The sequence below is a fragment of the Ochlerotatus camptorhynchus genome, unplaced genomic scaffold, assembly GCF_037179485.1.
Source record: "Ochlerotatus camptorhynchus isolate MF236.1 unplaced genomic scaffold, CSIRO-AGI_Acam_v1.1 ptg000521l, whole genome shotgun sequence".
Taxonomy (NCBI): Eukaryota; Metazoa; Arthropoda; class Insecta; order Diptera; family Culicidae; genus Ochlerotatus; species Ochlerotatus camptorhynchus.
The window spans coordinates 160365-229396 of record NW_027041005.1 but is presented as its reverse complement, the minus strand read 5'-3'; the positions used below and the strand labels follow the sequence as shown (position 1 = coordinate 229396).

General features: G+C 37.4%; 1 protein-coding gene across 1 annotated transcript; it reads left to right on the top strand.

The window, feature by feature from the left end:
• The first annotated feature begins 16790 nt into the window (after window positions 1-16790).
• Window positions 16791-68127, top strand: ABCD (ATP binding cassette subfamily D). Its single transcript, XM_065236045.1, has 7 exons — window positions 16791-17416; window positions 55263-55973; window positions 62623-63034; window positions 63109-63974; window positions 64038-64127; window positions 67378-67503; window positions 67692-68127. The coding sequence occupies exons 2-7, from the start codon at window positions 55378-55380 to the stop codon at window positions 67858-67860; spliced, it is 2259 nt and encodes a 752-aa protein (XP_065092117.1). The 5' UTR covers window positions 16791-17416; window positions 55263-55377; the 3' UTR covers window positions 67861-68127.
• Window positions 68128-69032: the final 905 nt, after the last annotated feature.

Here is a 69032-nt window from a genome sequence, read left to right as displayed (position 1 = left end):
ACAAAGGCTCAACTGTGCATAAAGTGAATTTTGGATGGCGAGCAGAAATTTGAGGACTTTGCGTAAAAGTGGGGCAGCCAATAAACATTAATCAATTAGTTTATTTAATTTGTATATGATTTCATTTGACTTTTACTCTTGTAAGTTACGCAATATGTGGGACACTATGGAACACGTAGACGTGGTAATGATAAACAATGTGCAACGCCCATTATGCCAAAGGTCCATTGTGCTAAATGTCCTTATGTGAATTGCCCCGCCCCCGATTTGTTAAGAAACAACGATTAATAGTACGTTCAGACTACAGAGTTATAACATGTTATAGTGCTATCTTGATGGTGGATTCTGTGTTGCAATTAATTGACAATTGTTATAACATGTTATAACTCTCTAGTCTGAACAAGGCATAAGACCTGATTGTGTTTGTTTATTACTCGCACAACAAATAAATAAATCAAAAATCAGTGTCGACTGACTTTGAACGATGAGCCATCCATTGACGTCCTTTTCTCGTGCATGTCTGTTTCTTGCCGTGCTCTTGTGGATAGTTTTTGCTTGCATAGTTTAATGCAAATCAACTCTATGGAGAATATACTAGAATACATATAAACTCTGGCCTGCTCGATCTTGTGCTGGAATTCTCTAGTTCTGAAGCCTCTGAGCTCTTGATAAGTCTAGACATCAATCAACCAATGTTGGAAGTTTCTGTCAATCTATCGGTAACTGTTCTTTTAAAAAAAGCCGGTGAAATAGGTAGTTGATCTAGAGTTTCTTAGAACTGGTTTCGATGCGTAGAGTAACTTTCTTGCCCAGGGAGATTGGGAGTACCTTGGCATATGCCCCTGTATTAATTAAGCCGTCAACTACTTTGACGGTTGTAGGCCAGGCAATATAGACTCTGTCCCTCCGGAGTAGACCTGTTCCAAAACCTGCAAGGTCCTGCTCGACCTGTTCTACTACGGCACTTGAAGGCCCTTCGTGAAAACAGTCAAACAGCAATGAATACCGGACGTTGAACCACTTTCTCTTCCAGATCTGCACAAGGAATGTGCAGGTCAAACTCCGGAGTAAATCAAAGCTATTCTGGTCGTTTGTGAACACAAAAAGCTACCCAGTAAAAAGTTCTAAATTTTAACCATCGTGTAAAATCCCCCCTCGTTTAAAATTGAGCTTTAATTGGAAGAACAGCTTATGATTTTTTTTTTGGAAAACGTACCAATGTAAAATTTACCTTGAAGAAAAGTAGGTTCTCAACGCGTACGATATCTTCGATCACTAGTAGATCAAAGGTGATAAGCAGTGGGTTCACATCACTCAGTACCTGCTTTTAAGTATTCGAAATCATCATTAATGCATTACACCGTTTGATAAAATATGTGAATATCTGCGATATATGGCGCATCCATAATTTGACGGAAATTTCCGCCATATTTTATGAAAGTTTTAGTGGTATATATCAACTCTAGCTCATCAAATCTGTCTCATTCATGTATTGAGGATTTTAGGGCTGCTTTCGGTTTGACGTTGCAAGTTCACTGATCGTTTCTCCACTTACGTTGCTGCTCCGGCAGTATTTTTGTGACTGTCTTGCTGATGGCATTCTAGTAAAGACATCTAGACTTTCTCTACGTTGACGGCAGGCATCAATTCCACATTCCAGACAGAGGGGTGATATTGCGTGTCTGAACCGATGAAGGTACTGCCTGAAGCAACTATGCCCAGATAGGAACTGCGTCAGATGGAAGTTTACCTAAGCTTTATGTTCTCCCGGCTCGAGAGAATCGGTATAAGCTTGTGTTCCCATGCGGAGAATGGCACGGTGTATTTTTATTTCTTCCAATTTATACCCATTTATTACCGCCAGGGTATGGTATCAACTAGTCACACCTCCCCACTAAAACCCGTTCCTTACTCTCTTCTGTTGCCTGGATCCTCCCGGGACCACGGTGAAACGACTACTTCAGAGGGAGAGGGATGCTGTGCTCATGGCGTTGCGTCCATATTTCTACATTCCGGACGTCAGGTAAAAGTTTACCTATCCATGCTTCCTGTTCATCCAGGTCGAAAGTATCGGTATTAGCTTGTGTTTGTACCGTTTTCTGCTGTGTCCTATTCCTGCTGCCACTTGGCCATCGACTCCACTCCCACATTTTTTTCGTATTCCTCTGGTTTCCTTCCGTTAGTAGCACTCGCTGCCCTCCATCATGCCGATAGTGTTCTTTCCAGCGATAACTTATTCTGCGAGATGGTTCTGCACGCACTCACGACTCGCATGGCCATGAGCCTGAATTTAAGCCTGAAAATGAGCCTGAATGAGCCTGATTTCTGCCCGCGTGATTTCTGTGGAGCGCATCGACGATTGCCTCCAAGCTGGCGCTATTGAAAGCGTTCTTAACGTCTATCATTATAACAGCGCAATATAAATTTCCTCTCCGTTTATGTTTGGAAGACTTTTCGACTCTCTCAACCACTATCCGAATTGCATTCACCGTTGACCTCCCTTTCCTGAATCCGAACTGCACACAACAAAAATAAATTTAAATATTATATCCAAGATCAATCTTCAATCATGTCAAAAATATCATGTAATTTTTATGGCCACAAAAATAAACAAATGCAGTAAAAGCAGCATAATGTCAGTTCATGCACTGTATTGATGACAATTTTGTCCTTTTTGACAAGTAATATTACACCATATTTTTGACACTATTGAAGTGCATCCACTTTGATGTGATATCAAAATATTTTTTGTGCTGTGCATTTTCTGCAATCTATGCTAATTAGATTGATGCAAAATTTAAAATTTTGGCTCCACATGGTTCCAAATCGGGTCCTGATTAACCTCCTAAAATTTATACTCATTTGGTAAGAAACTGACTTGGCACAAGCCATTTGAAGTCCTAGCTTTTTCCATATATCAAGCTACAACTTTCTAGAAGATCGTTTTTAAGCAATCGTTAATTTGTATTTAAATAGTTATTATTTGTTAAGATTTATATTTTCAAGATTGATCAAGCAGCTGTTTTGTAGGCAACACTGTATTCTGCAGTGTGACATAGAAATAATTATTTGGTGAGAGCAATATGGTGAATTGTTAGATAGATATGAACAAAACATGCTTTTCCCAAAGAAATTTCCATATAATCTTCAAACTGCCAAGTCAGATTTTTTACTAAATGAGTTCAAATTTTGGAACCGTTTGAACACTGTAGAGCGATCAGTCTAATGCACACTCTCCGTACATTTCATCAGCATGTTGATTATGGTGGTCCCACCTCTTACCCCTATAAAGCTTTGAGCTGGACGATTTATCTATAAGATAATTAAATATAATACTTAAACTAGAAAAAACCTAGGAAGTGTTGGAACACCCTCCAAAGACGCGCCCCTTTGTCAGTTAAAATCGGATTCCTCAACAACAAAATTAAGGAATGACACCGATAATGACCATGCATCAGAAACCTAGTCTTAACCACTTCAAACTAGGGAACAACGAATAAAAGATTAGGAATCACATAGACGAAGACTAAAGGGTGTCCACGATGAAATTGCCACACTATGAAATTGCTCTAACTTTTTAACCGTTGGGTAGAATTTAATGAAAATTTGGGTGGATTTAGTTCATAGTGCATTATTTACATCCTGCAAGTTTTAAAGTCCTGTGATCAAAACTAGCGGAAATGGAGTCGAAAGAACAGCTCGTGCGTGATAAAATCTTGCGCATTCATCACGAGAACAAGGATCTCTCGCATCGTTCCATCGCTAAAACGTTGGGAATCGCGAATTCCACGGTGTCGCGAGTGATTAAGCGATTCGAGGAACGGTTGACCACCGATCGGAAGCCCAGAAGTGAAGGAAAAAGTATTCCGTACAACACCAAAAATCACAACCGCGTAGTTGGGGCCTTCAACCGAAATCCGAACGCCTCCGTTAGGGATGTGGCTAAGAAGCTGCACCTAAGCCGAAGTTTTGTCCAGAAGGCTGGGCTTCGAACGTTCAAGGTACAAAAGGCCCCTAATCGCGACGAAAAGCAGAACAAGTCCGCCAAAACCCGTACCAGGAAGTTGTACCTCAACATGCTGACGAAAGTTGAATGCTGCATCATGGACGACGAAACACGGAAAGCACGGAAAACAAGATCGACGTAAAAAAAAAACCAAAGGAAAAAAAAGCTCTGTTACAACTCATATAAGTCGAATAAAAGCTTCCCGACATATACCTTATACAACACCAAGTAGTTCAATGTATTGTGGTTAAATAAATTCTCCAGTTTTATGTGAACGAATCCTGAACAGACGTTATTATTTAAAATAAAAGAAGTAATATTAAGCATGCAGTTGAAAAAAATGTCCTTTATAACTTGCCTAAAAGGACAAAATTATCATTAATACAGTGCATAAACTGACATTGCGCTGCTTTTAATGCATTTGTTTACACTTGTGGCCATAAAAATTACATGACATTTTCGACATGATTGAAGTGCATCCTCTCGCATAATATTAAAATTTATTTTGTGCTATGTGCTATGTGCTATATAGAAGCTGTGATCGCCTGCTCAGTAAACTAAAAACATGTTGGTACTTGACAACCGAGCCTGCTACATCACAAAAAAAAAAACCCACTCGATGATCAATCCCGAACATTAAGTTTCGTAGCTTCAGTTAGGATAAGGTTTTCCAAACAAAACGAAATCTAATTGGTCAAGTACCAAGCCTGTACGTTCAATCACGGCATCTATTGTCTTCTTCAAAACGAATCATGTATAAAAAAAAACTTAGCTAATAACACTTACCGAACCGCACCGGCCTAAGCATAGATCACAAACGATCGAGGATATCACGCCAGGTAGCAAAAGGCAAACAATAGCAGTTATAATATATTTGCATACATCAAGGTCATACAGGGTAACAAAAGGAAATGTGAAAGCAGCACACAAAGTACCATTGAATCAGTAATTTAAAAAAAACGTTTCCTAATTCAATCATATTCCATTATTGTGCACTGAACATGAAATTAACAAAATCCGATCACAAAATCAATCGAAAAACTAATCCTCTCTCAACCGATGCACAAAGTGGATTTCCATGAGGATCAATTTAGCATCTTGATCTTGTATTTTCACAAAAGTGGCTGGGCCCGGTCCTGTAATTAGCAAATGAGCTGATTTTTTGCACAAAGGCTCAACTGTGCATAAAGTGAATTTTGGATGGCGAGCAGAAATTTGAGGACTTTGCGTAAAAGTGGGGCAGCCAATAAACATTAATCAATTAGTTTATTTAATTTGTATATGATTTCATTTGACTTTTACTCTTGTAAGTTACGCAATATGTGGGACACTATGGAACACGTAGACGTGGTAATGATAAACAATGTGCAACGCCCATTATGCCAAAGGTCCATTGTGCTAAATGTCCTTATGTGAATTGCCCCGCCCCCGATTTGTTAAGAAACAACGATTAATAGTACGTTCAGACTACAGAGTTATAACATGTTATAGTGCTATCTTGATGGTGGATTCTGTGTTGCAATTAATTGACAATTGTTATAACATGTTATAACTCTCTAGTCTGAACAAGGCATAAGACCTGATTGTGTTTGTTTATTACTCGCACAACAAATAAATAAATCAAAAATCAGTGTCGACTGACTTTGAACGATGAGCCATCCATTGACGTCCTTTTCTCGTGCATGTCTGTTTCTTGCCGTGCTCTTGTGGATAGTTTTTGCTTGCATAGTTTAATGCAAATCAACTCTATGGAGAATATACTAGAATACATATAAACTCTGGCCTGCTCGATCTTGTGCTGGAATTCTCTAGTTCTGAAGCCTCTGAGCTCTTGATAAGTCTAGACATCAATCAACCAATGTTGGAAGTTTCTGTCAATCTATCGGTAACTGTTCTTTTAAAAAAAGCCGGTGAAATAGGTAGTTGATCTAGAGTTTCTTAGAACTGGTTTCGATGCGTAGAGTAACTTTCTTGCCCAGGGAGATTGGGAGTACCTTGGCATATGCCCCTGTATTAATTAAGCCGTCAACTACTTTGACGGTTGTAGGCCAGGCAATATAGACTCTGTCCCTCCGGAGTAGACCTGTTCCAAAACCTGCAAGGTCCTGCTCGACCTGTTCTACTACGGCACTTGAAGGCCCTTCGTGAAAACAGTCAAACAGCAATGAATACCGGACGTTGAACCACTTTCTCTTCCAGATCTGCACAAGGAATGTGCAGGTCAAACTCCGGAGTAAATCAAAGCTATTCTGGTCGTTTGTGAACACAAAAAGCTACCCAGTAAAAAGTTCTAAATTTTAACCATCGTGTAAAATCCCCCCTCGTTTAAAATTGAGCTTTAATTGGAAGAACAGCTTATGATTTTTTTTTTGGAAAACGTACCAATGTAAAATTTACCTTGAAGAAAAGTAGGTTCTCAACGCGTACGATATCTTCGATCACTAGTAGATCAAAGGTGATAAGCAGTGGGTTCACATCACTCAGTACCTGCTTTTAAGTATTCGAAATCATCATTAATGCATTACACCGTTTGATAAAATATGTGAATATCTGCGATATATGGCGCATCCATAATTTGACGGAAATTTCCGCCATATTTTATGAAAGTTTTAGTGGTATATATCAACTCTAGCTCATCAAATCTGTCTCATTCATGTATTGAGGATTTTAGGGCTGCTTTCGGTTTGACGTTGCAAGTTCACTGATCGTTTCTCCACTTACGTTGCTGCTCCGGCAGTATTTTTGTGACTGTCTTGCTGATGGCATTCTAGTAAAGACATCTAGACTTTCTCTACGTTGACGGCAGGCATCAATTCCACATTCCAGACAGAGGGGTGATATTGCGTGTCTGAACCGATGAAGGTACTGCCTGAAGCAACTATGCCCAGATAGGAACTGCGTCAGATGGAAGTTTACCTAAGCTTTATGTTCTCCCGGCTCGAGAGAATCGGTATAAGCTTGTGTTCCCATGCGGAGAATGGCACGGTGTATTTTTATTTCTTCCAATTTATACCCATTTATTACCGCCAGGGTATGGTATCAACTAGTCACACCTCCCCACTAAAACCCGTTCCTTACTCTCTTCTGTTGCCTGGATCCTCCCGGGACCACGGTGAAACGACTACTTCAGAGGGAGAGGGATGCTGTGCTCATGGCGTTGCGTCCATATTTCTACATTCCGGACGTCAGGTAAAAGTTTACCTATCCATGCTTCCTGTTCATCCAGGTCGAAAGTATCGGTATTAGCTTGTGTTTGTACCGTTTTCTGCTGTGTCCTATTCCTGCTGCCACTTGGCCATCGACTCCACTCCCACATTTTTTTCGTATTCCTCTGGTTTCCTTCCGTTAGTAGCACTCGCTGCCCTCCATCATGCCGATAGTGTTCTTTCCAGCGATAACTTATTCTGCGAGATGGTTCTGCACGCACTCACGACTCGCATGGCCATGAGCCTGAATTTAAGCCTGAAAATGAGCCTGAATGAGCCTGATTTCTGCCCGCGTGATTTCTGTGGAGCGCATCGACGATTGCCTCCAAGCTGGCGCTATTGAAAGCGTTCTTAACGTCTATCATTATAACAGCGCAATATAAATTTCCTCTCCGTTTATGTTTGGAAGACTTTTCGACTCTCTCAACCACTATCCGAATTGCATTCACCGTTGACCTCCCTTTCCTGAATCCGAACTGCACACAACAAAAATAAATTTAAATATTATATCCAAGATCAATCTTCAATCATGTCAAAAATATCATGTAATTTTTATGGCCACAAAAATAAACAAATGCAGTAAAAGCAGCATAATGTCAGTTCATGCACTGTATTGATGACAATTTTGTCCTTTTTGACAAGTAATATTACACCATATTTTTGACACTATTGAAGTGCATCCACTTTGATGTGATATCAAAATATTTTTTGTGCTGTGCATTTTCTGCAATCTATGCTAATTAGATTGATGCAAAATTTAAAATTTTGGCTCCACATGGTTCCAAATCGGGTCCTGATTAACCTCCTAAAATTTATACTCATTTGGTAAGAAACTGACTTGGCACAAGCCATTTGAAGTCCTAGCTTTTTCCATATATCAAGCTACAACTTTCTAGAAGATCGTTTTTAAGCAATCGTTAATTTGTATTTAAATAGTTATTATTTGTTAAGATTTATATTTTCAAGATTGATCAAGCAGCTGTTTTGTAGGCAACACTGTATTCTGCAGTGTGACATAGAAATAATTATTTGGTGAGAGCAATATGGTGAATTGTTAGATAGATATGAACAAAACATGCTTTTCCCAAAGAAATTTCCATATAATCTTCAAACTGCCAAGTCAGATTTTTTACTAAATGAGTTCAAATTTTGGAACCGTTTGAACACTGTAGAGCGATCAGTCTAATGCACACTCTCCGTACATTTCATCAGCATGTTGATTATGGTGGTCCCACCTCTTACCCCTATAAAGCTTTGAGCTGGACGATTTATCTATAAGATAATTAAATATAATACTTAAACTAGAAAAAACCTAGGAAGTGTTGGAACACCCTCCAAAGACGCGCCCCTTTGTCAGTTAAAATCGGATTCCTCAACAACAAAATTAAGGAATGACACCGATAATGACCATGCATCAGAAACCTAGTCTTAACCACTTCAAACTAGGGAACAACGAATAAAAGATTAGGAATCACATAGACGAAGACTAAAGGGTGTCCACGATGAAATTGCCACACTATGAAATTGCTCTAACTTTTTAACCGTTGGGTAGAATTTAATGAAAATTTGGGTGGATTTAGTTCATAGTGCATTATTTACATCCTGCAAGTTTTAAAGTCCTGTGATCAAAACTAGCGGAAATGGAGTCGAAAGAACAGCTCCTGCGTGATAAAATCTTGCGCATTCATCACGAGAACAAGGATCTCTCGCATCGTTCCATCGCTAAAACGTTGGGAATCGCGAATTCCACGGTGTCGCGAGTGATTAAGCGATTCGAGGAACGGTTGACCACCGATCGGAAGCCCAGAAGTGAAGGAAAAAGTATTCCGTACAACACCAAAAATCACAACCGCGTAGTTGGGGCCTTCAACCGAAATCCGAACGCCTCCGTTAGGGATGTGGCTAAGAAGCTGCACCTAAGCCGAAGTTTTGTCCAGAAGGCTGGGCTTCGAACGTTCAAGGTACAAAAGGCCCCTAATCGCGACGAAAAGCAGAACAAGTCCGCCAAAACCCGTACCAGGAAGTTGTACCTCAACATGCTGACGAAAGTTGAATGCTGCATCATGGACGACGAAACACGGAAAGCACGGAAAACAAGATCGACGTAAAAAAAAAACCAAAGGAAAAAAAAGCTCTGTTACAACTCATATAAGTCGAATAAAAGCTTCCCGACATATACCTTATACAACACCAAGTAGTTCAATGTATTGTGGTTAAATAAATTCTCCAGTTTTATGTGAACGAATCCTGAACAGACGTTATTATTTAAAATAAAAGAAGTAATATTAAGCATGCAGTTGAATAAAATCGACAAGAAGTCGTTTCTTCAATAGGCGATTGTTTGTTGGGTATCTCAGAGAGAACAAATAGAAATAAGCCAAAGTTATCTTCCCTAAACTAAACTCACATCAAATCACATCAAAAATCAAGCTATTGATCATTTGCGGCCATTTAGAGCTTTGAAAGTCATTTTAGTCACACCCGGGCATGTTCTGAGTGATCCCTGGCCAAAATCTGTCATGATTAAACACGTGTCACATAAAACACAGAAAGATATTAGGGTAAGTGTACCAGTTATGGCTATACGTTCCTATTATGGTGTTCTCAACTTAAGGGTTATGGAAATTCTATAGAACACACCATAATAGGAACTTTATTACACTTAATTCTGTTTTTACAGTGTTCATTTTATCGAATGTGTCCTCATTACAGAATACAGAAATTTCATTACCATAATATTTTTTATTGATTTTTGCTGTTTTTATTAACTACATTCTATTCCAATTTGAGATCACACGATCAAAAATACGAATAAAAAAAACAAACAAAAACTTGTTAAAACAGAATTGAGTGCATTCATATTTCTTTGGATATGTTCACTCGTATGTTATCGAATGCTCGGGTGTATTTTAAAGATGGGTTCATATTTTTTTTTTTTCCTTTGGTTTGTTTTTTCCGTCGATCTTGTTTTCCGTGCTGAGCACCAATGCTACCGACGTGCCAGGAAGGCAGCTCCCACACCTGGACCCTACCTATCGACCCATCAACTCATGAACCGGGGACCTACGGCTTTACTTCCCATCCGAAGGAAGGCGTGATCAGAGATGTTATGCCTCAGAACATCCCGGCGGCGCCGACTGGGATTGAACCCAGGCCTGCTGGGGTGAGAGGTAATCACGCTTACTACTACACCCCCGGCGCCGTTATGGGTTCATATATATATATGATTTTTTTTTTCATTTGGCGATAGCGTTCAAATAATCAGTTTGTTTTTTTCTCAAACGGGTCTTATAAGATTTATTTTTGGCGAGTGTATTGAATAAAATTAAAATATCCACCCTAGCCGTAATGCAACTACGAGTGAGCTTAGAAACCGAGTCTGCGCACAAGATGAAATCACATTTGCTGTAAATAAAAATCAAACACGCACCAGTCGCCTGTCGGTACTAGATATTCTCTAACCTCCATACACAGAACGGAGCCCGCTGTTGAATATTACGCCAGTAGCGCGAGAACTGCGGAAGAGAACGATTCATGCTTATCATCAACTCCACCGTCACCACCGCCGCCGCCGCCGCCGCCACCACCACCATTCCATTCATAGCGTAGTTGCTACAGGAGTATTTAGTTATATTTCTCGCTTATTTATAACACCATGACGCATTACGGGAATCGACGGCGAACATCTTGACTGCGGCAAATTTTGTTCCTGCACTGTCCAGTGAAAAGTGTACCCTTTATGTACGTATTAAGACGAAAAATCGAAAGTGAATGACACAAATCCATGATGGAGAAAATAAAAAAAATAATCAAAGACCGCGAAACAGCGCGAAACCGAGTTGGTGTAAGAGTCGTATGGAAGTTGCATTAAAGGTTTACGTCGAATTTGATGAGAGATGTTGCCTGCAGTGACATAACCCTACACAACAGACAGTGCACTGAGTGTCTCCAGCAGTGTTTGTACTTGCAGCTGTGTGTACAGACTTCTGCATCGTCAGTGCAGTTATTTTTTTTAGCCCTTATTTCGATTATCTGTTCTTTGCATTGCAGATGTATGTATTCCAATACAAACATGCTCCATGCTCATCAGGGCTGCCGCGTCGTGCCCATTCTACTGCAATAGTGCCAAGTGTGAACAAGTGTTATAACTCATCGTTGATTTTATGAGTAGAAATTATTTGCGTTCTATCCAGCAAGTGATCCAACGCAACGAATGACTGTATGCCATAACAGCTCTCTTCCAAGTCACATGGTTGAATGTATTTGCGCCCTCGCATACCTACTTGTTTTTATCATAACCGCGCGCACCAACCTCCCCGTCAGTACTTGAGAGCAATACGAGCGTTCTTCATTCAGCCAGCAGGGTTGAACTGAGAGTGAGAAGCAGATAATCGTTATTTGAAATTTTATTATTTAAGATTTCATTTTATTAGGATTGTGAGCATAGCTTGCAGCATAGCATAGCAAAGGTAAATTGATTTTTAATTTGGATGTTTCAAGTTTAGTATGAATAAAATATTGAAAATGGTATCCAATTGAGGAGCAAAGCTGCTGGCTAGGTCTAGTTTTTGCACGAAAATATTATATTATTGGTCGACTGCTTGCTTTGTCAATTCGCCCTTTTGTTTTTCAACGTTTTACTATAGATTTCTGGTTTTATTGGGATTATTGTGGCCCATGGAAGACGGGATCTAAACTCCGAGTACACGAACAAGCACGCTGACCAATACTTCAGCCAGTGAAAAAAAAGTGAACAAAATGAGATCGCGCGAAAAATATTCTAGATCTCTGACTTGGAAAACTTCTCAGCCTTTATCGAATAATAAAAACCTTCGTGATATTTACAACAAAATTGAAATTTAGGACAATGTTCAAGATTTCAATGTTGGCTCTTTTTTCCTATAATGTTGGACCGTAAAAAAGACATCTTTAAAAAAAAACTTTTTAAAAATTTCAAAAATCCCGAAATTAGATAAAAAATTACTGATTGAAAGATACTGAGCCTTGCATAATTTCAAGTCATTTGGACGATTTGGGTTCTAACTATTTAAACGTTTTTTAAAAGGAACTTCAAAGCAATAGATAATTTTATCGATATTGTGAGCAGAATTCCCGGTTATTTGTGAAAAACATTCTAAAAAATATATGTTGAGAATTCTGGAAAGAATTCAAAAGCTATTGACTGCAGGACGATAATCAACCCAAGTAACCATAAATTCCGCATTCAACGATAAAATTCACTTTCAAGTTCCATAAAGTTCAAACAGAACTTTCAAGTTCCATAAAGTTCAAACAGAACTTTCAAGTTCCATAAAGTTCAAATAAAGTTCTGACAGAGTTCTGACAGAACTTTCAAGTTTCATAAAGTTCAAATAAAGCTCCGACAGTTCTTCTTCCAAAGCAACCAAAAGTTGTGCATTTATCGATAAAACCCCCTTTCAAGTTCCATAAAGTGCATATAAAGTTAAAACACAACATTCTGGCTACTTTAGAAACTATAGAAAGCACACGCGGAACTTCAGGCTCCAAAAAGTTCCGATGCGTACTCCTAGCAACTTGAAGTTAAAAAAAAGTTCCAAAACGGCACGGTTCCGGAACTTCTTGGACACTTGAGAGTTTTTAAAAAGGTTCGACATAGCCCACATGAAGCAATCCGCACAAGTCTTTATTATTAACAAAATTTAATGTACGTAAATATGAAATGATTAGTGGCTCAAATCAATCATAATTCTTATATTATGCAGTGCATCAACATTCTATCCAAACATTAAAAAACAAAGAGCAATTTCCTGGATTCGAACCCTTGTATTCGGCATACGATCTACGAACGCTAACCACTGCGCCACAAGCAGTGTTCGGAAAATCATTCTCAAATCTCATTCATTGAGCCTCCCTGCGAGAATAAACTCGCGTGCGAATGCGGCAAACAAAATTCACGCTTGAGATTCTCATGCATATTCACGCACTCACACTCACAACGCCGAAAAATCATTCGAGCCTTAAACTCATAAAAACCACTCAAACGTCAATTGATATCATGCCTATGCATGTTGTGTTAGTTTTCCAACCCCTGATGCACAAACAATAGTAATACCAATGAATAACGCCAAAACATAAAGCAATGAATTTTTGAACCTGAAAACTCATCGGTGATTTTTGCGACGTCGAATTTTGCAAGGCAAAACTCATAGGCGCATAAACTCATGCATGAGATTTGAGTTTTTAGTTTTTCCGAACACTGGCCACAAGTGTGTTAGAATACTAAGTGGGCAAACACCAATTTAAAATTCATCAAGTTGTTGTGTTTCGTATTCAAGTCAGTCAGCTGGTACTGAAAGCTCCAACAGTAGGCGGGACAACAGGCTCACTTCAATATATCTCAGATGACGTAGTGGTTCGTGCTGGAGCTCTCACGCAGTAGGGCTGGGTTTAATTCTTCAAACAGAGCTAGCTCACCAATACTACTACTAATGTTGATAGATCATACACGTTCATACATGCCTTAAGAAATAACTTTCATGAAGACCTGACTTTAGAATAAAGTTTCATAAAAGTGCGAACTAAATATAGAATTGGTGTAGAGGACAAAACCTCTTTTTAACTTATTTTCTAACAGTTCCGTTCAAGTTCCGCCAGAAGCTGCTTAGAATGGTCTTCAACTATGGTACCGGAACTTTCAAGTTCTTAAAACGACTTAAAAATAATGCTGCTTAGAATTCTATAGACCACCTTCAACCAAGCTGCTTAAGCCACAAATAGCCTTTTATCAGAACTTTTTGTTACTTGGGAAGGGAAATCTGATTAAAAATCTGGAGATAATTTAATGGGAGTCCTGAGAATGCTTCAATTAAATACTGATGAGACATAGGTAATTTTCAAATTGTTCATCAACAGTTTATATGTTTAAATTTTTCCTTATAATAAATCTCAGGGTGTGTCTCAGGGCCCCACACATCATTTGCATTGAATATAACTTACTGTACACTTTGTATTGCACACCATTAAATATGACTAAATGCAATTTAGAATTTAAATTTTCAGCACGAATTGATTATGTTAGATGATTGAACGCAACTTTTTGAAAATTGTACTTATAATTTTAGCTATTTCACTAATTTTACTGACTATAGAAGGAAAATAAACGCACGAGCAATTTTTATGAAACGTTGTATCACTTAAGGCGTTATTCCCCATAGACAATAATGCAGAACCAAGAGTTCAAATATTGATTCTGCTTTTCCTGTAAATGTTTCGTGGATGATAGATGTATTAGAGCAATGACTAACATTATCCGGTAGAGATTTGTAAAGTTAATTGAATTTTAAGCTAGTAATACCTTCTTTTCTTTTCAACTAAGGATTATTAGCTGAAAATTTAAAACTCGGCTGAAATAATATGCTTAGTACCAAAAATATTTAAAATATGTTGAATCACAATATTTCTCATAGGGTAGATGTATCAGTTATGTATAAGTTCCTATAATGGTGTGTTACAATTCCGGCTTATGTAAATTCTGAATGACCATATCTGGTACGCCTACCATACTGAATATTAAAAAAAAATCATGTTTTATCATCCAACAATTGATCAAAATTTAACATGCCACCATGATCGGTAATCGTCATGATCAAGTATAAATGCTGCACAGTTAACAATTTGAAGCGTGTAACAATTGGTTGATGTGGAACAATTGGCAAACTACCCAAATTCTGGGGAAACCTTCAAAGGTTTTCTGTGTAATTCAAAGAATATTATATTCTGTGGATAGACTTGAAGGTAGGAGAGTTCCAAGGGAATTTCATTAGAATTTCCAGAAGCACTCTAAAGGAATGCTGAGTTTCTGAATTTGTGATGAAAAAACTTTGACGATATTATAGAGTGTTTATAAAATGGTTTAAGTGATAATTTCGATGAAATCCTGTTAGGAGTTTCATTGTAATTTCAAAGTACTACACAAATTGAAATTGTTCCATAAAATTATATAAATAAACCAAATTCAAGACCCAGAACACTACCCGAGCAAAGCTAAAGATCAAATTGAAATCAAAATTTGCTGTTATGATGTAACTTATTTTGAATACTCCAGTTGATCTCATTTTGGTTGACTTAACGGTTAACACAGCAAAAATGAGAGCAAAATTTTACACTGTTGAAGCAAACGGAAAACTAATCCTGCTTTCAATGAAATCAATTTGATTACTGATTTTGCATTCATAATGTTTAACTGAATACGGGCCTGGAGTAAATGGTTACCATTCATGTTTCTCAAGCTGGGCTCCAATCTCACCCCGGGAAAGTCACGAATGACCTAAAATGTGTCAAACAAATCAAATAAACAATCATCATTAGTTCAACAACAGATGAATTTCAATTAAATTTTAAACAAGACGTAAACAGCAGAACTTCAAGTTAAGTTGCTTTCATTTAAAAAGTCTTGACTGCATAATGAAAGCACAATATGATATCAGACTTATGTCGTAACATTTGAAATCAAAATGAGTTTTCATTATGATAGGAACTGCACACTTTAATATCGATTTGCTTTCATTTTGTTAACCGACTTTGCTCGGGTATGCAACAATCTGGAAAAGATTTGAACAACAGAAAAATCTAACTATATTTGACTTTATCTGGTATATTAAGGCTGGTCGTTTGAGTTAATGCCAAGAATATAATTATGTCCTAATATGTTATGTTTTATAGCTACACACTTCGTTTTATTTTGCTGGATCTTAGCCGAGATTCTGCTAACAAACGAGAACTTTTCCGAGATCTCAGATAACAAATAGAAATTTTGCTGACATCTAAGTGTGTACAACCCTCTTTTTGAATTAGGATGCTATACACGATTTTAGTCATTTACTACCAACCTAAGTATGTTGCATTATTGTTAATGAAGGACTATTTGTGGAAAATAACTCAAGCGATATTTGCCTAAAACATTTGAAAACGTTATCTCGATGCCAGAGATATTTCTGATACATACATAGGCGGTATCCGTATGGAAAGCTTACTGATCTCTGTAAGGCGGCACAGCCTTATAAAGTGAGTGGTACTTTAAAATTGATACGTGTTAGGGCAAAATTAAATTCTAGACTTTTACTCAGAAGGCCATATGAGAGTCAAATGTAGATTCTGAAACTACGTCAAATTGTTGCCTCCTTCTGTGAGACTGTGAAAACACTAATTTAACAAAAGCAATTAAGAACCTTATAATCAACAAGGATTATAAAACATTCAAATAACTAATCGGTAAACAACCCCCATCAACTACAATCCTTTCGATGAGAAAACTTGGATTGAATTGCTTGGCTCCTCGGCAGCATGCTTGCCTGTTGCTGTTGGCGTCAGTCATATAAAAATGTGTGTATTTGTTTATAATGCTAAATGTACTGAGTGGCCCCTCGGAACTCGGCGCGCAAGCTGTTTTACAATTACATTCATTAAAAATGTTTATTGCCATACCATTTATGAATCCGCAGCGAGTGAGCGCACAAAATAAAAACAAGCTCCGCATACTACACATGCTTACCTATCTACTACCGTACGTGCTGAGAGGGTCGTATGGCGTGTGTGCATGTTTGAAGTGTGTACTCGAACCTACACTGATGATTGTTGTGTGTAGTTATTTTCGCTAAAGCTTCTCCGTTCATTGAAAGTTCATTGCAAGCTTCTGTTCCTCACTTCGAGTTCTGACTTACTTATGGTTGGAGTGCGCTCATCTCGTCGTCGGTAGATCCTGTCCTGGTTGAGCTGGTTTTTGCACTTTGTGATAGACTTTATTAGAAAAGACTCACTGCGTGTATAAGATCTGCCTTTGTTTGTGAATACTTCTTCTTAAAATGCTCATTTAGTACTATAAGGTCACGTCAAAAGTGTTTAAGCTCGGAAAGTTACTAAATGTGAAAGTAGAAATACGTAGTCAGAATATAACGGGTGATAGTGGAGGTTGTGCTCAGTGTCTGCCTTGAGCGTGAAGTGACTTCAAGGATATTGTGGATTTCGTTCTAGTGTGCCTTATAGTTGTGACGGGTAACTGAAATTGGGAAAAGAAAACAAACTCGATTCTTATGAAATAATCGTGAAGACAGTGGTGTTCTGCTGTTTATGTTCAACTATTCGACACACGATTGAAGGAAACCATCGCAAAGTGGATTAGCCGTTTTTCACCGTCTCCAATATGCATCAGCGCAGAACGTTCGAGGTAGGTGAAAACAGAAACAATTTTCCAACGTTGTGCAAATATGGCGGTAATCGGGTTTGAAAATTAATGCCTTTAGCTGTTACCCATTGACTTTTGAAAGGCATTTGAATGCAGTTTCTTTTTTATAGCACGTGAAAATAACAGCTTTCGCAAACACATTCAAATGTAAATGTAACAATGTAATGCTTCGATATATGTCATGTAAATTTATAAAGTTTTTGCTGTGCTCCTTCTAATTGCCGTAATATTCTGAAAATAAAGTCTTCACAATAGTTGTTAGCAAATCCATCGACAGAACATGCAATGTTCATTCATCTCTCCAAAGTGTAAATGTAAATCAGCAATAATTGCTAGCGGCGCCGGTGGTGTAGTGGTAAGCGTGATTACCTCTCACCCCACCAGGCCTGGGTTCAATCCCAATCGGCGCCGCCGGGATGTTTTGAGGCATAACATCTCTCGTCACGCTTTACTTCGGAAGGAAAGTAAAGACGTTGGTCCCCGGTTTATGAGTTGATGGGTCGATGGTGTAGGGTCCAGGTATGGGAGCTACGTCCCTGGCGTTGATAGCATTGGTGCTCAGCACGGAAAACAAGATCGACGGAAAACAAATCAACACAGCAAAATAAATTTGGATGCACTTCAATCGTGTCAAAAATATGGTGTAATATTACTTGCCAAAAAGGACAAAATTATTATTAATACAGTGCATGAACTGACATCACGCTACTTTTACTACATTTGTTTTTTTGTGGCCATACAAATTTCATGAAATTTTCGACATGATTGAAGTGCATCCTCTTGGATGTAATATTAAAATTAATTTTTTGCTGTTAATTGAAAAAAAAAATAATTTGTTGCACCCGTCGTTATGTTTTTGTTTTTATTTTTATATTGATTACATTAGTTCTCGTTGGATCTTAATGCAAGTCCAAAAGACTTCCATGCGCAGAAAAGTAACACTAATGGCAATTTCATTTAATATCCAGAACCAGCAACCAAACAAGCTTAGAAGACTTCTACGGATAATAAGGATTCACCGACATCAATTTAACTTGAATGAAACTGTCATTGAAATGCTCCTGATACACCTCTGAAGTCTGCATACCAGCTTTTTTATATTTATTTACAAGATTTGAAAAGATTACCATCCACCAAACTTAATCGGATGAATCAATTGAATTTATATCCATACAGCTTAAACCGTTACCGTACCGTACCGTTTAACATCCGCACACACAAAATTCATTCTCAAAAATAGAGTTTTTATCCGATTATCACCAAATTTTCAGGGAGTAAAAAGAAACAATTAAAGCTGGTTTTGGCATCAAATGGGCGAACCTTAGCCGTAACCATAAGGTTCTGCACGACCTCAGAATTGACGGTTTTTTTTTGCAGATTAACACATACTCTCTTCATTTTTTTTGTACATTCTTCACCACTTTATGTCGTTTTAGAAGGTGCTCCTTCATAATGGCCTAATATTTTTCTATTGGGCACAGCTCCGGAGTGTTTGGGGGGTTCAGATCTTTCGGCACGAAGTCGACATCATTCGCCTTATACCACTCTAGCACGTCCTTCGTGTAGTGACACGATGAAAAATCCGGCCAGAAGATCGTCGGACCGTCGTGAGCCTTCAGGAGAGGGAGAAGCCGCTTTTGGAGACACTCTTCCAAATACACCTGTCCATTCATGGTGCTTGCGGTAACGAAAGGTGTACTCCGCTTTCCGCAAGTACAAATCACGAACTTCGACATCTTCTGTGTCCGGAGGTTCTCTGGATCATCACACATATCCATGGCAGTCACATACAAATTTCGTGGAATCTAGTTGAAGTCTGCCTTCACATATGTCTCGTCATTCATTACGCAGCAGTGTGATTTCGTTAACTTCTGGTCGTACAAGTTCCGGGCACGACTTTTTGCAACCGTATTCAGTTTCTCATCACGATTTGGGGACTTCTGAACCTATACGTATACGTACGTAGTCCAGCTCGAGAGTTTTGCCATTCTGCACGAAAGTCTTTCTCACATGGTACTATTTAGCCACATCTCGAACTCAGGCGTTCGGTTTCCGTTTAAAGGCCCCAACCACGCGTTTGTGATCGTTCTCGTTAACCTGACGGCTTTTTTCATGGATCTTCGCTTCCGATCAACGATTATTTCCGTTGTTGTTGTTGTTTCGTGAATCTACGCTTAAAATTGACCCGCGCACCCTTGTTTATATGCATCACGTAACGTGGCTAGATCACCTCATCGTGGTGTTGTGGTGTAACATCGATCACCAAACCATAATCTTTACTACTTCAAACTAAAGGAACAGTCCTTTTTCAGAAATTAAAGAAACACATCTTAGACCTTGTAACGTTTTACGCTTAGTTGATAGTGACAAAACTTGGATCCCATTCCACAGAGGATGATTGTAAAGCAAGGAGATATGGATTAGTCTATGTGATAATCTTATATTCTTCGTTCTCTTATTTGAATTGGCTACACCCAACCGGTAAATGTAAGATTCTATTACAGGTTTGCATGAAAAGTATGCAGAATTTGCACTATTTCGCGGCATGAACAGATTCGATAAGATGGTCGCCAGGAGATTTTTAAAATAATTTTGTAATTTTCATGTATGCTTATTTTTCGACTGTCATCTCGTGAAGGTTTTACACAAAAATGTGCATTTTGGAAAATATGTTGTAATGTTAATCTGCATTGCATTGCCAGAACTGCCATTAGATTTGTTGTTTGAAGCATATGCAGAGGTTTTAGTAAATCCAACCTTACATTGAATGTAAGAGAAATTTGTTTTGTGTGTACGACTAGGGTTCTGATGCATGGTCAATATCGGTGTCATTGATTGATTTTGTCGCTAAGGCATCCGATTATGAAGATCAAAGGCTGCTCCCACTCAGTGGATTTATGTACCGAATAGAAAGCCAAATTTAATCTGAAGCACGTCCAGAAGTTGTTGGGTGCAAATTCACAATAATACACACTAACTTTATTTTTAAAGAATTCTTTTGACGAGATCATAAAATTTTCGGTTTTTTTTTAAATTATAAAAGATGACGAGTGCTCAATAATCGGAGAATTCTTTCGTGATTTCAAACATAACCTAAACTGTTTGCTTAGGCGTGATGATAGTTCATTATTTTTTTTGTAGAACGTTTAGCAAAAAATATAAATATTATGAGCCTATAGCTGAGCATCTCAGCAATTGTGATAGGAATGTTCGGTAGCTATCGAATATTTTAGTTTCCAAATATTTCAGATAATTGGTTGTTTTAAAAAAATATATGTTAATATGTTAGAGCGAATCGAATCAACTTTCTATAAAAGAAAGTTGCAGGCATAAAATAAAATAAATTCTATTCCTCATTCGTTATTCACTGTTTACAAGCACCGATCACATAATATAGTGTTAAGCTTCCATTTCACTGCTATGCTTGAACCTCTGGCAACAAGACTTACTATGAAGTTTTCTCAAACGTAGAACAGTGGTACTTCTTTTGCATTTGCATAAGGATTCTGGTCTGTAACTGGAATTAGCCGGCTCATTTTTTTTATGCGCTCGTAGATCCACTCCAAAATATCGAACATTTAACGTTATCAAAAATAACAATTTTTTTTTTTTTTTAATTTATTTGTACAGGCTCAATCGAATAAACTTTACAGAGCCGAGTTATCATTTGCATTATACATGAATAATGTCTTAAATCTAGAGTTAAAGGAATTGAACCGATTACTCGCGGTCGTCTCGAGGTTAGTGGAGATTTACAATTTTTTGGATGGGGAAAGGGAGAAGGAGGTTTGAAATATGATTTATTATATAAATATTTAATTAATCCTAAAACATGAACTTATTTCTATTCATCTTGAAAACAAACATAAAAAAAAAACTACACGCACAATACACAAACTAAACACAAGGTTAATCAAACTTACAATCTAAGGTTAGTATTCTTAAAGTAAACATATATGAGTTTCATAAACTCCAGATCACGTCTAGCCAAAATATCCCGAACTGGAACATTAGGTTGTTTACCTCGAGCCCGAAGGGAATCGCACAGCTCAGATCTGACTCCACGATGCTCAGCACAAGACCAAAGGATGTGATCGGCGTCTTGGTAACCTTGTCCACATTCACAGAGATTGCTGTCTCCCAGCCCAACACGAAACAAATGAGCGTTTAACGAATAGTGATTGGACATGAGGCGAGACATCAGACGAATGAAGTCTCGACCCACATCCAACCCCTTGAACCAAGGATTCTTCGACACCTTAGGGATGATCGAGAATAGCCATCGTCCCAAACTCCCTTCACTCCATTTATTTTGCCAGCTGGCGAGCGACTGTTGACGATAAATGAAGAAAAATTCATTGTAGGCGATTTGTCGATCGTAAATATCGCCTTGCATAGCGCCCACCTTAGCAAGTGAGTCCGCCTTCTCATTGCCCGGAATCGAGCAATGAGATGGGACCCATGCAAAGGTGATGACAAAAGATCTTAAAGATAAAGCACTCAGAAGCTCTCGTATTTTCATGAGAAAATACGAGGAGTGCTTTACCGGCCTCATGGATCGAATAGCCTCGACAGAACTGAGACTATCCGTAAAAATAAAATAGTGATCTGGTGCAAGTGAGGCGATCGTTTCTAGCGTATAGTATATTGCCGCCAGTTCAGCAACATATACGGAACAAGGAGCTTGAAGCATTCGAGAGGCGCTATGAAATTCGTTAAAAATACCAAAACCAGCGGACGACTCTATTAGTGATCCATCTGTGAAGAACGATCTTGCGGAATCAACTTGGCCAAACTTTGCAGCGTAAATTGACGGAACAATCATGGAACGATGATGTTCTGGGATCCCACGAATCTCCCGCGTCATAGATAAATCAAAACTAACTGAATTGCCGAAGTCGGAGAAGCATACACGATGGGGATTATGCTGTGAAGGGCTGACATCCTGAGTTATGTACACGTAGTACAATGACATAAAACGAGTTTGAGGGTTTAGCTCAAGAAGCTTCTCAAAGTTTTCGATTACCAGTGGGTTCATAACTTCACAACGGGTGAGGAGCCTGAGGGACAATTCCGAAAACCGATCCGATAGTGGCAACATGCCCGCCAACACTTCGAGACTCATCGTATGAGTCGAGTGCATGCATCCTAACGCGATACGAAGACAACGATACTGGATACGCTCCAGTTTGATGATGTGAGTTTTAGCCGCCGACTGGAAGCAAAAACTACCGTACTCTAAAACCGATAAAATCGTTGTCCGGTACAACGTTAGAAGATCTTGCGGATGAGCTCCCCACCACGTTCCGGTAATTGTTCGGAGAAAATTGATCCTTTGTTGGCATTTTCGTCTCAGATACTCAATGTGGGATCTCCAGGTGCATTTGGAATCGAACCAGACCCCAAGATATTTGAAAGACATGGAATGAGTGATCGGCTTACCCAAAAGTTGAAGCTTCGGTTGTGCTGGGCTATGCTTCCTAGAAAAAACGACCAACTCAGTTTTCTCCGTGGAGAATTCGATACCTAGCTGGATAGCCCAAGTAGACAAATTTTCTAAGGTATCCTGTAAGGGTCCTTGCAGGTTGACCCCTGTGGGCCCTGTCATAGACACTACGCCATCATCTGCAAGTTGTCTCAACGTGCAGTTGTCACTTAGACAATTGTCAATTTCTCTGACATAGAAATTGTACAAAAGGGGGCTTAAACATGAGCCCTGGGGGAGACCCATGTAACTAAATCGAGAAGCTGTAGAGTTTCCATGAGAAAAGCTCATATGTTTCTCTGACAGCAAATTGTACAAAAAGTTATTAATTAATGGGGAAAGGCCACAAGCGTGGAGTTTGTCTGAAAGGACTTCAACCGATACTGAATCAAAAGCCCCCTTAATATCCAAGAACACAGAAGCCATTTGCTCTTTTTTAGCAAAAGCCAACTGGATTTCTGTGGAAAGCAACGCGAGACAGTCGTTCGTTCCCTTACCCCTACGGAAACCAAATTCAGTATCTGAGAGTAGGTGGTTCGTCTCAACCCATTTGTCGAGGCGAAAAAGGATCATTTTCTCCAACAATTTTCGAATGCACGATAACATCGCGATGGGACGATACGAGTTATGATCTGACGCGGGTTTTCCAGGCTTTTTAATGGCTATAACTCTCACTCGCCTCCAATCATCTGGAACAATATTGAACTCCAGGAACTGACAAAACAAGTTCAACATGCGCCTCTTAGCGACGTCTGGGAGGTTCTTCAACAAGTCGAACTTGATCCTATCAGCCCCCGGAGCCGAATTGCGACACGAAAGTAGCGCGAGTGAGAGCTCCAGCATTGAAAAAGGCTGGCTGATCTCGTCTACCGAATTCGTCGTTTCGCGAGGAATCATCTGTGCCGGCACGGAATCAGGACATACTTTTCGCGCGAACTTGAGAATCCACCGATCCGAGTACTCCTCGCTTTCGTTGTTTGAAGACCGGTTACGCATCCTTCGCGCCGTGTTCCAAAGCGTATTCATCGACGTTTCGCGCGATAAACCGTCCACGAATTGCCGCCAGTATCCGCGTTTCTTGGCTTTGATGAGGCTCTTGAGTTCGCGTTCAAGAGTTGAGTACGCTTCGAAATACTCGGGTGTTCCGCGTTTCCGGAAAAGCTTAAAAGCGTCGGATTTTTTACGATACACCTCAGTGCATTGCTGGTCCCACCAAGGGGTAGGAGGTTTCCTACGGAAAGACGTTCCTGGAACCGGCCGAGTTTGAGCTCGAAGCGCGCTGTCCAAGATCAGATTGGAGAGGAAGTTATATTCCTCCAACGGTGGAAGCTCTTCTACCGACGACACGGCTTCATCTATCGCGGTCTTGAACGTTGTCCAATCGATATTACGGGTGAGGTCGTACGCGACGTTAACGGATTCCGACGAATTGAACCCACTGGCAATCGAAATTTTGATCGGCAAGTGATCACTACCGTGGGGATCCTGGATCACATTCCACGTGCAATCCAACGATAATGAATTAGAGCAAAGTGTGAGGTCTAATCTACTTCCATTTGAGGATGGACCAGCCAGACGTGTTACTTCTCCATTGTTAAAAATTGTCATATTGAAGTTATCACAGAGGTCATATATCAAAGTAGAACGGTTGTCATCATACAGTTCCCCCCAGCCTGTACCGTGGGAATTGAAATCTCCCATAATCAACCGTGGAGTAGGAAGAACTGAACAGATATCTGAAAGTTGTTTTTGACTAATCGAAACTCGGGGAGGAATATACACAGAAGCAATACAAAGGCTCTTGCCTTTAACAAAAGCCTGACATGCGACAACTTCAATACCTGGAAATTGTGGAAGATTCACTCTATAGAAGAAATGGCACTTTTTGATCCCCAAAAGTACTCCTCCTCCACGCGAATCCTCACGATCCAGTCGAATAATGTTAAAATCATGAAAAGGAAGATCGATATCTGAAGAGAGCCAAGTTTCACACAGAGCAAATGCATCACAATCGTTATTGTGAACCAAAAACTTAAACGATTCTATCTTAGGAATAAGACTTCGACAATTCCACTGTAGAACAGTGATCAAATCCCCGACCTCGTTTGGAAAATTATCCATCGAAGGAGATGATTGCTGCAAGGAGGGGCCACTTTAATGTCAACTGCTTCAAGAGGGTTTTCACAGTAGGAAGCATTGCCAGAACAATGCTTTTCAGAGGATCAGAAATATCGAGGTAATTGAGGATACTGTCCACAATGTTATCAAATGAGAACAACCCAGATGAAGAAGGGGTTTCTGTTCTTAAAATTGGGGCATCAGGGGTTTTGGATGTCCCCGGAAGAGGTGGAAAATCCTGGGTATAGTCAGTTCTGCGGAATCCAGGAGGAGTAGAAGTTTCCTTTTTTCCACCACTCCTTGATTTGGGCAAGCTGATTTGGGGTTCTTGATCTGCAACTTTTCGCGAACGGATGCGTTTTCGTTTCCGGGCAGAACCTTCCGGAAAACTGAAAGAAACTCCCTCCTCAGCCAAGTCAGAGCCAGACTCGTCATCTGACAAAAGAGCGAAGGGATTTGTTTCGTTGGTCGATGGCTTGGCTGTCTTAAGCATTTCTGCAAAAGACCGCCTGGAACGTTCTTTAAGAGAGCGCTCTAGTTTTTCCCCGCGTTGTTTGTACACCGGACACGACGAGAGACCATGAGGAGGAGATCCTTTGCAGTACACGCATTTTGGTGCCGTGACTGTGCAGGCGCCATCCTCGTGCTTCTCCCCGCATTTGGAACAGCGTGCCTTGCTGCCACAGTGGGACGCCGTATGTCCCAACTGCTTACAGTTTTGGCAGTTCATGACCCGGGGAACGAACAAGCGCACAGGTAGTCGAAGTTTTCCCAGCTCGATATACTGAGGAAGGGCTGAACCAGAAAAGGTCACGCGAAACGAGTCTGTGGGGGTAAAACTCTTTTTACCCTCGCTGACAGATACTGAGCCCAGTTTTTGGACATCCAGTATCTTCACCGGGGGGAGCAAGGGGTTCTTGAAACGGCCAACCGCCTGCTTCTCCAAGATCTCGGGGGTCAGACTCGCTTCGGTGACCACACCTTCGATCTCCACATCACGAGCTGGTATGTAAACCCTGTACTCAATCGTAAAGAGCTGGGAGGCAGCAATCTCGTTAGCCTGCTTCAGGTTAGAAACGACAACACGAAGTTTATTATGCCTAACCTTCGTGATTTCGGTCACGGCCGAGTATCGCTTCGTCAGATCAGTGGAAATTTGCATCAAATTCAAAGGTTTGTTTTTGGGCTGAAAGTAGACAACCCATGGCCCAGTCGAGTCATCTGGATAGGCTCGCGATCGGGGGTTTTTCTGAGACGAACCATGAATGACAGGACGTTTTCGTCTTTTCTTGCCATCGAGTGGCAAACTGGTGTCATCTTCCGACAAAATGTCCATATCGTCTTCTGACGAGACGTCCATTTTGCCGTACTAGTGGGAGCGGTAAACGCTCTACCACTGAAACGATGCTTAAAACCACACAGACACAATAAACAGAAAAAAACTACAAACACAGAAACACAAAATTAAATTTAACTGATGGGCGAGAGAAAGAAACAGGAAAAAAAAACTTATCTGCTATACTACTACCACCGAGTGATTACACAGCAGCAGCGGAGCGACGCGCAGCGTGGGTGACCTTCGATGCGCGTGTGCGGGCGATCTTTGTAGTGGTGTGCTTGTATTAGGCTCGGCACTCAGCTGGACACACGATGATGGATGACCGGTATAAATGCGGAGGCAGATGCTGACACTCGATGACGATGATCTGTGTGCCGGTATGCGTGATAACGCACCGATGGTGCGCAAAATGGTTGGCGAATTGGCAATCGCAAAAACAATTTTCCTTCCGATGATGCCGAAAACACACTTTCTTCTCAGAAAAAACTCACTTTCAGATAATTGTTCAGCCGGGTACTATGCCAGTAATCACTAAGCGAGAAAAAACTGATAATTTAAACCAACCGAATACCGAGAAAACTTCCGAAATACCGGAGCGCGAAACAAGTCGACTGTACTTCTTGCTAGGTCGCAGTGGGGGTGAAAAAAAAAATAACAATTGGTTCAGTAAATTTTAACAAATTTTCGGTTACAAAATGATGAATAAACAGTAAAATTAAAATTATCAGTCAGTAATCAATATTTCCGAAATAAATTACAGAATAGATGAATTTAGTTTACAGAACTTATGCTGGGCTTAGTCCACGTAATAAGTACGGAATATCTAATATGCAGTTAAATACATAGGCCGTATGAATAAAAACAGTTTACTTTCCTTTCCCGTGCTTTTCTTACGGAGCGAGTAAAGTAAACTCTTTTATTCATAAGAGCAAATAACTAAAACTCAAACTACACTGAACTTACACTCGAAGTCCCTAGGACTCTCAGCTGATGTGTATTACGGATCTACTCTCAAAGTTCAATTAACGTATTAAGAAAGTCCTTCAGGCATCTACGAACGATTATCAGGCAAGTACACTTTACCTTTGTTATAGTCGTCAGACTTGTTCTCAAATCCTTTCGTTGAAGTCATGCGGATTCTTCAAGAAAATCCACCGAATCCGCTCTGAAGTCTCTTGAACCTGTATATAATAATATGCAGAATTTTGCTGAAAGCTCTTAAGGTAATGTCATAAGAATGCACCGAAATGTTTCCGAAAGCAAAAACATTTGATGTCAGAATTAGAACAAAAATCGAGCTCTATTGTGTAGAGCATATTCCGGCCAAATAGCAAAATATAAACAAATTTCAAAGTCTACCCTGTCCGATTCCCGGTTCGCTGGAAATCATTCATTGTGCTGGAGTTCTGGCTGATTTAAGAAAATGGTGTATTCGATATTTTTAACGGAATCATGTTCCCAAATCGAAATGACGTCTAACGATAATGTCCCCTGAATATTTAAACAGGAAATTTTATCAGATTCAGTATGCCAAAATTTGAAGAAATACAACATATAAGTTGTGCAAATTCAGATACGTAGCCAGGAAGACTTCTAACGATCCAAATCTGACTAAAATTAATGCTTATTACAAACTTATATTCATTGATGTCTCTTTAGTGTTTTTGCGGACTGATTTTCATTTAGTTGTACTAAAATAAGATGTAAGGTATGCTAAATTCTGTATACTGTTCAGCTTCTGCCATAAATATCTTCTTTTTTACGATAGTCAATCCAAAATAAGGCCAACTTGCCGATTTGCGATTTTTCTTTTAACTTTAAATTAAGATTTTTTTTAACTTTAAATTAATTTAAAGACTCTTAAGACTATTTTGTTCTTTATGTGCATGTGCATGTGCTGGGATGCCAACAGAGAATTACTGTACAGTACAAATTCTAAAGTAATTATTATGGTAGATTGCACAAGCACATAAAACAGAACTAGCTTATTTTTAGGTCACACTGTACTTTATTTTTATTTGAGAAAATTTAAAATCTTTAGAGTTATCAAAAAGTTTTTAAACGTGGTTTGAAAATCTATATGAAAAGCAGTTACTGGTGACGACTATATAATTTCCAATTCCAAATAACAAAACATTTCAAAATTCCAAGTGTTGCTTACAAATTTAATTTAAGAGATTTATTTAATGGAGTTTATAAAAACAAATAATGTCTGTCAAATTAGAGCTCCATCACGGCAGCGTAGCTGTTTTTGTAAAGCACAGTCCCATTTGAGCGGATGCCTCTCAAGTCGAAGGTCACAAGCTCAAATCTCATCCCCCGACAAATCACGAATAATTAAATAAAAGTGTTTAAGTGAGTTCAATACAAAAAAGTTCTAGTTTAAAAACTCAAAACTGTCGAGCAGCTCCATATAAAATCGTCCTGAAATAGCTAAAATCTGACGCTAATCTTTCCGATTCAAATTAAACTTTGCCTATGTTTTCAACAGGATGGAATATGAATCTTCCATTGCAATTTAGACCGTTTTCTCTGGCGTAATGCGTATGTATTTTCATTGGCACTATGTTTGAAAAAAACATTTTTCAAAAACATTTAATTGTACCGAAATGCTGTTTAAGGACGAGTTGTAGAGAATTGATTTTAAAACGTGAAAAAATGTACACTGAAAAAAATTAATTAAAATACATTACGTTCAGTACGTTGCGTTTCGAAGATGAACATCTTTTGTCACTATATGAAATCGATCTTTACCAGTTTAATCCTTTTAAATATTATAAGTTAAATATGTTACAACTTAACAAGTCAATAACAAACTGATGACTGATGATGAAATTTGAATAAGGTTAAGAACAAACGACGGTTACACACCTTTTTTCGCCATGCTCATAATTTGGCTATGTTTTGTTGATATTTCATGTTTTTTAGTTGTTTTAGTGAAGTGTTCATGTGATTATATTGATGATTAAAATCTTATTCATTCGGGGTACACATACATATCGCCCACTGAACGCACGAATATTGTTATTTAATCGGCCGTACCTCAAAACTGGTGCGCTTAAACTTCATTTACATACCCTTTTTCATGCTGGGAAATATTAGTATTAATTAATGATATTTAAAAACTGCGTATTTGGGTACAATACTATTCAAACAATTCATCCTGAGCAAGTAAAAATAAACATTACTCATTACAACATTACAACATTTACCTTTTTACCATGTTTTTTTTTTAAATAATTTTGTATTTTTTATGATAGTCTATTTTTCGAACATGGTTTGTTTTCCCAAATGCATTGCGTCTAGAACATCATTTTGTGAAGGTTTAATTAAAAAATATGCATTCTAGAAAAACTTGCTTGTACGTTGTGGTCCATTGCAATAACTGCTATTTCATTTGTTGAGTGAAACATATGCAGAGGATGCACTAAATCCAACCGTACATGGATGTAAGAGAAACTAAATGTTAAACTTCAACCCTTTTGTGCCAGAGTTTTGTTTTTGTTTTTTACTACACCGTGTTAATCAAATAGGAGCATGTGTATAAAATATAAGACGGGGACTTTTAAATAGAATGTTTTACATTTGAATTTTTGTTTTATGTTACGAGTTAAAATCATAATTTTTTATCGTATATATTTTTTTGTAAGGTGATATTTTTTCCAGCAACTTTGTCTGAGTCGTCATTTTGATTAATAGGATCGTTCTCGATGATTTATTTAAAAATAAACCGTTTTCAAAAATGAGGCATAATTTGACTATAGTGAACAATCATATGAGGTCGCAACTAAGAGATTCATCAGTTAGCGTGGAAATATGTATATGTACCAGTTTAAGTTAAAGTCACTTTAACACATTTAAGGTTGTCCGGGGATGAGATCTGAACTCGTGGGCCTGACTCCTTTTAAAATAAGACTATATTAGTTTACTAGATAATTATTATCACTATTTGGCGAGGCATTTAGAGCATATTTGGCCTTAAAACTAAACTTTAAAAAAATGTCCGGTATTGCAAACTAAGTATCCGGATTTCCGTGACTTAAGATACCAGTGATGGCTGTTACGGGGCAATCCCTTAATCCCAATGGTTCCAGTTATGGCACTACTGCATTTTCTTTGTTTTATTTTATTTTATTTTTTTTATACAGGGGGAATCTGCTCCTAGACACCTGAGAAGATAACTCAGGGTGTGGGGATGGGAGAAGTAGCGCTCCCGACCCACTAAACCTTACCCTGTGCTTTTGGCCCTTACCCTCCCCGGAACCGACCGAAAGCATTACATCATGGAAGGGGCCGGTTGCGCTATGGCGCATCACACTAGTGGTGTGTCACAGACTTGACACTCGCTACTGCACAGTGAGCAGCTGTGCAGGGCCTTCCTCTTATTGTTCGCTGTTAACTGTTCGCCTGAGTTCTAGAGCAGACGTGATAGCCAGCCAACTGTCCACGGCAGCACAGGACAGATGTGACCGCTTACCAGCTGCGTGTGCTTAGCACTCTAAGAACCCGGTGTCACTCCTGCCTTTGCACAACGAGGGTTTGTGTAGGGCTTATCGACCTCCTGGGACGAGCTGGATGGGGCTCCAGCATCCTTACTCTGCTGTAGTTCGTTTAGCCGCAATATCTCTCCCTTCGGTTCGATAATTAACGTTGCTAGGGCACACCACGAGGAGGCGAACTACTTCATGCCCCAATGACACTACTGCATGCATAACTGCACATCTGAAGCATCACTCCTAAATGAAGGATCAGGAGCCCTCAGCTTTGTGAGTTCAATTTACCCATTTGCACCCAAGATGTATCAAAACTGAGAAATATAAGTCAGTTTTGTATGAGCAAGTAAACTATACTAAATTAAACAATTTTTCATAAAATAATGAGAGACTTTGGTATCATTCTAAATAAAAAAAAATCCCTAAATTTGTGTGTTCAACATCTGCTTACTATTGATTTCTGTATTTATTGTATGGAGATGCACAATAAATAAATGTGAGAGATACATCTAAACTTGTAGCGTATTTTGCAATAACTAAAATATCACCGGCTACAACTTCTGACCCTCCCCCTTCCCTCAAATGCTACGTCATTTATGCATTCCATTCAGAGATATAATGCAAATAAGCATTATTTACATACATTTGTTCAAATGTTCACGAGTTCAAATCTCACCCCCGGACAAGTCACGAATAACCCAAGAGTGACTATGATAAAAAAAAAGAAAAAAAAAACAAGTTCTGTTCTATTTATAGGACGCTGAGAGAAAATGAGTTAAGATTTAATGGCAGTTCATGATCGTACACACTTAATTTGTATTGCCAATATTCAACAGCCGAATAGTTTAGCATTTTATTTTGCTGAGACTCAGTAAAAAATTTGCCAAATCTCAGCTAACAAATGTTAGTTTTGCTGGGATCTCAGCTAATAAGCAGTGCCGGTGGTGTAGTGGTAAGCGTGATTACATCTCACCCCAGCAGGCCTGGGTTCAATCCCAGTCGGCGTCGCCGGGATGTTATGAGGCATATCATCTCTGATCACGCCCTCCTTCGAAAAGCCGTTGGTCCTCTGTCCATGAGTTGATGGGTCGATAGGTAGGGTCCAGGTGTGGGAACTGCCTTCCTGGCGTCGGTAGCATAGGGGCTCAGCACGGAAAACAACATCGACGGAAATCAAATCAAGGAAAAAAATCTCAGCTAACAAATAGATATGTTGCAGAGATATCTGGAAACGTATATGCCGAGCTAATCGGCTGTTGGAGATTTTACAGATTGAGCTAGATTGAGTGGGTATTTTTTTATTTTATTATCAATTATTCTTTACAAATAGTGTTATAATTTACTCCATTACGCTTTTAATTCAGTGACGTAAAGGCATGAGACAGGCACATGTTAAACAAATGATTTTTTTTCTCATGATGTTTGAGATGAGTTTTTGGTTATCATGATGTTTGAGATGACTCGTCAAGTAAAAATTCTTTTTCCCAAAAAAAAAATAAATAATTAAATTGCTTACCTCATCATGGATATTTACTCGAGAGCAGTCGCGTAATATCACCAAAAAATGAGCGGTAGTTTTACTTCAATTGATTCGAGATTTAATTGTATTTCAATGTCAAATCTTCATCTTTCAAGTGATGTAAAAACATTTTAAAAATATCCTAGGAGCTGAATAGATTTTATGGAGGTATGAATAACTGACGTCCGCTCTTGAGGCGAACGACGATTGTACGTGTAATAAGTATGGGAAAATGCGTGACACAGGGGGGAAGAGGTAATAAAAGAGCATTTTCACGCCAACTGCCTTATCGATTTTATGTTTCCCTCTCCGAATTCCATGAATATTCAAATAATTGTTCACTAGAGACAATGAACCAAGTTTGTGCCGGAGTGCGGCTATTTTGATCAACATTTTTTTTTTTTTTCAAAACGGCGTATTCGATATTTTTCAATAAATCATAGCACGCAAAAAGTTGTTGAAAGCTGCATTACTTTTCAGAGAAAAAAAAATCACAAATTTTTGTCGAATATTTTAAAAACTGTTGAAAACTTCAATAAAAAAAAAGTAAATTTTTAAGATTTTTCACCTGATGTTTATTTGATAATGATAAATGATAAATTTTCTGAAACGGACACAATGGATTTGTGTTTTGTATGCATAACTTTTCCAAGTTCATCATTTCCTCATTGTGATAGGTGGTCACGCCATGATCCACCTTAATCCGCTGACTTGCTCCTACTTGCTGCAGGACCAAGTGCCACGCCGCGCCGTCCGAAGCGGTAATGAGCAGAAGCATGACAGCAGCGTTGTTTTATATCTTTTCAGGTTCAAGCAGAACGATGTACAACCTCGATTATGATGACTGGGTTAGGGAAAATCGTTTATTTCATGAAAACAGAGATAACATTATCATTTGTACATTTTTCAAATGCTTTTTGTGGAAAATTGAAAAAAAAAAAAATATGTATTTCAGCAGATTTGTAATGTAATATCCTATCGATTGGCGTATTTGGATTTTATTTTCATCTATAAATGACAAAGTTACAAACGTTCAAAACCTAACACTATTTCACCACACATATTTTTTGATTTGCACCCCAGTATAGTCGACAAAGACGTAGTTCTACGTCAAAAAAAGGTTTGGCATGACACACGATAATTAATCGTAAACCCTATATCAAACTACGGAAGTTCAATAGCTTGTGTTATATTTCAAAGTTCAACAATTCTACTTTCCCGCCTAACCCAGGAAATGAGACATTATTTTGCAACAACACGAGTCATAGCAATAGTCTCCATGCGCATTCAGTACAATGGAAGACACGATATCAGACCTATCTTCGTAGCACTTAATGGCTTCACTGCGTGGGTAACGACTATCATTCCAGCTAATCTCTCATCGAGAGTACTGATCCATCAGCCACTCCGTGACGAAATAAGACTAAATAAATACTCGTCGGGTGGCAACTGAAAATTAGTCTAATCATTACCTTACGCCTCGTGCAATTACCTCAATTTACCGGCATTCGTGGAAGAATAGACAATTACTAGTAGATTCTGCTGTGTGTATTAATCGATAAAATCAGTCAGCCCTTTCACCTCATGCTTGATTATCCTTTATTTGCTGTTTTAATCTCGTGTATGTCACTGGCATTCTTGAACAAAAAATAGCCTTGATTGTGTACTGATGGTGAGTACTTGGGAATAAGATATAAAAGCCACTCATAATACTAATCTAATTTATCACACATACTTCGCGTATGAAAAGCACAACCTTACATTACCATACGTGGTATCAGCTGTTTTCTACTCACACAAATGCAACAGGGTCGCTACTACACCAACGCTACAGTGGAACACGAAGCGTCATAAAGAACAGTTTTGTGCATTACTCATCTAGCAACTGAAGCTATTTAGAAGTAAGTGCGATGCAACAACCGCGAAACGGCCAACTACTATTCATTGTCATTCTCCATGCGCTGCACTGGTGATCGGTATCCAAATTGGTGACTACAGTTCGATTGCAAATGATTGAAACCAGTTTCGGGATCTAATTTTGAAATGCATCACCGTTTATGGCTGTAACAACATTTTTTTTTTTTTTCGTATCGATCATCACTAGCATTGAAACAAGATGAAGGCGCTCATCTAATAAAATTTGACCTCAGATTGCAAAACTTTGAATGATATTTTTTAAATTTGTGAAGTATTTCCTTTCATTTTTTTTAATTTCCATGTCAGTGTCGGATGCTGTATGAAAGTTTATTTTAAGAATAACAAAATTTAAAAAAAAATACATTGATATAATTGTTTATTAAAAACTTGTGCTGAAGTCCAAATCCTTTGGAGTAAATCATTGAAGGCTGATTTTCTTCTGACGAATTCTTGCTGTTTCTTTCTTCAACAACCATGATAAGCTAAAGTCACCATAGAAAATCATCAATCCAATAAAAGAAATGAGCAATCAGCACAAAGTTCTTTGTTAGCTTGAAATGTTTATGTATTAATTAACTACATCAGATTGTAGTATTTTTTCTGCGATAATATTGAAACGTACAGGAGGGTTCCGTTTGCCATGAGTAAACCATCGTCCATCGGCTCATTGTCACGGATTTAACAACAGATACAGACTGCTGTTCCATTTCTGTATTTCTCAGCAATATTCATTTGTTGGTACACAGAAAACCGTACGAGTTGGTATTGTTACTTTTGTGGCCGGAATGACAACATAAACACGTGCTTTGCTTTACTTCCTCTGGGCGCCTTCGACGACGAAGACGATGGTGATCATCAAGCGTAAGGTGAACGAACAAATAATATATTGGATGCATGTGGTATTGTATACCAAAGACGGCAACAAGACGCGATCAGGCCACGGTGGTTATCACCGTAGTTGATAAGAATATTTTACATGGACTTAGAACAGTCGTTCTTGAAGCAGGTCATTCGAAGAATTAGAATCAGTTCAATTGGAGGTATTGGGGGGGGGGGGGGATAACGCAATAGCACATTTAAATGGTTATATACCGATATACACTGAGTTTGATATCAAATGTGAGTAGATAAGACAGTTACTGAAAGTACTTATTTTCGTAATTAATTTTCAGTAAGGCTTTTTTGAGGAGAATGTTGAATGTATCAATAGCTACACCCAACTGGGTAATATTCTATTAAATATTTGCATGAAAAGTATGCATCATTTGGAATGTTTCGCGACTGAACAGATTCTGTAATGTGGTTGCCGGATGGTTTTTAATTTTGACGTAGGACTACGTCTGTGATTTCTATATGGAGGTACACTTTGTGAAAACCGAAAATGGAACATGTAACAAAATTATGAAAGATTTTGATCGTTAATAACTCAGCTACCCCTAGACCAATTTCAATCATTTTTTCACCAATCGATCAGAAATATTTCTACGCATCTGTTAAGTTTAAGACTTTGTCATTTTTTAAAATGTCACTGTTGAAAATCTCTCGAATGTGCAATTGTTGCTATGATAAATAAAATTATCACCGATTGCCTGCTAAAAGTGATTTCCCTAACACAGCTGTCAAAGCTGAATTCCATCCGGTCTCACCAAACGGTGCTTATTCAATCAAACGAAAGGTTGCCTGCAAGCAGCTAGCTATCAAGGCTGGCCTCAACCGCTGATCGGATTCAGTTCTAATCACCGTGTGTGGTGGAGTCCGAACTTTGGCATCAGCAGCAATAGCAGTGCTTTCGGTACGTGGCGTTGAACATTGTTCTCCAGTACACAACGAAAGGCTGCCTGCAGGCAGCGAGCTGCAGTCCACATGAGCTTCTATAGAAAGAGGAAGAAGCCGCACCGCTATTGATCGAAATCAGTAGCTCTTCGTGAGTCGCTGTGGGCCATCTATGTCGAGCACGTCATATTAAAGAGTATAAACAGAGAGAACTCTGATCAAATTCCTATTCCTACACAAAACACACACTCCTGCTGTAGTTAACAAATTAGATTTATTATATAAGTCCACGTAGTCCTACGTCACCATTCCGTATAACCCCTTAGGGGTCCGCGGGTCCCTTGTAGTTTTTTGTTAGCTTATTTTTCGAACAAAATTTGTTTCCCCAAATGCATTGGGTCTAGAAAACCATCTTGTGAATGTTGTGTATGTATGTATGTATGTAAAGGATACCACTCATTGTTGCAAGGCACAGCCATTAGACAGTGGACTGCCCACCTCGTATGACTTAATCAAGTATGATACCTGGTTGTATTTCATTTACCTATGTATGAAGGGCCAAAAATGGACGGTGAATCCGTAAGCAAAAACACTTACGCGTGATCCACGGGAGCAAGAAGAATCTCCTTCCAATGATATAAATGTTCCAAAAATCATCTTGTGAAGGTTTTATTCAAAACTATGCATTCCGAAAAAAAAGCCAACCTTACATTGGATGTAAGAGAAATTTGATTTGCGTGTAGTATCCAAAAAAATAGTGCAACGGGTTTGCATGCGCGTTTAAACGTTCTCAAATTACGATTGTTTGCAGTGATCCTCTCTTAAAGAATGGCAAAGGTTTTACTTCTAGCGATATGCGTGTGCACCCTAGGTGTTCTATTTTCGGGGACCAACGGCTTTACTACTGATCAGAGATTTTATGCCTCAGAAAATTCCGACGACGCCTATTGGGATTGAACCTAAGCCCTATGGCAGTCACGCTTACCACTATACTACCGGCACCACTGAATCTAGACTGCTGGCTTAACATTTTTTTGTAGTAGTGCACTATAAAAATTGTTTTTATTTTATCAAATACAGCATTTAGCTAAGTATATCATAAAAAAATTAAATTTTAACAGCCAAATCATTTTTTTTTATAAAAAGTGGTCGATGAATTAAACTCTTTTTTTAGGTGCGAGTGAAACTGACAGCTAGTGGTTAAACAGTCTTGAAAAATTAATGTTTCTACATTGTAAAAACATTCAAAATAAATATATGATTATCGTAGGTCATTATGAAGATTGACCACATCCGATTAAGTCCTCGGCAGTGCAGATAATTTTTGACATGACAACTCATACCAGCACTGGTCTTGGGTAGCCCTGAGGAAGAGGGGAACAACTTGATATGTGTCTAAACTCATCATGTGGCACATTAAGTGACATTAGCGGTGACGGTGGATCTATTTCGGACATATATAGCCTAAGCAACATATAGCAAATTCGGACATTAAACTTGTTTCAAATTAATTTTTGGCATTGCCCGTCTAGTCCTGAGGGCAAACTATTTACGAAAATGCCGCTATTTTAAAATGTACCAACAAAATGTAATTACTTATTTCAACAAGCAATGTAAAAGTGAATTAGGAACAGGATATTAAACAATGTTTGTTGTCAATTTTACTGTTTTTGTGCACTACCTTAGACTCACCGAAATCTACATCACTTCGCCGCTAAAGGAATTAATTTTTGTTCATATTTTTACATTTGACTGTTCCCGTAACAAGTATGATATTCTGAAATGTATTAAATGTTGAAAACTAAGAGTGGATGTGACTAAAAACACATTATTCAATAGTTAAACCATCAAACAATCCGTCCATCATACCCCCTCTATCTGACTTACCCTGAATATCCCTACCTTTTATAACACAACTGAGAGTTTCCAACTGACAAACATTTTGAGTCAAAAGTAACAGTTTAAAAATAGGATAAAAAGTTGTATTTAACGATTTTTTTTTTCAATCTGAAATTGTCCAATTTGAAAATTTTACATTTTACATAAGATCTATTGCAGATGACGCGACACGCAAATTTTTGGCTCGTGATTACACTTTGCATTTAAAACTTATAATAAACTTCATAAAATTGCTTTAATATGTGCACCAATACCACCAATCAATAATGAATATAGTCACTAATTATTGCAACTAGAAGAAAAACACGGTGTGACGTGGCAACGCCACCTAAAACTAATTTTTTAGACATTAACTCTGTTTTAATGTAAATAAATGTAATTAATTAATGTTAAAATATTACTCAGAAAATTTATAACCTGTTCTTTAGAGGTTGTCTAAAATTAACCACAATTTAAAGTGAAACAACGCATAAAATAAGTATGGCTCATAATCATTTAAAAAATGCATAGACAAACAGACATCCCAAGTAACAATTCAACAGTCTTTTGGCTTTCACTTTGAATTATTGTGGTTTGAAACGGGAATAAAAAGCAAATTAAGTTTAAATACCACTTTTACCAGTGCAAAACATTCATCATTAGAAGTTCAGCTTTTTTACCATTAAAGTCTGACGATCAAGTCAAAAATCATCTGGTTTTCAAAATTAATGTAATGAAGCACTCGATACTTTCATAAAAACTGTTCTGTAAGTAAATCATAAACCTACGTAGTGTTTGTTTATTGATGCCCCGGCGAACAACTCCATAAAGGTGTTTAATAAGGTGCAAAAAGAAATCAAATCAAATTTAGTGTATTTCAGTTTGGCGTGCACTTAGAAAATTACAACCGTAAATTGTTGACGGTGGATGCCCACAGAATCTCTTGTCATTTTTGGATTTGAAATTTTCCATCAGTTTTCAAGAGCTGACTTTGAAGAAACAGTGGGTAAAAGTATCAAAAGAAGTCGGCCCCACCATTTCCCAAAACCTTATGAGTGCTGCTGGAGTTCTAATAACGCAATGAGGTAAAAATCTAACCATAATGTTTATTTGCTGAAAATTTGAAGACAATCCTAATTAAAATGAATTTTTGGCGATCATTTTTGTGTATCTCACTTTTTTTGAGTACAGTCTTTAAGAGAGTGAAGCAAATTCGGTCCATGAAGCATAGGAAGTCGTCAACGGAGACTCTTAAAGTTTAATGGAACACATAAATTAGTGTCAATGTCGTTTGCGATCCGATCTGAATAAAACAGATCAGGCTTCTCCAGAAGTTGCGTTTATATGATCTATGCTCTGAATAGCCTGCATCAGTGTCAAGCTGCGACTGTGGACAGGAAACTGGCTGGCTTCCAAACCATAGCACAGTGGTTTAAAAGTACGATACCACGAACTAAATTCAATAGCAATAGTGCTTGACTATAAGGTCAAAGTGTTTCCTGAAGAATTGTTCATATCAAAGCTCTCCACATTATTGAAATATGTAAAATAAATCATGGCTTACTATGAAAAAATAAATAGAAGCATACTTTTTTGTTTGACCTTTAAAATGGGGGAAATCTTATCACAATTAACTTTGCTGAAGATGTCAAATTGCCATATTGAATATTTCTTGAGATATTAGACGTTTTATGGCAGCTCTCTTGATTTCAGTTTTTTTTTTGGTTGTAACTTCCAGTGATCACTTTTTTACAGTGTACAAAGCTCAAGATAATTTTAGAAGCAATTTGTATACACAAGTTTTCTGAAGATAACATGCTTAAGTATTGTTTGATTCTAAAGTTATTATATATTTTAACAATGTTAAACCCTTTTCTGCTTTGATTAGTAGAAAACGGGATAGGCCGGACGATCATGCTGGTATCCATTTTGAAGCTTGAGACTTGTGTTAAAAAAAGGTAAAGAGTTATTCGTCCAACTCACCACATTTTAAAATATTATTCTTTTATATTGTATACACTAAGCTATTTAGTATTTAGTATTTACTTAGTAGTTTACTTAGTATTTATTTAGTAATTTCTAAGTCATACTAAATTCGACTGATCTAAGGGAGGCTCATGTTTATCAAATATACAAAAAAATTACCTGTCCAGAACTAAAAGTTCGTTGGAAAGTGAAATAGTTTTTAGAAAACATTAAATCATAGAAATTTACTGACTAGGCTATCTGAGGCTCCTTGGTCGTCATCTTGAATTCTTATCCACCATTCTGGATTGAAATCCTACATCTTTATTAACTCTCTCAGTATCAAGCCTGCAAACTACGCGTCAATTATGTGAACAAGCTCGTTTCTCGGACAAAGCAACGTAACACTTCATTGTGTATCTTCGTTCACGCATTTAACGGTTGAGTTGAATATTATCAGTTCCGCGAACTACTCGCCGCAGCGCTGGCATCGGATCACTTTGACGTTTATATACATTCTATAGATCTTTTATGCAATATTGTTTGCGAGTTATCGAGCAGGCTTGTTTTCCGCGAAAAGCTCGAGAGATGTCGTTACTGAGGTCCTATGTTTTGAGATACTATGTTTGTTTTCAAGAGAAACTTTTTCAAAGAATTACGTCGGTTTGTCTGTGGTTAAAGATCTGCCATCTTGGATTCCAGATTGGCATGTCCCGAATGTTACCAATCTATCTATCTAGAACTTTTCTCTTTCGTCAAGGCTCCAATGCGGAAGCTTTTCAGTGCCCAAATTAATATTAATCTTTATAGGGTTAACTACCCCATTTCCGGCCTATTAAGCACAACCTGCTCTTAGTCTTTCTTAATCTAGCGCAGTTTAGCACCAAAAGGAATATTTTATTACTGATGGCTTCCAAATGCATTTACCTTTCCGTATGTACCGTAAGATTTGATAAAGAGAAACCAATCGTTAAGATATTTTCAAAAGTCTAACACTGCTTCTTGACGCCAAACTCGGCCTACGGATTCTAAACTTGGCCTAACTCATTGAAACGCCATTGGAACGCCAATGAATTCACTTCGAACTATCGGATGAAGATAAAAATTGATTCGGTCGGAGCGCTTCTTTTGTTTTTGGGAATAATGGGTGCAAATCTTTATATCACGTGGTCTTATTGACCTCGTTCCGTAGCTTATTAATTAAAGTATCGTACCAAACGCATAATTGACTTGTGAACTCTGAAATTATGGATTTATTTGATGTTTTCTGCTCGATAGGCCCAAAATGGGCGATTAGGCCGAAGTAGTTCTCTACCCTACTAGAGTTAGTATCGAACTGTGAACGTGAATTGTGGATAGCAGAATTTGTTTTCAGAATTTCTGATCGTCTGTCCCAAATCCTAGCTGTCTGATCTTTAGTAGTAAGAATATTGACCACACATAGTATCTTAATAAAAAAAAAAACAGATACCAAGGAATCCGGAAAAATGAATACCGACTAAAACTCCATCCGCAAACAACGGTACCTCTCTGTAGTTGTGAATAATAACGGATTAGTTGAAGGTTCTGGCATAGGGCATCCAAGCATGTAACGATAAAGGCCACTACTGTGCTATTCCGATTTCAAACACCAAAGCATGGCTAAACGATACATCTAGATGATGAATGTGAATGGATTGAAATAAAGGAATATTTAGGCCCCGTAACGTGGGTAGATCACCTTTTCGTGGTACGTTACGGGATGTAAGATCTACCACCGATTCCTAGTCTTGTCTACTTCAGACTAGGGGAACAGGATTTTTCAGTAATCAAAGGAACACATCTTAGTCCTTGTTACTTTTTATGCCTTGTTGATAGTGACAAGTCCCCGGGTTGCCTTGACCGAGGATGATCTTGAAACAATGAAAAAATGAGTTAGTCTTCACCTATGTGATTCCAAATCTTCTATTCATTGTTCCCTAGTTTGAAGTGGTTAAGACTAGGGTTCTGATGCATGGTCATTATCGGTGTCATTGCTTGTTTTTGTTGCTAAGAGATCCAATTTTGATTGACAAAGGAGCGCGCCTTTGGAGGGTGTTCCAGCACTTCGAAGGGTATAAATAGCGGGACCTTTCAATTAGAGTCGGATCCTTGCGATAAATGCGAGAATGACAACTGTAAAAAAATCGAATGCTTCATCATTTCTCAATAGTGATGGAGTAATACGACATGCACTAAACTAAGGACACGGGATATACTACAATAGATCAAATTACTGGTCGCAGTGGTTTTATGTCCCGAACAGAGGAAAAAAAAAAGGAATATTTAAAATAAGCAGAAAAGCAAACAATTACTGTGTCAATTGAGGTGCCGTCCAAACCCAACATATTTTTAAATTTTCATAATGTTTATGGAAAACGGCAGGTTCCCCAATTATTTAGTCTAGAAGTTTGGTCTTAGAACCGTCATTTTTGTTTCAAACTAGAACGACTACAGAATTATTGGACCACTCTTTTTAAAAAAAAAAAAAGGTTTTATTTCTTATTCAATTATTACCATTGAGAAACTACTTTGATAGGTTTTAATGGTGCCTGCAGCACTCATTACACCTAAGGAACCGGTAATTGTAATTGTGATGAAAAGTTGTAAATTTCATTTGAATAGCGCTAATGCAATTTATGCTCCACCATGATTCATGCAAAGTATGTCTCGCCTCTATGCTTCGAAGCGCTAGTAAATTAAAACGTTTAGCGCGTCGGTTCATAACGAGTTCAAACATGCAAGGATTTTCGCAATAGCCCATACAGCAGCAGCAATAACTGCCTTACAAAAGCAATATGCCGTTTGCAATGGTTTTACCGACTAGGGCTCTAAGAACGGGCTCACGAGAGTACTTTGCCGGATAATGTTTGAAAATTGAAACCTTGCTGTCCATGGTAGCGCGTCGTGTCGAAAGGCTACGTCTTTTCTCGTTTCTTTTTTCTTTCGTCATTTTTGTCTTGTATGTAGGATAATTAATGGCTAGCTAGTGTCAACGTTCAGACCAGTTCTGCATAATGCTATGTACCGTAGATGTAATCTAACGCAAATACAAGTTTGTAATAAAACCATCATCCACGTTGCCATATGAAAAAGGGAGGGGCCAGTATGGCTGGCTTCAGTACGATAATTGCTGCCGTAGCTCGACCTTGATGTTCACATCTCAACTCTAAAGCTTAAACGTCAAAACGGAATAATGGTTAAGCCACTGCTGCCTTCGTCACATCATTCTCAACTTGCAGTCTAAGGTGCAATTTGTTTATCTGACGCCATTTCAGTTGCCCTGCGGATGAGCTTTTAGACCTAACCCTGAACCTGTGTCCAGTGTTTCACATGGGAAATACAAGACAATTGATATTAATTTATTTGAAAAATAATCAATTACGACATACCTACACACTTAGAAATAACTAATTTTACACGTGACGGAATCCATCTTTGACATAAAAGATGAGACGTAAACAAACATCTCATGTAATATTATGTGCTCCGAGACTGAAAAGTTCGTGGTTCGACGAAAAGTACGTTTGATTGAGCAATATTTTATGACTGTTATGATTCAAATTTATGTCAAAATTGACGCTCGTATATGTCACTCTCAGAGCACCTAAATTTACGTGAATTCTTCTAAATGTGTATATAGCCACCACGTTATTACCTCTCACCCCAGCAGGCCTGGGTTCAATCACAGTAGGCAAGGATCTTTGCGGGTTGAAAATGTTTTCGACTGGGAATAGTGATGCATAATAAACGCTAAAGAAGGAACGGATGCGGTGTGCTATAGGTTGTTTCGATGTTTGAATAAAGGTGGATTTCAACCTTTAATCAAAAAAATGTTACCCCACAAACAATGCCTTATCGCTAATATTACGCTTATCAAAGCAAGACATTAATCTTTTGTTATGTGGACATTGGAACTTTCAAGTAGTAAGTCAGTAATGGCAGGTGAGCTGTTTAAACGAATGTACCTTGATCATAAGCGATATCGGTTTTGCACAAGTCGTTGATAATCTGGTGATTCTTTTTTTAAATTATTTTAGATGCGTTATCTAATCTTAATACCAAGCAAAATATAGGGTAAATATTTCAATTATCGTTGTTGTTCAGTAGAAAGGCCACCTTTCAACCAAACAAGCCATTTTAAGCTTGTTACTGTTTCTATGCAGGAAAAAATGAACACGGATACTTCGTATGCTATGAGCAAATTTTATACTTCGTTTAAAGGTCATAGGTACTGAAACACGGCTCACCAAGGAACAGTGTAAGAGTTATGGCCACTTCTCAAGACAACTGATGTTCATAAAACTTATGTTTTATCTTTTCTCGTTTACCTATGGAATATCACAGGCAAATCAAGCTGTCTAGTCACGCCGTCATTGGCGGGACAAATTAACTCAAATAGTTCACGTAGGAATTTTGGGTCAAGTTTTGTAAATTAGTTTGCAATAAATTCACATTGATTTGTAAAGACGAATGATAGTTTTCTGTATAGAATATAAAACGGTGATAAATATAAACGACAAAAATGTACCGCCTCTTTACTCTGCAATTCAATGGATGTCCATCGTGAGGCTTTGCAAAGTTGTCTGCAGCATCTATTCATACCTTGGTTTTCCTTTCATTCCACGTAGTTGTAATGACTAGTGCAGTTGCATCACAGGCTGTGAAATGCAGTTTGCCTTAACTGATTGGCATGCTGGCACATTAATACAAGTTTGTCTTGCGCCCTACTGATCTTAAGAAAATGTACTACGTAATATGGCTATCTCCGTTTTGAGCTAGCAGTGTAGGAATTTTAATTTTGAAGGCACACGTTACCATTTACTTGTGTTAAATCAATCAGTAAATTATCATGGAAGGATAATTTATTTAATCATGTAGCAAGAATTTTGGCTCAAGAAAGGTGAAATAGTGTTGTCAATTTCATCCCTGTTAATCGATCTAACCAATTGTTGAAGAAAATAATCGAATATTTTGTAACCAACTACCTGGAAAGATACTATAATCTATTAATAAGGCTTGGCAGCACTTTCGAAAGCTTTTGCATCTAACTGGGCAAAAATTGACTACCAAAACTAGCTGTCATTTGTAAAGGTTTAAGGTGCAACCTTTCCGGGTTTATTTTAACAAATTAAAGGGTGGCAAATCAGTTTACAGTTTTTACAATCTATTGGAGATGAAATACAGTTAGATAAAGTGATATTCAGACATCAGATATGCCTATGTTCCCAACTTTGAGAATTCATAACTTTTAAACTACTGGACCGATTTTCGATATTTTTTCTGCAAATAAATGGTATTTAGAAGGGCTATCTAGAAAAAAAAAATGATGATCAAAGAAGTTTTAATATCCCGAAACACTTTTTAAAAACATGTTTTTTTTTAATATTAAGTCTTTTGTTTTGTCTCAAAACTACCTTCTACGATTATGAAGAAACTTTGTACGGTTGTTTGTTATTGCTCAAAATGCCATTTTACATATATGGTTCCCTAGTTTTGCACACGACTAACACTTGAAAAGGGCTTATGCAAAAATGATACGCATCAATAGAAAAAATATATCTCGTGAACGATTTGTTTGATCGAGATAGTGTCTTGGGCAAAGTTGCGGACAAGTATTGTGCCTTCCAAGAAAAAATAAGCACTGTAAAAAATTATATTCTTTTTACAAAAAAAAATCATAATTATCAAAAAAAAAAAATAAACTATTCAAATTGCATATTTTTTTATATAATTTTATTTTTATTTTTGTACCATGCGTCCCCATTGGTTAAAAGTGACTGAACTGCCATGGCTGCATTAATTAAAAATGATTGTTCTGAGGACATTATGGTTTGTTACACTTTTTCATTGAAGCTAAGACCATACCGAAAATTCAATTTTTAAAAAGCAAGGCACCCAGTACAAAAATAAGATGAGTGCGTTTGTACTGGGTGCCGAGATGAGTGCGGAGTTGAATTTCTTTACTACATACCATGGTAAAGTTCCATGTGATTCAAGGAGGGAAGTATTGAAACGGAATGCTGCAAAATCATGTTTACGAGGTCATCTAATAAATCTCTGAAATCAAATCATGCCAGATTCAAAAGTACACTACGACTTTTTTCAGAAACAGATTATAACAAATTTCGGGAATCGTAAAAATAATGAAAATTATAATATTGTAAAATGAATTATCTATGTTCCATTTCAATTGTTTCTTGGTGTTAAATTTTAATTTCCCCATATTGTCAGTCAATCTGTAACTAATTCCTAATAAAAATAAGAATAAAATGAAAATCGAACCTGCCGCCTTCGGCTTGGTAATACATATCATGACTTTACTGTCCGTCCAGTAGTTAAAAAGTTAAGAATTTACTAAGTTGGGTATATAGGCTAAAATGTTGATGTTTTGAACCTCCCTATCTCGAGAAGGTGTATTCTGAGGGCGAAATAAAAAATATCGAGTCGAAAATTGTTCGATCAAGAACAAACATACAAGGTTTGAGCAAAATCGTAGAAAATTGTTTTTTTTTTTTTCGGTTGTTCTATTTTCTATTGAATTGCTGTATATAGGGAAAATGGATGTAATGTCGGCCTTCATGCCCCTAATTTGGGCCCAAGCATAAATTCAGCAATCGACTTAATTTTCAATAGCGTCCAAATATATCCATTAGTACCGTCCCAATGACGTGTTAATCTAGATAATTGATAAATAGCAGATTCAACGGTTTCATCCTGGAGCAAAAACAGGAAGTTTGAGTTTTTTTGCTTTTCTTTCCTAAAAAAAAATCCCTTTAAATTAAAAAGGCAAAAAACTCTTATTTCCTGTATTCTCCCCAATACGAAACTATTTTCATAGAATTCCGCAGGTTGTTTACCTTCAGAAATAATATGAACGATATTTTTGTTTCGGTGAGTTTCGGAAATGCTACAAAATAAAATGTATTTTTTCGTCCAGTTTTTCCAGTGTCGGACGGAGGTCACGAAGATATCTTTTGATGTTTCGTGAATGTTTCCAGCTGCTGCTAGACCATTAGCTTGAAGCAGTAATCCATCTGGTGCCCCTTAATTTTACACAAGAAACACTTGTGTTTCATCCCGTCATATAAACTGTTCCTTTTCGGATCGAAGAAATTAATCGTGGATATAATCTTCTTCAGTGTTCACTCGGCTGTCAACAAAAGCAGGCCACTCTCGATGTGTGCTACGCGATCGTCTGTTTACTCGGCAGCAACCATTGTGTGGTCCTCCTCATTGTTCTTCATCAGTAGTTCTTTCGGTCGATGCGCCGTCGACTTTGGAAAGCAACCGTTTCGTGATGAGTGTGTGAGTGCTGACCACGTTTTGCGTCCATTGCTGCAATGGACGCGCTCTGACCCTCGTTGGCGTACAACAATTTGCCACACAATGAAACTACTGGAAGCGGCTCCAGTTCTGATTGAGGAGGCTTTTTGGATAGCGGAAGATAAAGTATTTATTGCGTTGTACCTTTTGACTATAGTTTTAAGATGTATTGTATAGTGACCAAGAATCCTCGGCTCTGTAAAGTTAATTCGGTTGAGCCTTATCAAATAAATTAATAAACAAAAAAAAAAAAAAAAAAAAAAACTTCTTCTCCACGTCCACATAACCGCCTTTCTCACCTGTGTGTATGTCAAGCACCCTGCTCAGCAGGAAATTTCAATAATCGTTTCCTTTTTTCCTTATCACTAACGCTAGATCGCAATCTGGGACCTCTGGTGGTAACTAGTACACTTACACGTATTAAAAGATGCCCCCCGCATGCAACATATGTACTGGCACTGTCTTACCTTCAGCATATCGGAAAACTAATTGCTCCTAGTTCTGCAGCAATGCATAATGCATTGATTTTCCCTATTTTAACTTTGTTAATACAGCTTTTTCCGCCGCAATCCGTACCGATTCCTTCCATCTGAGCGGGATTTGCCTCCAGTGCCTTTACAAAACTGGAAACTTTGTAAATAGTAGGCTTCGCACATTCATTTTGAAAGCTAATTCCAATCATATTGTAAAAATAGAGATGAAAGTCATTGAACGTACTGCAGTTAATGAACAAATCATACTGAAACTATCAATGATCACTTAATGAGCACTGAGAAGCACAAACAGTTTAAACAACAGCTGAGAGTGAATTGATAGAAAATAATGATACACTTAAATATTTTGTGTGTACCTACTACGTAAAATTCTACTCACGACAATACAGTCTTTTCTATTTTGAGCAACTGAAACGAGAATTGGTTATTTATTCTGATCAAACCAATTATAATAATAAAAAAATATCTAATAAATTCAATGAGCGAGGATATAGTTCATAACCAAACTCATTAAAATTTCTCTGCCAAATAAATAATAATGTTGAGTTTACTTTTAACTGTGGATGGACACAGCAGCAGTTGTGTCTCTCGATGTCGATAGCGCTATCAATAGTTTGTTTACTGAATCAGGTTCATTTTTTTGATGCGTACAATGTCTTTACTCACCACTCGGTCGTGTGTGGTTACTTTTTGTTTGTTTGTTTGTTTTCCGTCGATATTCTTTTCCGTACTGAGTACCAATGCTACCGACACCAGGGAGGCAAAGCTCCCACACCTGAACCCTACCTATCGACCCATCAAGTCATGAACCGGGGACCAACGGCTTTGGCGTGGTCAGAGATTTTATGTCTCAGAACATCCCGGCGGTGCCAACTGGGATTGAACCCAGACCTTTTGGGGTGAGAGGCAATCCCGCTTACCACTAAACCACCGGCGCCGCTAAATGCGAGTGGTTGCTGTTGTTGCAAAAATTGATGATGAGTGGTGGCGTTGAAGTGAAAAATTACAACAAATTCAGCTTTGGAAGTGGTGTTGGAAGACCGTCGTTATGCGAAATTATTAATGTCGCTAAGATGCTCCAGTCCAGATAGAAGCTATTCTTTGGTACAAACAACGTACATATTTACCTTTTTTGACAAAACCCAGGTAATCATGACGTTTGATTATTGAAAACAATATGAATGAAGAAAAGAGACCAACTGCTGTCATGATTACCTGAGGTTTGTCAAATAATGTAAATATTTACATCGATTGTATCGAAGAATATAGACCTTAGCTGAAGAGAAATCCCTGTTCATCAAATTCAAGTCCGTAGAATCGATGCTCCATACATTACTGCCCTGAGCCCTGAGCAATTAATTTTCCATTATGATGATGGAAAGTTGATCGAGGTACGCATGTCGCATGCGAGGCAATTTGTTCAATATGTGCGAGTATATGATCTGCCACCTGAAGTTCCCGAAAAAGATCTAGCGTTGGTGCTGGGAAAATACGACAAAGTTAAGCGAGTCGTCCATGAAAAATCCTAGCAAAGCTGGGTTGCGATGCTTACGCTGGAGTACGTGGAGCCAAAATCGCTGTATTTCCTCCACAGCAAAAAAATAATTTTGATATCACGTCAAAGTGGATGCACTACAATCATGTCGAAAGTATGGTGTAATATTACTTGCTAAAAAGGACAAAATTATCATTAATACAATGCATGAACTGACATTACGCTGCTTTTACTGCATTTGTTTATTTATGTGGTCATAAAAATTACATGAAATTTTCGACATGATTGTAGTGCATCCACTTTGATGTGATATCAAAATTATTTTTTTGCTGTGTGGATTACAATAAATGAAATTGCAAGCAAGTTTGGGACAATTTTCTATTGCTAGATATCCCCTGTTTATGATGTATTAAGACACTTCCCGAATAAAAATTTAGCATACAAAAACAATATAACCTATTGTTACAATAAAACATAATCTATTGTAGCAACAATAAATGTTATTGTCAAAAACAATAAAAATAAAATAGAACTTATTGTAATGTACAACATAATCTATTGTTAATGAGACATTAACTCAATAAACTCAAACATAGACCCATCATTATTATTCATTGAAAGCAATCTCTGTATTAATCGGCTTCATAAAGTTTTACAAACATTTCAGTCTGTGCAAATACACGATTTGGAAAAAAATAGCTCGCATAAAAATAACAAAATATAAAAAAAAAAAACAACCGACGACCATATAACAGAATCTGCTCACGAGGTGAATCATTTTTAATTCTGTATACTTTTTAATGCAAATTTGTATTGGAATCGTACAATCCCTCGGGTGTACATAGGTTCCATAACTCAAGGCTCTTACAGAGTTTTAATGATTTTTCAGTTTATTCGTAGCTAGAACAATTTTTCAGAAGAGTGTTGAAATAAAGTTCGATTCAATAATGGGACAAAAGTCCACAAACTTATTTACAGTTCTTGAGAAGTTTTACTACTACAAATCTTTAAATGCTCCATAATGGTTAAAGGACATAAAGAAACCACATGTTTGTGAACAGATATGATCAATATTTAACAAACAACGAAATCTATTCGAAAATATTGGTTCTCTATAATAAATTCAACAGTTTCACCAGCAATGGAGAGATAGTGGAGCATATATTTAGTAAACCATAATTTTTCAAAGACCAGTATAGTAAAATTGTTGCAACCAAACGAATGCAAATCTAAGAAGAATAGTTTGGCACTAATTTTTAATTTATTGCATTGTAGGTTGTCATAGATTTAAATATTATTGTGCTGCATAGTATATTTATTTTTATTGAAGCAAAATGTAAAAATACAATCCTTATCCTCCCGTAATAACAAGGTCATGATCACAGCCATCATCATTATGCTTCCTTTTTGTACCTTGTTATGTGCCACTGACTCGACCTGATCTGACCTGACCTTAACTTTTCTTTTCCTTGTTTATCACCGTTTTCCTGTCGGACCAAAGTTCATTCGCATATGTTGCATGTAAATACGTATCGGTGATGGGCCGAAAGTACATATGTATAGCAACAACAACAATAATTGAACACAACATCTTTCCGTGTGTACCAAGTTCAAGCATGCTGCTCTGCCATAATAAACTGACTGGCCAGTGATGGTGAATATGCCTCGTTCAGTCACTACAACTGCATCGAGATGTGGGTCATTGTCAAAAGTACTTGTACCTCTCCTTTACCGATATTTTTTTCTACCCATAAATGCAAAAGTTTATTTTCGACTGTCTTTTGCCGTGCCTGAACTTTCAGTATGATTTGCTCAAGGAGACATTAATCGAAGCCGTACCAGTTGGTGAATATGTATGGGTATAGCAGTACAGCAACGGTGGATCAAATTAGAGAATTCTTCTTCTTTGGCTATTACATCCCAACTGGAACTTCATGCCTACCCTTGATATTATATTCTTTGAGTACCTCAACAGAGTTGATAAGTGATTGTTTTCATAGCCTTCACCTTTTTGCTCGTATAATTGAATGGCAAAAACAATAATAGTCTATGTCAAGGGTAGTCGAGAAACTTTACAACTCGGGTAATTTCTTAACCGGGAATCGAACCTACTAACTCCAGCATGGTCTTGCTGTGCTTGTACTGATTGAGTTAAGAAAGACCCCTCAAATTTAGAGAATTATTAACTGCAATTAGCGAGAAACCTGTGAGGCTTGACCGTGAAATCTCACAGACTCTCGAAATTTTCTTGACCGCGCACTGGGTTCGTAAACAAATAGCCTCTTTGTAGATAGTTGGCAAACAATTTTTGGACAATCCGAAGTCATACACAAACAGTTTGTAATTAGTAGTATTAACCGAACAATACTCTACAAATTGAGATTTGTGTCAGTTGGTGAAACTCAAAATGACCTTATTTTCTTAATCCATGTATGTACAATCGGTACTTTATAAGTGGGAGTAAATGAAAACAAAGTTTAATGTTCTCTTATTCTCTATTAAAACACAATCATGTAACTGGTTATCTTTCCAGAAGTTCGTATTCAGTATCCGATACTCTATTAAGCATCATATATTTACTACTCACCAGATACGATTAGCTAAGCTTTCTAAAGATGGCAAATTGAATATATAAAGAATTTGAAAGCATGTTGAAAGAGTTGCCATTACTAGTGGGACTCAAAGGACTTGAAGAAAGTAATTTGGATCCAAATCCTGTCAATTTAGTTTTAAGTAGATAACTATAGAATAATATTTGTGAACAACCTAACAATCACTATTATCCTAAGAAGAAGACAAAATACATTGCACCGAAACGATGCGAACTAGTAACTCTTTGTTTTCCTTATTATGCGACTGAACCAAGCCAAGAAATTAGATTAAAATTACTGTGAACTTATGTATTAAGAATAAAAGTTTAATTATAATCTTTGAAGCTTTCAAAGCAATGCGATAATCCTGTAATTTCGTGGATAATTAAACATATTTCCACCCAAAGTATGATTTTGGTATTTCCGATAATGTTGCATATTATTTTGTTTCATATCCCAATAAATAAATAGTAGACGGAAATAACTCTTTGAGCTCTAAACAAAAATAAAGTTTTCCAATATTAGATAATTAAATTTGTTGTATCATCTTCGGAAATTTTCATCCCTTTTCTGATGCTTTGATCTCATTGGAATGGATTAGTATTAGTTTCCTTTACTTATGAATTAATTGGTCATGTCACATAGGGATTTGATTGATAAATTATTTTATGGTTATTGATTTCATGTCAAGTTGAGATAAACCGTTTTAGCAAGTTATAACTGATTTATTTTTTCTTTCATATTATTCTATAACAGCATATAAAAATATCAGGATATGTCATCCATGGTATTGCAACACTTAGTGGAGATTTTGATAAAAAAAAATTATCCGGATTTTTCGATGCTAATACAGAACCATGTGGCGTGACTTTTCATGGTTGATGAACGTGACCTGGGATAATACGCGTCCCGCGGTATTATGACCAACAGTAGACACTGTATGTAGATGATTTTCATTTTAATGAGGAACTTCATCGAGCCTCGAAAATGCTTCTTTTAATAGCTAGGGGAACTGAGGGTAAAATGAAAACCATAGGCAATTTAACCGTTTTCCCTTTTATAAACCAACGGTTGAACGTATCGCATAAAGTAAAGCTTCCATGCATATTCTTGACACAAGACAATAGTAATGAATCAAAAACAACACTTTTTCCTGATGAATGTGGCGTCTTAGTGGAATACCTGTATAATGAAAGAGATTATTAGTTTCCATATAATTCTACTACCTTATTTGCTTATCCTTGACAGATTTGCATATTTCGTGTACAAAATGCAGACTTCTTCAGTGTCTTGTACCATTAGTCTTGTACTAATACTAAAAGGATCATGCAGGTTAGGTTTTCTTTATTAAGGAGGCATTCAGCCTGGGGCTGGTTCGCCTCCAGTACAAAGGATCATGCAATTATTTACGTACTAGGAGCTATTGTCGCATAGACGATCTCTGCCGTGAGATGACAACGTGAATTGTTCAGGGTATAGGTATTTTTGTTTAACCCAGTTGCATTTTTGGCACACTGTGCTACCGTATGTGCGATGGAAATGGGTTTTAAGTCAAAACACAATCTTAACATTTTAATTTTGTCGAGACTGAAAAGCCTTTTCTAAATCACATCAACTTTCAGTCAAACAGTACCAAATAAGCATTATCCATATCCGTAAGCCTAACATATTATGCATAACATTTTACTACACCCCAATCAATTGATTCCAAATTAGGTCCTGATTATTCTCCAAAATTTGAGCTCATTTGGATGTGAACTTGTACTGCATTGGCACTTGAATTTTATATAGGAAATACTAAAAAGTTTTTGACTTCTGCACTTCTGTAAAATTAGCTGAAGACACTTTTTTATTGAACTATTTATTCTGACGATCATTTAAAAAGTGGTCTGCAGGAAAGTTTTAGCTGGGGAAATATCATATAAGTGCATATTGTTAACATTTGCGTATATCATTATGGCGAAGGGCTAGGATGATCAGCACAAATGTTAATTTTTCTTATATTAATTCCCATATAATTTTCAAAGGGTCAGTGCAGTACGAGTTTGTATGTAAATGAGATCAAATTTTCGGAGAGTGTCAATCAGTTGACTGGGGTGGAGCAAAATCGATACATTGAACTACCATAATGTACATAGTTCTCATTAAGTATATCCTTCGTTTGTTGATGTTTATATGATAATCATGGTCAACTTTCAGTTAGAGCAAATCTTTGCAGTATTATAAAACTCTTGATGGAGGATGGGATTCGAACCATCTTGAGGTTTGCTCTTCCTACGATTTGCTATATGAACAGTTGCGTTATTTTTACGGCTTGCGGGAGGTACAGTATTTAAAAATGATTAATACCTAATCACTTGACTCGCAAAACCTTTAAATGTTTGAATCTGCAATTCATGTTTTTATTTAACACAACGATGAAGATTAGGTACATTTTTGCCACCTTGAGATACCTATTTTCCAATCACCACATATAATTGCTGCGTAATGAGACTTCAATCAATCTTCCATCGTCACTCACACCGAATCATGCTATGTTTTGCAGGTTGTCTATGCAGACCATTGTTTCTGCTAGCCAATCTTCTTACTGACGTAGACATTGCGCGTAATGTATGTGAACTACGCGACTTTACGTTTATTCATTGCATGGCCATGAATTGACGTCTCGAAAAATGTTCTTGGTCACTCTTTTTTCATTCATACTTCCCCGTGATGCGCTCGGGTTCGTCTCTTATTATTCTAACTTTTTTGTCTCATAGAGGTTACACATTGGACCTCCCTTAGCTCAGTCAGTAAAGGCGTAGCTATATAGCAAGACAATGCTAGGTTCGAATCCCGGTCCGGTCTAGGAAGTTTTAGGGATGTATAATTTCTCTATTTCCCTGGGTATAGAGTATGATTGTATTTGCTACACAATAATACTAATGCAAAAATGGTACAGGCCTAGAAAGCTCTCAACTGTGGAAGTGCGCTTAGAAGACTAAGTTGAGGGCCGGTGGAAAGTCCCAGTAGGGGTGTTATAAGGCCAAACAGAAGAAGAGGTTTCACATAAGATTGCTTTTATTACCAGCATGTATCGATAATTTTGCTCATCTGATGAAAGAATTTATCATTCGATCCATGTAATTACTGCCATACTTTTTCACTGCCACTGTCTAGTATATAAGACCGACAAAACAAATTATAGACACCATCAGACACACAAAGCCAAACATTCACTTCAGTCATAGAAGGTAAAGATCTACTCAGGAGCAATAAAAATAAAAAAGTATGTTCTGCTCACTTCCTACAAAAAACACATAGGTATAACGCAAAAAAAAAGAACCTCAACATCCTTCACTTCAATTTTAAGCTTGAGGCTGTGTACATACTCTCAGAGGCAGTAATTTTCCTCTTCATTTGTTTTTTCACTTTCAGATGGACTGAGCTGCAGTCATCTAGGATGGGTTGAACGGAGAGCAGCAATCATTCTTCCAGTCTGCGTGTCGGGTGTGCAATAGTTGTGCAGAACCGGAAGTAACAGTTGATCAAAATGCCGACTGTCATATCAAAGTTTGCCAAAAAGTCCTTCGACAAACTCGAGGAGCTGGGTTACTCCAAAGAGCTTGTGTCAGGAGGCTTGGTTAGCACAGCACTGTTGGCCTATTGCGTGAAATTATCCTACCCATTTATCAAGCAACAACTAGATCGTAGTAAAAGTACAATAGAAACTAAATGTGATAATGGTCTTAGTAGAAATGAGAACAACAACCTTACCAAGGCAAACATCGAAGATCCCGAGGAAAAAATCGAGAAGATAATCATCGAGAAGAAACTAAGACGGAAAAAACAGCCTGGCCTTAACCTAGAGTTCATTCTTCAGTTGAAGAAGTTGATCCAGATTATGGTGCCACGAGTTTTGTGCGAGGAGACGGGTCTGCTGGTAGTTCACACCACGTGCCTCATATCACGAACCTTCCTGAGCATTTATGTAGCCGCAATGGAGGGCGCCATTGTCAAGTATATTGTGAGAAAAGATGTAAAAAATTTTGTGCTTATGCTTCTGAAATGGTTCGGCATAGCGATACCGGCAACGTTCATCAACTCCATGATTCGATACCTCGAGAACAAACTCGCACTGGCGTTTAGGTGAGTCTAACTTCCTCGTTAAGATGATAAGTGTTTTGCTAGAACAGTGGTTTCTAAATTGTACTCCGCGCAGCGCTTAGTGCTCCAGCAAGCTTCTACTAGTTTGCACAATGCTGTTTTTTTGAAATTTGAAATATTTGGTAAAATTTGGTAATTTAAATAAAATATATTTTTTTAACTTAACATTTAATATAGGTCATTAACTCTTCGAGTTTCAAATTGAAAATGAACATGACACTTTTTTCTAAATGTTGTTTGTTGGATTCTATTTATCCGCTTTCTAATGTTTTTATACCGTTACAAACGTTTTTTCCTTAACTTTTCATGAATACGTTGGTCATGCTACCTGTTTTTGTCATTGCACCGTAAAATACAGATTTTTATTTTCAATTTCTTTACTTTTTTCAAATGCTAATACTCATTCGGTAGTGGAACTAAACATAATACTGCGTAGCATTCTACAAGATAATTTTATTAACTTTCAGGGGAAAATGTTCAAGGAGAAATCAATCAATTTTAACTTGATAAAACGGCTTTTCAACCGACACAATAAACATTGACGATCAAAAAACGCAATTAACAATACGACCAACCACCATGTGACATGACCAAATAAACCATAATAAAGGAGATCTAATATCCTTTCCAACAAGATAAAAATCGGAAATCCGATGAAAATTACCGAAGATATCACAAATGTAGTTTAAATGTGATTTTAGATTTGGCTCGCAGAATTAATTGTTGCAGCGTAAGGCACATTCCTTTAAATTACTGCAGCTAGAAAAAAAAAACACACACACACACACTTAAAAATTTCATGAACGGCTTAATTGACCTAAATTAACATCCTTTCTTAAATTTACTCGAACCAAAAACTGACGACATATTTTTACATGTCGTGACGTAAACTTCAGTTACTGTACTCAATTTTACTGACTTTGATGATTTTTCAAAAACCTGCAATTTTACATCTTTTAGACATGTGTTTCCTTTTAAAGGCTAGTAAATGTAATGAGTCATCTCATGCCTATATTCAGAAAGACAGCAACAGTTGTCTTAGAAATCTTACACGTGACGGAATCCATCTTTGACATAAAGGGTAAACACACATGTAATGTAAAATTAAGTGCTCAGAGACTGAAAAGTTCGAATGAGCTGAAATTCAAATTTATTATGGCTCAATTTTATGTCGAAATTGACGGTCGTATATGTCAGTCTCAGAGCATTTAAATTTACATCAATTTTTCTAAGTGTTTATAGTAATAATGATGACATGATTTCACCAAATCAATATATAGCAATCGAATCCTCACCAAACCAATTAAACCTACTATTGCTAGATGTGTGTGTCCGGAGGCATCTTAAGTCCACATCCGAGGTATACTCACAAATTCTGATGTTTATAGATGAAGGCAACGATCTACCTCGCTAGGGGTTTGATTTTCTTATAAGATACACACTTAGAAATAACTAATTTTACACGTGACGGAATCCATCTTTGACATAAAAATGAGACGCATATAGTATTAAGTGCTTCGAGACTGAAAAGTTCGTTGCTCGACGAAAAGTACGTTTGATTAAGCTATATTCCGCGACTATTTCTAAGTGTTAAGATAAAGCAGTGATTGTGCATTCAATGTTGTATTTTGGCATCTAAATTAACAGAACAGCAGGTTTTGTCAATGTTATTCATACTTTATATGGAACACAAGTCAACTGATACAAATGTTTTCAATTTATTGAGCAAACAATATTAGGAATAACGAAAACATCACTTCACATCCGAACGCGCAGAATTGAGAATTCCTATGTAGCCGGATGTATTTTGTTATGATTCAAATTTATGTCAAATTTGATGCTCCTATATGTCACTCGAAGCACCTAAATTACATGTATTTTTCTAAGTGTGTACAAGATATTTTGGTAACATGAATTCAAGAACTAATTATAATCTGATGATAGTTTGTTAAGATATAACAGCAAAATGTGATATCGTTTTGCTATGATTTTTTTTCTCTATTCTTTAGATATGGCAACAACTGACTTTGCTTTTACTCAATTATGCTCCCCTAGTTTTTCTGTTCTGTTCCCCAATGTTAATAGCATAACTTGCTATTGATTTGATATTATCGTCTACTCGGACATAGATCTTATTTTACTCTGCATCCTTACCGATTTCAACGTTCGAGAGCCTTAAAACTGTTCCCAAGCCAGAAATAAGAATAATATTTACGATTCAAGATTTTTACCTCAATTATGGTCCCATAGATTAATTAATGTTATTTTTGATATTGCACCTTTTATATAAATTAAACTAACAGCAATTATATATGTTCTGTTACCGAATTTTAAAATTCAAATTTGCTATTGATTTGATATTCTCATCTATTCTGGTAACTAAAAAATCTTTAAAATGGTGAAAATCACAAATCCTTGTAGGTCCCAGAATCTTGAAATTTTTTTCCAAATAAACCTTTTTTCCAAATAAACCTACCAGGTACCAGGATTTGCTTATCTGATTGCGCGCTTGAAATAAAAACGTTTGAAAACCCCTGTCCAAGAACTGTGTCAAAAGTCAAACCTTTAGGCCTTTAGTAAATGATAAACTGGGAACAAAAGGCTTGTATGGATTTTTACTGTCAGTAGAATTACTTTCATCATGATTTTACTTTTCAGAACAACGCTAGAATTTGTACTTTCATGTTTCACTTTTGCATGGATCAAGTACAGTAGATAATAGCAACATAATCAGATTAATTTATACTTTTACGCTAGATTAAATCAATGCAGTGAATCCATTCTAATGTATCACAAATCTCACTAATCTACAAGAACCTTATTTGTGTTTGTATATGAATAATCGTGCCTTCCAGCCATATAGTGGAATTGATCATACCAGCTAGATAATTCTACCTCTGCAGGCACGATATGCTTGCGCTGAACCACCACTACTTTGAGACCTTGTACTGATCGTTTACTTAGCAGAAAACTCAATCCATAACCATACCGAGCCATTAGAAGAGCATGTGCTGTAATTGAGTACCTCAATAATTCAATCAGAAAACTGGTTTCACGTTATTTATAAAAGATTCTACCGTGGCCGTCTTGAACGGGTGCACTTTGGAAGTGGTTTGTCATTGTAGAAATCTGTAGACCTCTGCTTACGGTGCTTACTCGGTAGTAGGTATTTAGCTTAGTACATTGACTTTGCCTCAGCAAGCATCGTCGCGTGGCCTTGGATATTGGAAACCATGCTAAATTCTAAGATTGCACCTGGTTCGGAACGGATTCGGACTTTAGGTGAACTTAAGAATAAACATTGCTTGCTGTTTGGCAGGGGTATATCAACACCGAGAGCACGATTAAAGGTGAGCATAGGCTCAACTTGTTGTGCAACGAAGGATCAACGTCGATATAAAAGTGGGTCAAGAATGTTTAGTTTGTTTGTAACTACCGGAGGTAGTCATTGCAGCTGTGAAAGGCAGTAAGCGGTACATTCTCATGATTCTTTTAGAACCAATCAATAAGGTTTAATGTCGTAGGGATCTGATACACTCATTAGCGAAGCATTGGTTAATACCAATGTACTATAGCAAGATCACGTTTTTGACAACATGACACTAAGGTATTTACTCAAAAAATACCCATTGCTGTCTAATCCAATCCATATTTATGTAAGCGGTTGGACATTAGGGTGCTTCATTTTGAAAAAGAGATTAATTTCAGATAGGTCACCCTCCAGTTATATGAAAAACCCCTAAATATGAACCTGTGCAAACAATGGTGATGATGGTGGTTAAGAGGTCGAGACTTGTCCAGATTTATTTTTTTGGGGAAAGAATTTGCCTAATTTATTTTTTGTGGATTAAGATGCTTAATAAGTTAAAATCTTTACAACCAATTAGTGTCATTATTAGTATATAGAACAACATCAACATGTTTTTCTTTGGCTGAATCTAAAACAAAACCGGTGATTCTAACAGTCTCCGTGCCTGAGGATGATTTTTTATGTTATATAATATAACAAATTTTGCAATCCCTCTAAAATATTTTCGCTCAGGTCAGAAAAAAAAAATTCAAAGGTGAATCACCGCTAGCATCTCGATATGATAATCTTGAATAAAATGTTATATATTTGATTTGAATTGTATTTGAATTTAATTTATTTTTACTATTTTTATTTCCAGCGCATAAGTCTACTTTAGTGCAAAATGAGCAATATGCAATCATGAAATTTTTTTTTGTAGCTGGGCGTCGTAAATAACATTCGGAAGAGGTCGAAAATAATTGTAATATATAATTTTCAATTTTCGCAAAAACTTGAAAAAGGGTGAACTTAGGAAAAAACACTTTTTACCAAAAAAAATATATATATAATACAAAAACTAAGGCCGGAAAATTTAATAATTTTTTTAATGGAAAATGTCACCTTGGGTAGCAAAGTAAATAAATACATTTTTTTCCGTTTTGAGTTGGAAATGTTCTTTAACATATTTGAGATTTCAGCTGCATCAAATTTTAATCCTTTTTGTTCCTAGAATCCTCAAAGTGCAACGCAACGAGCTTTCCATTTACTTTAAGTCTTATTACTTAATCTTCTCGTTCATTATTTTTAATACACGATTCAATTAACTGAATACTCTTATTACTGCCAAAACAATAGATGTTTAATAACTTTCATTACTATTTAAATACCTTCCAATACACTTATTATCGTAAATTATTTGTTGATTATCGGCAATACTACTTAAAGTCAGTGGCGTCCCGTAACCTCACTTTTTACCTATGCACCTACTTTCAAAACCAGGCATTAAAATATTCATACTCAAATCGGTTAAAAAACACACTTAATCTTCCAATACCTGTATTTTAAATAACACGCACTCAAACCGAGAAGTGCGTGCCCCTCCGATACCCCACAATATGGGTATTTTTGTAACAAGGTTGACGTGTACAAGTCAATCTTTTAAATTTGTCGAACCTCTTAACGGAATCTCTTTATGAAGAGCTTTGAGTGTGTTGGTTTATTTCCTTTAAATTCCGTTATAATTGCTTATATTTTGACAGATACGCGTATTTCGTCTACTACTTGCAAACTTCATCAGTGCCAAGTACTCAACACCACTCGGTGTTGTTGTCAAAAAGATAAGCAATTATAACGGAATTTAAAGGTGTACAAGTCAACAATCAATGTCAGACGCCAATTTGGGATTCAATATGGTGGCTATGAGATTCTGACAAACTGGCAGATACCCTATAGGTAATTTGGAACAAGACCAACGTGTAGAAGCTAAAACTTGGTGTCCGACGTCATATTGGAATCCAAGATGGCAACAATCAGTATCCGAAGACATAGGTGTATCCACTAACTCAGCCGCAATTTTTTTTTTTTTAGATTTCATGTATCTAAAAAAAGTTTAAATTTTTATTTTAACTAGATTTTGTCATCTTTTTTACAGTTTCCGAATCAGATTGAAGTTAGACTCATTATTTCAGTTAACTCGTAAAAAATGCAACAATATTTTTTCTTGATAATTACACACAACGAAAATCATCAAAATTCTTGGTTTTTGTTAAAGGATTGAGAATTATTATTTAGATTTTAAAATTTTAAAATATTTTGGTCTTTAAATCCAATTTGTAACTTTGTTTTTTTCTCTTCCATGAAACTCCATTGACTCTAAAACTTTCTTAAGAATCTGTTGCTAAAGATAAACAGATGAGATGAGATGAGGAATTGGGAATGTCTTCGATGAAATAAAAAAATCTTTAAGTATTGAACGTTCACCAAATTGTAGAATATTAAAATCCTTCTCATGCAACAAAAGCGCATAACGATTATACGTTTATTGAAGATTTTAATAAATTAGGGATGCTAAAGATGTTTTATCATTTTGCTTTGCTTAATTGTCGGGGTCTAAATACTAATCGTTAAGAGTTATATGGACAAAATTAAAAGGATTATTATTGCTAGGTAATGATACTTTTATAAATTTTTGGTATACAAAATCGAAATGCTCAACATTTTCCGAAGCAGGAAAAATTAAAAATTATGTTAGACTTCGAATTTTAAAAATCGGTCACAGTCTGGTGAAAACAAACTTCAGATATCGAGCAACATGAGTTCGTAACCTAAAAAAAATCTATTTTTTTGGATCTGAATTTTAATACGACTAGAAAAAACATTAAACTTGAAGACAGAGGTTTGAAAGGTTCTGGCACCCTGCATACATTATTTATAAACATGTTGTATTTTTATACAAATTCAGAAAATACCGATTACATATTCAGCACATTTTACATGTGCGCACATAAGTATAAGCACCGGCTCATAGCTAACACACACTGTACGTCTCTCTCCTTTTGAACGTGCAAACACACAGAGTTATGTGTTTACTCGTCTGTACTGTGTGCGGTTCTCTAGCCCAACTCAAAACCGATTCGCAAGTTCTATCAGACCCAGCCACTTAGTGGATAAATATGTACAAAGCTACAACTCACACTGTTATCTTATTTACACATTTTACAACCTGTGTTCATAGCGGTGTAATGGATGGTAGCATAATTAGCACCATATTATTATATCATTATTGATTTTATTTGCGCATGTAGTACTCACTCTCCACATTATGTATTCCTATTTTTGCAGAACTCGCTTGGTGAATCATGCCTACGATATGTACTTCAAGAACCAAACGTACTACAAAGTATCGAACCTGGACGGCAGGATCGAGAATGCCGATCATCGATTAACCGACGACATTTCGACCTTCTCGAGCTCGGTCGCTCACCTGTACAGCCACCTGACGAAACCATGCTTCGATCTGATGTTGATTGGCATTGCTATGGCGCGTTCGTCACGGAAAATGCAAGCGAATATTGTGATGGGTCCGGCGTTGGCTACAATTGTGATAGGGACAACGGCGCACATTCTGCGAATAGTGTCACCCAAATTCGGGCAGCTCGTTTCGGAAGAGGCGAACCGCAATGGATATCTGCGACATGTGCATTCAAAGATCATCACGAATGCTGAGGAGATTGCCTTTTACGGTGGTCACATGGTTGGTATCTTGGAATCCGTTCCTGGATTGTTGATGTGAATATTAATTTACCATCTATCGTTTATTACTTACAGGTGGAACACGCTCAGCTTCAGGATGCATATTCAAGGCTAGTGACTCAGATGAACAACATCTTCACACAAAAACTCTGGTTCATAATGTTGGAGCAATTCTTTATGAAATATGTCTGGTCCGGTACTGGAATGGTGATGGTTTCCTTACCAATTTTAACTGTTAACAGTCTTCCGAGTGGCAAACATAGTAAGACCAAGGCTGAATCAGAATTTGGAGTCAGCGAAAGGACGCAGTACTTTACGACAGCTAGAAATCTATTGCTGAGTGGCGCCGATGCAATTGAACGTCTTATGTCATCGTATAAGGAAATTGTAGCCCTTGCTGGTTACACAAGCCGCGTCGCTGGCATGTTTGAGGTGTTTGATGATGTATCGCATGGTATATACCAGAAAACAGTAGTAACTGGGGATCGGAATGATGGAGGGATACTTGAATTCAAAAATGGGCAGCCTGTAGCCAAAGGAACAATTATGTGTAGTGAGAATGAAGGTGACATGACAATATCGCTGGATAATGTTCCTGTAGTAACACCAAACTGTGACATTGTGGTGTCCAGTTTAACGCTGACCATAGCACCGGGAATGCATTTACTCATTACGGGACCAAATGGTTGTGGCAAGTCAAGCTTATTCCGCATCCTGAGTGGATTGTGGCCGATTTACGGTGGTACACTGCGCATTCCTAAGCGATCACAGGGTAAACCATGCATGTTCTACATCCCGCAACGACCATACATGTCGTGTGGAAGTCTGCGGGACCAAATCATCTACCCAGACACGCGTAAGGAAATGTTGAGTAAAAACATCACCGAATGCCAGCTGAGAGAAATCATGCGAATGGTGTCACTAGAGCATATTATTGACAGGTATGAAAACTAAAGCGATGTGGAAATGTTTGGATTGCTAACACAATTTGGATTTTTTTTTAGGGATAGTTTTGACGAAATTCGAGATTGGAAGGATACCCTCTCTGGAGGCGAAAAACAACGAATGGCCATGGCTAGGCTTTTCTATCACAAGTAAGATAATGCTTATAATAATGATGTCTTCTTAGGGGCTATCCATTTAGCAAATGAACGGTTTAGAGGTGGTCTCCTCTCCCCTGGTGTCCACATTAATTTCATAGATGATTTTGATGCATTATTATCTACAAAGGGGGATCCCTTTAAAACTGTTCATGTGGTTTGTGTTCAGCTTTTTATATTCTATAATGTTTAACTTAAATCATGATTCATTGATTATGTTTTGTACTTTTGCTTTACATAAGTGATAATTGATTCGGTATTGTTTTGTTTTGATTCGTTATTGAATATTCTTATTTTTTCGCAATTGTTTTGCGTAAACTATTATTTCTTCTTAAATATGACTTTGGGACAGCTGTGCGTAAATCCTCCAAGTAACACATATTCATGCAATTATGACAGGTAAACTTATTTACAGCCAAATCCAATTATATAAAGGTTATTTAAACTTTTATAGAACTTGTGTGCTGTTTGTGCCTCCTTTTTCAATGACAAACACGCTAGGTGAGTGTAAATGTCAATAGTGAGGCTTTTAGTTTGGCTTTTAGAGTGAGCTTCGATCAACTTAGAAATTTGCATTTCCCATTTTTGTGTTGCTCGTGTACTATTTATCAAAGTAAACTACTATTTGAAAAAGGGCGTTATTTCCAAAGATTTCCAAGGCTGCACCTACTGGGCGTTTACACCCAAATGTTAACTGGTTCATGCATTCCTCACCTAATAAGTGGTCCACAAGATGTTAGAGCAGTGGTGCTCATCCAATGAGTTTAAGAGCCGTGAAATGCTTTCAGCCCGTGAATCACTTGCGGCAAAAGAAATTGTTATGATGGGTGTTTTTTTTTTAAATTATGGTCACTTTAACGCTCTTGGTTCATTCGTGACTTGTCCGGGGGGTGAACTCGTGGCTTTGGCGTGAGAGGTATGGATGCTAACCATCACGCCGGGTGTTAAAATCAATATTGTTTGGCTTCGGCGGGACATCTGAAATTTGTTTATTTACCTGTGAGACCAGGAGTTTCCACTGGTTCAGTGTCCGACGTCGACGTTCAATTATGAAGATGCCTAAATCCTTCATAGGCAGCACATTATGAGAAGGTGTTCAAAGTTCTTTTGAGTTGCGGGAGTGTGGTTTGTATGTATCGGTTGTAGATTTGTTGTGAAGGATATTCAGGTAGTTCCCGTGATTGCCAAAACCACTATAGGGAGAAAATAATACGGTTAAGTGATTCAATTCACCCCCGATCTGGTATTTATTTATTTAATATCACTGAAATTACTTGGAAGCAGCAACTAGAGGCATTATGAATACCTAGGGCAGATTAGACACCCCATATTTTCCAAAATATTTATCAACATATTTTTAGGTGCAACAGATATTTCATTCCTCTTCAGAATGAGTAATTTAACGAGTGAACTAATACCGCGGATATACTCGCATGATAAACCATGAACATGACCATTATTTGTATAATAAATTCAATTTCATTCCAAGCACATCCATGGTCACACTTGTATAGTTTTTGTATAGTGCTCATAATTATTATACAAATAATGCTCGTGCTCATAGTCTGTCATCCAAGTCTATTCGCGGCATACTTTCATTACGTTCCTAATCACCGTAATTTTTTGAAAAAAGGCACATTCTTTCTGTGTGCTGAAAAATTATAATTCTCGCGAATCACCAAATAAGGTGTACACACTTAGATTTTTTTTTACAGGAGTCAGTATTTTTTACTGGGTTTTTGAATTACTGAAAAACTCGGTTAAAATTCAAATGACCGTTATTCGTAAAGATTCGATAAAATCGACAAATTTTATTTTTCATCATTAAACGGGGTTAACAGAAGTAAGTCTGTAAATTTTCGTAACACATTTTCGCATCTTTGACTTTTTCTCAGATTTTTTTTTTTAATTTTACCGAGCAGTTTCGCAATTCAAAAACTCGGTAAAAATGACTGACTGGATAAGTGTGTAGCGAGCAAATTTTAACATGACTGAATCAATCAATTTCGTAATAGAGATGGTAGGTAGGATCATGCTCATCGATTGATACCGATTGAGTATGAACATTAAAATAATTGACTACATGAAAGATAAGAACCACACACTTAGATTTTTTTGCCGAGATGGGCACCACCGAGCAGCTCGGCATTTTATTTTGCTGGAAATTCAGCAAAAAATATGTTTGTTAGCTGAGATCTCGGCAAAATTTCCGTTTGTTAGCTGAATCTCGGCAAGTTTTTCACTGAGATCCAGCAAAATAAAATGCCGAGCTGCTCGGTGGTGCCCATCTCGGCGAAAAAATCTAAGTGTGCAATATCAACATGTTTAGCTAATGAGTTATATATGTCTAAATACAACCTATTTTGTTCTTTTTGATATATTGTAATTTTTATTGGTATTTCGTTATTCCCGAATAATCATGATTGGTTTATTAACACACTCATATAAACATTTCTGTTAAGCTAACGAAATATAATTGCCTCTTTTAAATTGATAGCATCATAAAACAGTTAAATAATAACTGAAAAGATATATTTAAGTTTTTTTTTATCAGAAATTTATTAAATTGTATCATTTATCTACTATGATTGACTTTTGTATGGTGTCAGCATATCACACGTTAAACATCCGTTAACTGAAAGCGAATTTTAATTTTTTTTTTTAAAGCATCGCATCTGTCTTCCACCCTTCTCAATGACAACAATAAGTTGACAGTGGATAACCTCAATATTTGTCTACGGTATGCTGGAATTTTGAAAATAGTAAAATAGATTTTTTTCAGTTATCGCACGTTTAGTGTGAATGTGTTAGCAATAAAATACAGTCACCCAAAATTTCCATTTCCATTTGATTACCATGCAAAACTGACCGATCCACAATTGTTACATACAGCCAACCCACAATTGTGGGGTGACTGAATAAATGAGAATGTTGTCTCAATTTCATGATGAATATCACGAATATGATCAGTGATAGGTAATCAAATGCCCAACTAACCACCCTTTTTGCAATATATGGCTGATATACGATTATTATATTGCACATTAGCTGTTTACTTGGGTGATTACCTAAATCTGTTAAAGAAAAAGAGACTCGCATTTGGTTGTTACGCGTTTTTATGTTTACATATCATTGTATACGATATATTAATATTCAAAAATTGTTTTATTGTTAGGTTAATTATTTCCTGCTTTGAACGAAACTATACGATTTAGATTTAAATACATTATTCCTCTATTTCTAGGCCCCATTACGCCCTTCTGGATGAATGTACCAGCGCTGTTTCGATTGACGTCGAAAGTTCCATCTACGAAACAGCTATTTCAATGGGAATCACACTCCTTACTATCACTCATAGACCAACTTTGTGGTAAGCATAATTCCCAAACAACCATCATGCAATATAATGCTGATATAAGGCAAATATAAAAAATTAAAACCGTATATCAGCCTCATATTGCAAAAACGGCTCTTATCGGGCTATAAACAGGCTTGGTGGTTACCATGGGTTGTGACATAAAACATGATCAGATTTTAACTGTTTCTTCAACTACGTAGGAAATTCCATACCCACATCCTTGAATTCGACGGCCAGGGTGGATGGGTATTCGAGCCCCTTGCCAAGGATGCCAAGCAGCAGGTTCCTAGATCCAAGCAGAACGTGTATCAAAATCACAAACCTTTCACGGACGCACCGGAGATGACAGTCTCGGCAGTGTCGGTGTGATTACCGTAACCAATTCATCACGCTTCATCACAATTTATAGAGATTATCCAAATTTGACTATCTGTGACAATTGTAGTAAATTTTATCACCATAAGTAGGAGCACTTTGCTGCAAAGCGAAAGGGATTTGAAAGGTACCTACTGTAGATAAAGTTGTGAGGAGAATCAACTTTAAATGTTAACGAATTTAATACATGTTTTATCCTGAACTCTATGAATTTTAACGTTCTATTTAGTATAACAACTTCTATTTGTTCTGGTCCTATCACTTTGAGTAAAGATCACAAGTATGCTGTTGTTGAACATTCTATTGATTCAAATCACTAGACCATCTGTTATATGTCTGTACATAAGTTTTTTTAAAGGAATTTGAAATATAGATTTTTATTCAAAAATGTGTTTTATGTGGTTATTTTATTTCAATGCCCTTGAAAAAATGAGCTTTGACATCATTGCAGATGCACATCCAAAATACAGACTAATCTTTATAGTGAAAGGATTTCATACACACTCTAAAAAATTATATAATCGATCTCCAGAGGTGACCAACCCAAGCCTGAAAGTATCTTTAATAAACTAACAATGATCGACCTAATGACCTTCTCTAATGATTCTTCTCTGACATTATCAACATCCGCACGTATCGCAATGCGAACATAGATTTGGACTTAGTTGAAGTGTGAATGTGCTTAAAACTCTCGACGGTGTATAACACCCGGGGGGGTGGGTCGAACGCTGCGACTCAACATTGAACAATTACGGGACGCTGGAGTTGCCCGGCACTAGATGCTGCGACCACGGAGCGAAGAAATGATTGGTTTAACGATGAATGCAACTGATAGTAGAGGAGAATGCGAGAATGCTGCAACACCGCACGAGATTGAATGTGGAGCGATACAGATAAGCACGGAACAAACAAAACTCGGTTTTTGCAAGGAAGAAGCGCCAGCAGGAGGACCGAGATCGTGAGATGGAACAGCTGTACCGCGTAAACGATACATGGAAGTTCAACGAGAAGCTACATACTTCGCGCAAAGGTTACGTGCCACAAGCCGATATGTGCATGGACTTGGACGGTAACCTTCTCACGAACGAGTGTGAGGTGACTGAGAGGTGGAAGCAGTACTAGCCGAGATCAAAAGTGGCAACAGATCTAGGAGCACGCACAGAAGA

Excerpts from the sequence above, each read along its gene's own strand:
- ABCD (XM_065236045.1), top strand. The coding sequence starts at position 55,378 with ATGCCGACTGTCATATCAAAGTTTGCCAAAAAGTCCTTCGACAAACTC. Across the intron at positions 55,974-62,622 it reads AAACTCGCACTGGCGTTTAG|AACTCGCTTGGTGAATCATG; the intron begins GTGAGTCTAACT and ends CTATTTTTGCAG. Across the intron at positions 64,128-67,377 it reads GCTAGGCTTTTCTATCACAA|GCCCCATTACGCCCTTCTGG; the intron begins GTAAGATAATGC and ends CTCTATTTCTAG.